Source organism: Populus alba, chromosome 17 (assembly GCF_005239225.2).
Source record: "Populus alba chromosome 17, ASM523922v2, whole genome shotgun sequence".
Lineage (NCBI taxonomy): Eukaryota > Viridiplantae > Streptophyta > Magnoliopsida > Malpighiales > Salicaceae > Populus > Populus alba.
The window spans coordinates 6,660,195-6,730,422 of record NC_133300.1 but is presented as its reverse complement, the minus strand read 5'-3'; the positions used below and the strand labels follow the sequence as shown (position 1 = coordinate 6,730,422).

Here is a 70,228-nt window from a genome sequence, read left to right as displayed (position 1 = left end):
AATTCAACTTTAAGCTTAGTTTGTGTGCTTATGCATATTCTTGTATGATCTTTTATGAATGGTTGGTATGTAGTTTTAGGAGCCGTTTTATGCAGGTGATTTTGTTTGGTGATTGTGTCTTAGGGGTGTTTGGCCTTGCGTTTCAACTGGAGTTTTCAAAAATTTTGAATTGTTTTTTTTTTTGCTTTAAAATAATTTTTTTTTTTGGTGTTTTTGAATTGTTTTGATATGCAGATGTTAAAAATATTTTTTTAAAAATAAAAAAATTACTTTGATGTCTTTTCAAGTGAAAATACACTTTGAAAAACAACCGCAATTATTGTCGCCAACAACCCCTTAAAGTCACATATAGTTTTTAACCGAAATAAATAGTTGAAAGCACAGTCGGCTTTAATACTTTTAGCGGGTCTTGGGTTGTAAAGCTTTGAATAACTAGAAGAAAGTATCTGGAGCTATGATGTTTTTATTATTCATTTAGAAGATTATGTGAGGCTCACTTGATTAGGAATGTGATCATTGATATGTCTATCCAGTTGAGATGCGGATTTAATTGATTCAGAATGTAATCACTGACATGCCAGACTGGTTAAAGATAATTATGACGATAATTTACATTATAATGTGAACGGGAATGGTGTAGTTTATATATTGTTATCTAATTTGCTCATCTGGACTGTTTATCTGGCTATTAGCTTTCCAACTCTAGTAAAAGAATCAAGTACGTAGAAACTTAAAATAACATTTGAATCTGTACCTGCAAATTAAGACGCACCTTGATTGGCATGTCTGATGGAAATTAGAGCTGTTTTTTGTGGATGCAGTTTTCTTGGTCTTGTTTCATGTCTTTGTTGGGATTTGGAATGATAATTGAATTAGTCAATGGTTTTTTTTTTTTTTCACTGTCTGGCTTCAGAACTTAAATTTTGTTAAAAGTTGCTTTAAAATAAGTTTATTAGTATGTCTTTATAACCTGTTGGTGTTGATAGATGTTTTGTCTTTCTCTTTTGACTTCTCCCACAGGTGATGGTCTTGATTGGAGAGACAGGTTCAGGGAAGAGTACGCAGTTGGCACAATTTATTGCTGATTCAGGAGTTGCGTCAAGTGGTTCAATTTTGTGCACTCAACCCCGCAAAATTGCTGCTATATCCCTGGGAAAAAGGGTTGGTGAAGAATGCAATGGATGTTATGAAAATAATTCAATTATCTGCTACCCATCTTATTCATCTTCCCAGCAGTTTGGTTCGAAGGTAATATATATGACTGATCACTGTCTGCTGCAAAACCTCATGAAAGATAAAAAATTGTTTGGAGTTTCATGCATTATTGTAGATGAGGCTCATGAAAGAAGCTTGAATACTGATCTTCTTTTGGGCTTGCTAAAAGAATTACTTCAGGAAAGGCCTGACTTACAGCTAATTATAATGTCTGCAACAGTTGATGCAAGCAAATTATCCAGTTACTTCTTTGGTTGTGGAACATTTCATGTGTTGGGGCGAAGCTTTCCTGTTGAAATCAAATATGCTCCTGCTGCATCTAGAGAGTCCCTTGATCCCTTGCCGAGCTCCAATAATGCAGCTCCATATGTTTGTGATGTTGTTAAGATGGCAATGGAAATTCATGCAGCAGAGGAGGATGGGGCAATACTTGCTTTTTTGACTTCACAGGCAGAAGTAGAATGGGCATGTGAAAAGTTTCAGTCTCCCTCTGCAATTGCGCTCCCATTACATGGGAAGCTTTCCCATGAAGAGCAATGTCGTGTTTTTCAGAATTACCCAGGAAAGAGAAAAGTTGTTTTTGCTACAAATTTAGCGGAAACATCCTTAACAATTCCAGGGGTCAAGTACGTGGTTGATCCTGGTTTAGTTAAAGATAGCAGGTTTGAATCTTCATCTGGTATGAATGTGCTCAGAGTTTCCAAGATCAGCCAAAGTTCTGCAAATCAACGAGCTGGCCGTGCTGGTAGAACAGATCCTGGCAAGTGTTACCGGCTGTACTCGGTTTCTGATTATCAGTCAATGGATTTGCATCAGGAACCTGAAATTTGTAAAGTTCATCTTGGCATTGCAGTTTTGAGGATTCTTGCCTCTGGTATTAAGAATGTGCTAGAGTTTGATTTTATTGATGCTCCAAGTGTGGATGCAATCAACAAGGCAATCAGGAACCTTGTTCAGTTAGGTGCTGTTGCCTGCAAACATGATGCTTTTGCATTAACTGCTGATGGGCACTACTTAGTTAAATTGGGTATGGAGCCTCGTCTTGGGAAAATTATTCTTGAAAGTCTCCGTTATGGTTTGCGCAAGGAGGGAGTTGTCCTTGCTGCAGCTATGGCAAATGCCAGTAACATTTTTTGCAGAGTGGGTACTTATGATGAGAAACTGAAGTCTGATTGCCTTAAGGTCCGGTTCTGCCATCATGATGGAGATCTCTTCACTTTGCTCTCCGTCTACAGGGAATGGGAGAGTATACGGCAAGAGAATAGAAATAAATGGTGTTGGGAAAATAGAATCAATGCAAAAACTATGCGAAGATGCAGAGATACAGTATTGGAGTTGGAAAACTGTTTGAAAAATGAACTCAATTTCATCATTCCAACTTACTGGCTTTGGGATCCTCTTGTTGCCTCCGTGCATGATGAAAACATGAAGAAGATTATACTTTCTTCACTAGCAGATAATGTAGCCATGTATTCTGGATATGATCGCCTTGGTTATGAGGTTGTTTTAAGTGGTGAATACTTCCAACTTCACCCTTCATGTTCATTACAAGTGTATAACCAGAAGCCACATTGGGTTGTCTTTGCTGAACTCTTGTCCATATCAAGTCAATATTTGGTTTGTGTTACAGCAATTGACTTTGACAGTTTATCTACCTTCATACATCCTTTATTTGATGTCTCAAAGATGGAGTCTAGAAAACTGCAGTTGAGGGTGATAAAAGGATTTGGAGGTGTAGCTCTGAAACGGTTTTGTGGAAAGTCAAATAGTAGCTTGACAGCACTTGTTTCTCGCATGCGTGCTATTTACATGGATGAACGCATTGGAATTGAAATCAATGTGGGTGACAACGAGATTCAATTGTTTGCATCGTCCAAAGATATTGAAAAGATTTATGAATATGTCAATAATGCCTTAATTTATGAAACAAAGTGGTTAAGGAATGAATGCTTGGAGAAGTGCTTATATCATGAGGTACGGGCTGGTGCTTCCCCCCCTGTTGCACTTGTTGGAGCTGGTGCTGAAATTAAGCATCTGGAGTTGGGAAATAGATGTTTAACAGTGGATGTGCACCTTTCCAATGTGAATGTGGTAGATGACAAGGAAGTTTTGACTTTCTTAGAGAAATCTGTATCTGGAATTTGTGGTTATAACAAATTCACAGGCACTGGACAGCATGGTGATGATGCAGAAAGGTGGGGCAGGGTGTCATTCCTTACTCCTGAAGCAGCTAGAAAAGCTCTATATTTTAATGGATCCGAGTTATGTGGATGTGTACTTAAGTTGTCCCTGTCTCGGTCATCTGTTGGAGGTATTCGAAAGTCATCATTTGCTGCCGTAAAAGCAAAAATCAGTTGGCCACGCCGGTATAGCAAAGGGTATGCAATTGTCAGATGTGAAAGGAATGATGCCCAGTTCATTGTTGATGATTGCTTTAATGTTCTGATTGGAGGCAGGTTTGTTCAGTGTCAGACCAGCACAAGAGACATGAACTCTGTAGTTATCAGAGGACTGGATAAAGAAACTTCTGAAGCAGAAATTTTAGAAGTTCTGCACAAGACAACAAATAGGAGAATTTTGGATGTATTCCTAATCAGAGGAGATGAAGTAAATAATCATTCTGTTGATGCTTTTGAGCAAGCAATTCTCAAGGAAATTGCTCCTTTCATGCCTAGCCAGGGCCCTTTGAGCAATTACTGCCATGTTCAGGTCTTCGCTCCTGAGCCAAAGGATAGTTTCATGAAGGCTTGGATCACTTTTGATGGAAAATTACATTTGGAGGCAGCTAAAGCTCTGCAACATATGCAAGGAAAAGCACTTGCTGGTTGTTTTTCATGGCAGAAGATGCAATGCCAGCAGGTGTTCCATAGCTCTGCATCATGTTCTGCTTCTGTTTATGCATTCATTGAGAGGCAGCTGAATATTTTACTGAAAAGCTTCAAGTTTCGACCTGGTAATTCCTCTCACTCTGAAGGAGTTTGTGGTGAATTGTTTTTCTTTTTTGACTGAATGGATAAATTCTTAATGCTAGATCTATCCAGGTAAATTTTTAAATAATCATTTCTGAAAGCAAGTTTGACAATCAAATGTTCTTTGAATTAAATCTCTTTTATTATGACCTGATATCCTGTATTGAGGTAATGTGAATTCTTTTCTTGTTTTTCTTGACTGATGGCCTAATTCTTTATGGTGGACCTGTCCTGGTAATCTCTTGAAACCATCTTCTTTAAAAGCATTTTTTTTTTATGGCATCAAAGGATCTTGAGTTTGACAATCAATTTTTCTGTGAATAAGTACCTTTAATTATAGCTGGTTCATTTCAGTACTGATACAGAATTTCAAGCATATGTATGGGTCAAAACCTTGAGCTTCAGGCGAATAGTGAAACTACATGAATGACTTTTGGATGGATGACACAGTTTGGTCTTAGGAATATGGATCTTTAAGCATCTTTTGTTTGGGATGCACCAGTCCTCTTTCTTTTCCGTTTTAATTTTACTTGGTCCTGATATTGGTTTATTCTAAATGGGTTGTTTCTGTTTTATTTTTATACTTTCATCCCATCGAAGCAGTATGTGCAATGTGGCTCATGCTGTGAGGCTGTGAAGATTCAGTCCAAAATAGGAGAAATTCCATTAAAGCCTGTTTTTTAAACTTGATTGGGATTTGAGATTCTAGAGTAACCATGATAATTTTTGGTATTACTTTCATTTTGGTTGATTGGATACAGTGAATTTGACCTTGAGTATCGGTCTGTATTGTAAGTGATGATAGGAGGAGTTGTTATGCAGCCTAAATTAGATTAATTAAGAACCAGCTTTGATTAGGGAATGCCAACTTTATAGAGGTTGCTTTTAAGCTTGAGGTTCGAGTAGGCGGAAATGTTACTTATAGTGTGTCAGACTTTAGAGTCATGTAACCTCCTTCGACCGATCACAGGGATCTAGTTTGTTTCCAGATCTGGTCCTGTTTTTTGTAGGATTCGCCATGTACCTGTGGAGTGACATAGAGGAAGAAAGAACTGATAATTTTAGAATTAATTCATAGCCTAGGTCATATTCATGTGAGCAAGCCACTGCCTATTTTTTCTACCAGCCTGGAATTCTTTGGATATATGCTTGAAGCATGGAGCACTAATTTTTACAATAAAATGTTATTATAATTAGAAGCTTTTGCTTCAACAATGGAATCTGACTTACTGGGATCTTTATGTATTACTCCATACAGTAACAAGATAACAAAATTGGGGTTTTCTTTTATTGAGTAGCTACTTTTTGGATGATTTAATTTGGTTTTTATATAATGTGTTTGGTTTTGTTAGGTTGTTATTATTGAAAACCCAAAAGAACAATTCTAAATCAAACAAATGGAGAAACTGAATGCACACCCCTAGGCTTGGCAATTTATATGTACGGGAATTATGGAGCTGATCAGTCCAGTAACAACTTGTTCCTCATTTTACATTATTGTTTAACCTAACTCCATGATTTAATACGAAATGTGCCAATTGTTTATTATTTCCTGAACATTGCTTGATAGTAATCAGAGGCTGACAAATTTGACTATGCAGGTGTGTGTTGCAATTTAGAAAGGAATGAGAATGGCTCTTATAGAGTGAAGATATCTGCTAATGCAACAAAGACAGTAGCTGAGTTGAGAAGGCCACTGGAGCAACTGATGAATGGAAAGAAGGTAAATCATTGTAGCCTCACCCCAATGGTTCTGCAGCTTCTTTTTTCCAAAGATGGCATCATGCTTATGAAGTCACTGCAGCAAGAGATGGGAACATATATTCTCTTTGATAGGCAGAACCTCACTGTTAGGATCTTTGGCCCCGAGAAGAAAGTTGCTCTCACTGAACAGAAGTTGATAGCATCTCTTCTAGCCCTCCATGATAAGGAACAAACAGATATCCGCCTTCGAGGTGGAGCAATGCCTTATGATCTTATGAAAAAAGTGGTGGAGAAGTTTGGTCCTGACTTGCATGTGCTCAAAGAGACGATCCCTGAGGCTGAATTTATGCTTAATACAAGGCGACATGTTATTTCTTTTTCTGGAAAAAAGGATCTGAGACTGCAAGTGGAGCAGATGATTCGTGACTTTGCGCGGTCTGTTGGTGTTAATGGATCCATCAAACGATATGAAGATGACAATATTGCCTGCCCTATTTGCCTCTGTGAGGTTGAGGACTGTTACCAGCTTGAGGCTTGTGGGCATAAATTCTGCCAGTCATGCTTGGTTGAACAGTTAGAGTCAGCAATGAGAGGACGTGATGGTTTCCCTGTAGGTTGTGCTCATGAAGGTTGTGGCATGCACATTTGGCTTGCAGATCTGAAGTCTCTTTTACCATGTGAAAAGTTAGAGGATCTCTTCAGGGCCTCCTTGTCAGCCTTTGTGGCATCTAGTGGTGGAACCTACAGATTTTGCCCATCTCCTGATTGCCCTTCAGTATATCGCGTAGCAAGCGGGATGGTTGGTGATCTATTTGTTTGTGGAGCATGCTATGCTGAGACATGTACAAGGTGCCATGTGGAGTATCATCCATTCGTATCATGTGAAAAATACAAGGAGCTCAAGGAGGATCCTGACATGTCCTTGAAGGAATGGTGCAAGGGAAAAGAGCATGTTAAAAACTGCCCAGTATGTGGATACACAATTGAGAAGGTAGATGGCTGCAACCACATTGAGTGCAGATGTGGGAAACACATCTGCTGGGTCTGCTTGGAGTTCTTTATGAGCGGTGATGACTGCTATGTGCACTTGAGGTCTGAACATCCTGCTACATTATAAAGCCTGTACTGACTGCATTGTAAGTTAATTGTATATAAAAGTATATGATATCCACACATGTATAATTTAGAAATATTACATGCATATCAGTTGTTCCCTGCCTCATGTTTTTCATACTTGCATTAGCCTTCTTTCCTATGAATCTAGCACATTACCGTTTCTAATTTTGAGGTCTTCAAAACTCCTTTTTGCTTCTCAAGATTTGGTTTCTCTTTTTGTAAAATGAAAAAATAGAACCACTGAAGTGAGCCCACCTTTTTTTTTTTCCCCCTTTGTTTCTTTCTAATTGTCGATTACTGACTGGAAAATTGTCAACTGAAACTTTTGTATTGATAAATCCAATTGCACACTGATACTGCAGTGTATTTGTTTGTCTTGTGGCTGAAAACAATCAGAGTGACCTCCTCCTCGACACAATCCATGAATCCTAGGCGATGCGTACTAGAGTAAAAAATATCCATGATTATACTATCCTCGTCATTTTGAATAGATTATCTTTGTTTTTTGCTTTGTTTCAAATTTAGTGGGTTTGATTTTATAGTTAGCTGCAGTTGTTTACAAGTTCAGTGAATTCTTTTGCTTTTATAGTTAGAATCAGTTTCTCAGAAGTTTAGTCACAATTCCACTGCTATCTGCTTTGTTCATGCACCTTTGTTTTATAATGAAATTAACTAGGGTGATCATTTCGGTTCAGTTTGAGTTTTACCTATAAAAACAACCAAATTGAAATTTTATAAAATATATAAAAAAACCCGGAACCGAACCGAAATCGGTTCCAATTGACTGGTTTTGGTTCGGTTTAGTTTGGTTATTTTATATGAAAAACTGAAAATTATATTGTTTTTTTTGGGTTTTTTTTTTTTTTCACTTTCTAATGGGTTTTTTCTAGTTTGGTTCGGTTTTTTTTTTTTAACTAAACTAGTTTGGTTTGGTTTTTTTGATTTACGCTTCTGAAACCAAAACCAAACCGAATTAATTTTTTTTTTAAAATATTTTAATCTGTTGAACAGTTTTTTTTTTTTTTTTTTTGTCTTCTCCATTTAATCAGTTTGTCGGTTTTTTTACTATACCTAAAATTAACATTTTCTTTGATAAGCATTCTCAAATATGAATGATTGCATAATTACATAGAACTGGAGGAGGTCCATATAGATTCATTTCTTAATGCAAAGAAACATATGCTTTCGCTTGTCTTAATAGTGGCAACTGATAATCTCTCCCTTTTTACTTTCCTCGAGGGTTTTGCTGCACAATCTTTTCTATTACAGGGTCAACCATTATCTTCAAGTCATCAATGTCATGCTTCACAGCATTCACCTGCATGTTTTATCTAGAAAAAGAAAAAGAAAAAGAAAAAGAAAAAGAAAAAGAAAAAGAAAAAAGATTACATTTGTTCAACAAATGCATGCATGTTTTCAAGTTCTGTTCTTCCAGTTTCTTCGAACTTTATGCTATTAATGGCAGTTGAAATCTCTTGTAGCAACTCACCTTGTGAACAAAGTCTTGAGTTAGTTTAGCATCATATGCAGTTGCTTTCGTAACGTGTTCTATCAACAAAGCTGTTTCCTTCAGTTTCCCGTTTTCAGGCAGCACTTCTGCCACCGCTTCTGATACCTTCTCCGCCACTGCTGCCACCTTTTCTATCTCCTCAGCTACATGTTCAACCTCGTCTACAATAATTTCCGCCTCACCTAAAATAAAACTCTCCCAAGTTGATAAAGAAGATTTGGTAAATTAATGAGCATACATTAGGAACTCATGTACCTTCTATCCTCTTCAGCTCCTCCCTTTTTTGCTTCCAAAAAGGCAGGAAGATGGACAGTATAGATCCCAAGATCCATTTTGCCCTGCATGGAGTGGCGTTTCTTGCAATGTTATTCCTCAAATAATAACACCTCAATTGTGGGGGAAGCTTGTGGCTTAAAATCCCAAGTGCAAAGAGAAATCATACCAAGCGGGGAAGTTGCTCCCAGGAGGATTTGGAACCGGTGGTACAACCTCGTCGCTCATCGTCCTAGATCATAGACAGAAACATCAATATTTTGTTAGATAAATAAAATCAAGCTAATGAAATAAATAAAAAAATCTGAACCAAGACAACGAAACAATGAACTTCGAAAAGGATAACAACATGTTGAAATGAGATCGTCTCCATTTATTGCTACTGGCAACGATTAACTGTAATCCTTGGTGCATCGAGAAACCTTGTCCGATCTTGGACACTGTAGAACCAGACCCGCAGCTGTGAGAAACATTGCCGGACCTGGCTCTGTAACGATGAATTTGTTCCAGAAAACTTCGTAGATTGTAAGAAGGCCAAGAACCTTTAGCAGACATGGTGAAATGATGATATTTGAAACGTTCAAGAACCCATAATTATAAGCTGCATAAAGGGCAGATTGTGTGCTGTATTTAGGCAGGTGATTGATGCATTTTTCATGTGAGAATCCTTGCAGGATAAAGATTTTAAAATTGCAGAAGATAGAATACGAGCACGCTAAGTAATGATGTGCATTTGGTCACTTCAAGCTATTGTTTTAACAAAAGGCTTAGAGTGTGTCGTTCTCCTGGCTGTTCCTTGCAAGCTAGAACTTGTTATTACTCATTCAAGCCTTATTTTTTCTTTTGGGCTTTCGCGAACTTTTCTTACCTTTTTTGTGTTGAATTTCCATGTGACGGAGAAGAGAGAAAATGATGATCCTTAATCATAGACTCTCGTATTTTTCTTTTAAAGTAGGGAAAACCAATGAACCTAATCCATGTTGTGGTCTTGCATAAATTAAAGGCATTTGCTAATCGTGTTCTCCAAGTCATTAAGAAACTGCTTGCCCATGAAGTTTGGACTATTAAACAATCTAAAGAAGTAAAAAGAAATAAAAAAATATAAAAAATAAGAAAGTTAGGGTTTTATTAATACTGTATAGTATAATTAAAATAATGAAAAGGAATAGATTTAATATAAATATAAAGAGACTATGTATAAGCTAAACAAAGAAAACTAAAAAGAAAATATAAAGACTATTTTACCCTTCATAAACAATAAGACAAAATAACCCTATATTTCTTAACATTTTTCCTCAAACTCACAATGCGACAACTATAAACATGGAGAATTTGCCAACTAGAAAATAAAAGTAGGAAATAGAATGCGACTTGGTAAAGAAATCTGGATTCTACAAAGAAAAAAAGGAACAAAAGGCAAGGTAATGATGCCATGCTTGAAATGATGACGAGTAAGATGACAATCGATCTTAATGTGCTTAGTTCGTTCATGAAAAATTAAGTTGTGAGCAATCTGAATAAAACTATAGTTGTCACAATATATAGGAGTGAGATGACAAAAAAAAAACTCCCATATATGCAAGTAACCAATGTAACTAAACAATCTCTTTTAAAACAATTGATTGTTTCTTTTTTTTTTTTTCCAAGAAATAAAAGAATTATTTAAAAAGATACATAAACCAATAACAGACTTGCGATATATAGGATCACTGTCACGATCAACATTAGAATATGTACGTAGCTCCAAGAAAGAGGTGGATGAAAGTAAAAGACTCTGAAAGACTATATACCCTGAAAATATCGTAAAATATAAAAAACATATGTCTAATAAAAAAAAGTAGGAAAAACAACAAATTGACTAGGAAAATGAACAACATAGGCAATATCTGAACGATGAATAATGAGATATACCAAGCTCCCAACAATAGTATAATATAAAGTAGGATCTGACAAAAGTAAACCATCAAAATAAAAATACTTTGCGTTAACCTTAATGAGAGTATTTACAGTCTTATTATCAATAAGTCTAGCCCACTCAAGAATATCTACAACATGTTTTAACTAAGAAAGAAGATAATCTCTGGGTGAGTAATCTATCTCAATACCCAAGAAATATCATAAATAACCCAAATCCTTCATTTCCAAATGTCTAGCTAACTTTGTCTTCAAAAATAAAATATCATCAATTCTTCACCAACAATAGTCATATCATCAACATATAAAGATAGAATGATATGACTTGAATTAATGCACTTAAAAAAGAGAGTAGAATTATGACTACTAGAAACAAATCTAAGGAAACAGATCATAATAAAAAAATTTCTCAAATTAAGCATGAGGTGTTTAATTGAGACCATATAACGTTTTTTTTAAGCTTGCAAACATACCTATAATCATGCGAAACACTAGGAAGTGGTGTCATATAAACTTCTTCTCGAAGATCTCCATTCAAGAAAGCATTTTTAACATCAAGTTGAGAGATACGCCACTGACGAACTAAAGTTACGGTAATAAGAGTATGAATAATAGTCATTTTTATAATAGGAGCAAACATCTTTTTTATAATCCATACCATACTATTGAGAGTATCTTTTTACAATTGACCTAGCTTTGTATCGTTCAATAGATCCATCAGAATTAGTCTTGCTTTTATACACCTAACAACAACCAACAACACTTTTACTTGGAGGTAGATGAATCAAATCCTGAGTATTTGTCTTATGCAAAGTTGAAAGTTTCTCATCCATAGTTTGCTACAAAAAAAGATCAAGAATTGCCTTTTTATAAGAAGAGGGCTTAGAGAGATAATGGATAAAAGCTAATAAGAAAGTAAAAGATGAAGAATAACAAGAATAGGTAAAATTTGGTAACTCTGCAGATTTACAAATACGTATGGATTGATGTAGAGGTGGATCCACATTCTCAAATGGAGCTTGATGGACTATAAATGAAAGGAGAGCTTTAAATGTACCAGAGAGTAAAATGTTAGTACCTACAGAATGATCAATATGAATTGGTCGAGTAATATGAGAAGAGGAATTTGATGTACTAAGAACCTAAAATGATAAACTATTAGAATTCTCAAAAAAGGATCTATATGAATAAGATTAGATCTAGTCAAGTTATGAGCAATGGATAGAATAAAAAAGAAAGATATATACTTGAGAACGATAACATGATGAGACATATAAAGTTTCTGAGTTATTTGATCAAAACAACGATACCTTTTTTGACCTTCACCATAACCAATAGATAGATAAACAAATAACAGGTCAAAAGAACAACTTGTTGTGTTCTATATGAGGATGAAGAATGAAAAAGTACAACCAAACACTTTAAAGAAAGAACAATCAGGGGCATACTCATACAACTTTTCAAAAGAAGAAAAACTTGAAATATGAGAAGGTAAAATTATTTTAATCAAACCTACAACAATAAGAACAACTTCACCCCAAAACACATTAGGAACAAAAGTTGATAACAAGCAGTTTCAACAATGTGTCTATGTTTTCTTTCAACAATACCATTTTACTTAAGAATATTTGTATACAAAGTTTGGTGAATAGTTTCATCTAAGGCAAACAATTTATAAAATGTATTAGAGGTATATTCCCCCATCCAAATCACATGAAAAATTATATTAGTTTATATCCACAACAATCAGAAATATATTAAGCTTGTAAATTTTCTAAAGCTCTTATAAATGCCAAAAATCTCAAACGAGAAGATGAAACATGATATAAACGAGAACACCATAAATAAAAACTAAGACTCAAACAAAAAAAGAAGACAAATCAACATTAGTAGCAATAGCAATTGGCACACTAGGCAACAACAACAACTAACACTTTTAACTCGTCCAAAATATAAAATCCCCCTTTCTTACGACTTGTCCAAATTAGCTTCTAAGACTGCAAATCTTATACACAGCAAAAAAAAGGAGAAAAATATGACTAAATAATTACCAAAATCACATAACTGACCAATGGAATCAAAATTTAATGTGAGGTTTAGAATAAGATAAACATTAGAAAAAGACAGTTGAGGTGTGACAATAGAACCATTAGCAGTCATGATAGGAATAGAAGATACAAGAGACACAAAAGCAAAGGATGAAGAAACTGGAGACATATGATGTGAAGCACCAGAATCTAAGACCCATTCAGAATATGACATACTTGAAGAACTATGAGGCAATTGATCTATGGAAAAAAATAGACATAACTTGTGGCTGTAAAGAGATAAATTTATAAATTTTTCAGTCAAAGTATTAGGATCAGCAAAAGGACCTGATAAAACTAATGTTGCAATATTAAATTGTGGTGGTTTGTAACCCTGAGGTGGTCTACGAGCATTAGATCGTAATTGATTGCTAGACTTCTAAGCTTGAGATTGTTGTTGCGATTGATTATGTTATCTCAACTTAGGACACTAAGGCTTACAATGACCTTTTTGCTTACAAAAACTACACTCGTCGAAGGTAACCCTTGCGTAATGCTTATTCTAATTATTAGAGTGATCTAGAAGGTACTACTAGCATATAATGATTACAAATATAAATAATATCATTTTCAGAATAAGACTGAAGACGTATTTCTTCAACTAATAACTTACTGACAAGTGATTTAACAAAAGAAAGTGAAGAACGATGCAAAATTAAATCTTCTAATCATTCAAAATCATTACGAAGTGCAGTTAATAATTGTACCAATCATTGCTACTAACTATAAGCAATATAGCATCACATGCCTTTAATTCTGCAAAATCTATAAGAGTCAATTGATCCCAAAGATATGTCATAGCAGAATAAAACTCCTAAATACTCATATTCTTTTAGTGAAGAGCTCGTATGTCATTCTCCAATTGATACTGCTTTACATAATTTGATTTAGTGAATAACCTTTATAGATGATCTCAAACCTCTTTTACTATCTCATATTTTACTAACTATGTACCTATAGAATGCTCAATAAAAAAATTAATCCAATTAATAATTCTTGCATTGATTACTTTCCAGACATTTATCAAAGTAGCATACCATCCTTTTGCCTTTTTCTTTGGAGACATAACACCCACCTCTATATCAACATGATCATCTAAAGAGAGCTTCCTCTTTTTATAACCAAGGGTAAACTTTTATAAAGAATTTTTGTTATGATTTTGAGCCTTCTTGTTCTTCTTCTTAGGGTTTTAGTTTCAGGAGATTATAGGGGTTAGGGTGGTCTGGATTTCGAGTCTACTAGTCTTGGGTTGGTTTTAGGTTACATGGGCTTGATCATAGACTTCTTCAAGACCTCTTTTCTATACCAATTCATTAATGGCAGCTTTAACCTCAATTGTGTATTATCCTCCTCCTCATGATTCTCCCCCACAAAAATGAATCCCAACGTTATTATGATTTATTATAATTTAACTGTGTTTTTTTTAACTAAATTATTTTAGTTTTAAATTAATATATTTTTAGTGTTTTTCTTATTATTTCAATATACTAATATCAAAAATAAAAATATATTATTTTGATATATTTTTAAACAAAAATATTTTAAAAAAACAATATTTATTACACTACTAAACTAAACAGACTTTAAAATTTAATTTTTTTTTAAAGCTAGGTTGGTTTCATATTTACTTTAACAAGAACTTTAAAACTTGTTTGGTTATAAGAAGCATTTATAAAAAAGATTAATTTAATATTTTTTTTATTTATAAAAATATTAAATTGATGTTTTTTAATGGTTTTAACATGTAGATATTAAAAATAAAAAAATAAAAAACAAATAAAAATTATTATAATATATTTTTATTTAAAAAATATTTTTAAAAATAATAACATCGCATTCCCAGGCATTCTTTTAATATAGCTTAAGAACATTTCAAAGGACATCGAACATCAAGTAGGGCTTTTAATTTCGTCGACCATTTTCAATTTTAGATTCCCATCAAAAGCTTCTTGTGTGGTTCGTTATCTACCGAATCATCATCTCTTCCGGTGCTCTTTGTGGCGTCTTTTCAATTTTATTTTTCTTACTTAAGTACATTGACTTTTAAACATGATCCAATTAAGTACATATCTTGATTATTTTTCTCAATCAAGTACATTTTCATCTTTGATTTTTCCTTTAAGGACTAGTTTGCATAACTTTGGTTACTTTAGTACTGAGTTGTAAGTTTGAGAAAAGAAAAGTCGGTGGGTTATGACTATAAACTTTAGCTAATATGTCCAATTGAATCATATTTTAAGACTTGACTGTAAAGTTTTATTAATCATTTAAAAAAAAAAAAAGCAATTCATGAAGTGGAAGCGTTCTTATGCCACCCATAAGGTAAGAGGATACCCAAAATTAAACTTCACTGGAATGAAATATATTTTTTATGCATTTTTAAATGAAAATTATTTTAAAAATAATGGCTACCACAACATCAAAAAAGCTGTTAATTTTTAAAATATCAAATTAATATTTTTTATATATTTTTTAATATAATAATATTAAAAATAAAAATAAAATCATACTTTTACAAATTATACGACACCACAGTATAAACGTAAATTAAGAATAGCCAAGAGAAAGGAAAATGCAAAAACTCTATTCTCCACTTTGCTACTTTGTCAAATCAAGGCAGCTTCGAGGAACATTCAACTTGTCCCTCGTAGCTTTCATCCTCTCTCTTCCAAGCCAAACCCTCTTCCATCTTTTGACTTTTTGTATCTTCCCTTCATGTTCCTCTGTCTTCAAAATCAAACTCAAAATTCTATCTCCTCCTGATCTTTAATGGGTCCGCAGTACAGAAAGTTGTTGTTCGACTCTTATGATGATTGTAAACAGTTCTGTGAGACAGCAGATGATCCGGACGACTGCACTCATAAGTGCTTCGTTGCCTTCGAGAATTCTCAGAAAATTGGAGATTGTTTAAGATCCTGTAATGGAGCCACTATGGACGATTGCGGCGATTGCTTTGATTGCTTGGATGCATCCACCTGCTCGCAACACCACAAGCTTGGCAAGATTGCGTTAGCAATGATTGTGCTATCGACTATGGCTTTGGTCCTTGCTTGTTGTGTTATCTATGTTAAGTTCATTAGAAAAAGAAGAAGGAGATCATCATCACAGCAAGAAGATGATGAAGAAGAACAAAGAATTGAGATCCGTGATCAGCTTGTGGATCAAGATCAAGGTCCTATAGTTGACCATCCGATATGGTACATCAGGACAGTAGGGTTACAACCATCTGTTATTAGTTCTATCACAGTTTGCAAGTATAAAAGTGGTGATGGTCTTGTTGAAGGAACTGAATGTTCTGTTTGCTTGAACGAGTTTCAAGATGATGAGACTCTTAGGTTGTTGCCGAAGTGCAGCCATGCTTTTCATATCCCATGTATTGATACCTGGCTTAGATCGCATACTAATTGCCCTTTGTGTCGTGCTCCTATAGTCACCAATACAGATGAAGCAACATCATCACAGGCTAATCTTGGTAATACAAGTAGTGGAGAAGAAACCCCGATTGAAGTTTTGGAAGATGATCAAGAATCTGATAGAGAAATGGAAGGTAGAGATGGTGAACTAAGGATTGTAACAGAGGAGGAAAGTCGATTCCAGAATGAGAATTTGAATGGAGAGGAGGATGGGATACAGCAACTGCGAAGATCGGTTTCTTTAGACTCTCTATCAGCTTTCAAGATAATTCAGGCTCTCACTAATGTTCTTCCTGTAGTGGAATCTGACAGGAATTCAGGTGCCGGGAGGGCAGGAATAGGAAATGAATCCACTAGGGAAATTGTTCAAAACAGAGGTGTTGGAAATCAAAACTTGATGAAATCCATGGCTACCTCTTCTTTTGGGAGATCTTTCCGAGTAGGGCCAAGTTCACTGAAGAGGTCACTTTCTTGCAGTGGGAAATTTTTCTTGTCAAGGGCTTGCCGGAACCGAAACTCAGGCCTTCCTGCTTGATGGTTTTGGTCTTTTTCTTGGTTTTCTCTGTCAGGTGAGGAAAATGAAAACTTACATGTTTTGAAATCTCTCAATCTTTCAACAAGCTGAAGATTGGATCATTGGTTATAACATATTTGCGAAAAATACTGTAGTAAAAAGACATAAAGAGCTGAAGTCCTGGACATCACAATAGAAAAGAAAAGTGATCCAAAATGGGATCGTATTGTGTTTTTCACTGTTTCAGTTTTCTGAAAAGAAGCATGCAATTGTAAGTAAACTTTTTTATTTCAATGAAGTGATTGCAAGTAAAATGCAATTGTAACTGAACTTTATTCCTTGTATTTTGTGTAGAAATTTCTGCTGCAAACCCATCTTTATTTAAGCAGAACAGCACATGTCAGCTATTGCCATGCTGCCTTCTTCTGTTACATTTTTCTTTTCTTGAGACATTTGTGATTTTTCATCCTAAACATTACCTGTTCCTGAATTATACAAGAGTTTTGATGATTTGATTCACGGCAGCACAAGGAATAGTTCACTGATAGAAATTAGGTCCATATTGTGCTTGTCATAGTTGAGTTTTCTGAAAAGGAACATCCAATTGTGAGTAACATCTTTGTTTCTATGAATCTATGAAGAAACTATGCAGTTGTTCTTGTTTGCCACTGTCAAATTTTTCTAAACAGATCATTGCAACAGCAAGTTTCATCCCATGTTTGTATGGAAGTTACCACTGCAGATGGAAAATTAAGCTTTTAGATTTCTATTTCAGTGAGAATTGCAAAATCCCATAAAAATCTAGCCTTGACTGGGATTCTATGGAAGAAAATCTCTCAATCTTCGCGCTGCTGATTGAACTGGCTATGCTTTCTTAATCTTGAATCCATTAGAAGACTAGCAAGGTCTGTGCATGGTACTAGAAGAGATCGCTGAACTTCTATAGGAAGCCCCTTTTGTTTCTTCTTCTTGGAACTTTCTCTTTTTAGTGCAATCTTGGACTTGCATGATTTATGGATCATGAGATTAGCAACTATTTATGACAATGAAAGCATATGTTTTCTTACAGGGGACCTTGAGGTAGATGAGGATTGTGCTTTGTCTTTAGCCTAATTTGCACTCATTCATTAGTATAGCTGTAAGTAGGTCACCAATCAAAACCTATAACTTTATAAAACATATAAAATGAACCATTACTCCATGCAGTATACTTTACCATACTTATGAGATCCGACCAAGAGTCAAACCGATTCAAGGTTTGCAGATGGGGTTAACCTAGATCATCTCAACTTTTAACTTTTTTTATTTAAAAAACAGGTTTTTTCGCTAACATGACCCGGGTCAGGCACCTGAATAATGTGTTAAGCCAAGCCTAGATGTAAGAACAACTATACTAATAATGATGGATGTCTTTGAGATAAGATGGTTTTGCTCGAAAACCTCATTCAATTAAGAACTTGTTTGGAAGTAAGGTTGTGATTGATTTTTAAATAACTTTTCGTATCAAAATGAATGTCAATGATATTTTTTTATTTTTAAAAAAATTATTTTTGACACCAGCATATTAAAATGATTTGAAAATACTAAAAACATATTAATTTAAAATAAATAAAAATATAAAAAATTTTCCATATTTTTTAAAATGCTTTTAAAATACATAAACAAATAAGCCCAAAAAAAAAGACCCGCCGTGCAGCGCGAACAATAAAACTAGTAAATATTTCTAAATTTTGTATTCGTTAGATAATAAATAGGATATAAACATAATAAAAACATGATACGAGGATATCTACTACCATCCCTACGAGGTATGTGCAAGACACCGGTCTTCCTTAAAATAATCCCCACATTCAAGATATTAGAAAATTGTTGCAATCATAGTTATAGAATCGAGCTGGATTGGTCAGTTCAATTGATGAACCAGCCACGGAGCCACCTAACCAATCTGATTTTGATGAAATACAAGACATGAAAATGAACTGAAAAGAACCGAAAAAACCAGCTTTTTTTTTTATGGAAACGACGACCCTGGTGAACTAGCTGGTTTATTCCTGTTAGTAAAAGAGCAAAACAGCTCTAAAATAGGATAAAAGACCTGATTCTTTCTACCTCTTTTCTCAGTTTAGAATGCTTTGTTGTCATGCCCTTTTCTTCTTAATTCTCCGTCAGGTCATTGTTTATATATATATATATAAAAAAAAATTCATTGTTAATTAGAAAGAAACTGATGTATAGTTGTTAATTCTCATTTGGTTTTTCTACATATTAAAATTACAGAAAGAACTAAAGGATGTTTTATCATCATTGTTCATCCCGGCTGTAATTTCTGTGGATTGGAACAGTTCTTCATTTGTTTCTCATTTTGGGTGTCAATTGTCTACTTCTAGCTATGGCTTCTTTGAGTTTTTTGTGTTGTTGTTGGTTGGTTTCTGTGTTTCTTGTTATAATTATCGGCTCCTCAGCAGCTGGCCTGCTATGTGTTTGATGCTTGGTCTAAAAGGATGGATGAGCTTGGTGTTGTGATGTAGCGTATAGTAAAGATATAAACTATGGTTCTGGAGTTTCAACTTTCAAGGTTTATGGATTTGTTCTAAGGTATATGGATTTAAGTTGCGGAGAAATTTAAATAATAAACTTTAATGTTTAATAAAATATAAATAATAATTTGAATCATCTTATAAAAATAAATTAGATATCTCAATTTATATTAATTTTAGTTCTAGACCTAAAATTCCTTATAAAAAAAAAAAATTCATATTTAAAACTAGCCTAACTAATAGCATTTATTTAGTATTGAGATTTTTAATTAGTAAAAATTATAATTAAATTGAAAGTCTTAATTTAAATAAAAAAAAAGAATCCAAATACAACACTCTAAATAAATATAATCTCTGATCTTTAAATTTTTTTTTTAAAAATTTCAACAAAAAATTAGATAAAACATTTCTCAAACTTCTTAAAACCTAAATAATTTTAATAATTAAAAAAAATAAAAGGTGGGGGGGGGGGGAACAGGCCAGGTGCCCAGCAAGCCTAGCCCATGAAGAATCAAAATAGGAATTTGGGCTTGGCAAGACATGCAAGTGCTTTCGGAAAGCAACGGGAAGGAATCAATTTTCATGGGGTAGTGGGCTGGGCCTACGTATCTCTCTTCCCTTACAATATTTGTACTAGCTAGATGGCCATGCCATGGGCTTTTCCTCGCACAAAAACACAAATGTTCAGGTTACATTAAATTTTTTAATTAAAAACAAATACCATAAAGATAGTAGAAGAAAATATGCCCAAAGATACAATTCTATACTGAAAATCACCGAATAAGAGTAGTGTAGCCATGCCTAATCTTCTTGAACGATACAATATCTACATAATAAGCCCCATTATCTCCTTAAGCAAAATCCTTGAGAACTGATAAACGATGAAGTACCACTTCAACAATCAAAGTATTATTGACAATAAAGTTGTTTGATGGATTCTTGATATCAGTCAATGATATCAAGCTCGGCAGACCCCAACTATTCTCAGATGCATTGAACCACGTATGAACTGCCCAGAAAAATGGAAGATTAGTGACTGAAATAGGAACATGTTGGTCCCTATAAAAAGTAAAATAAATAAGCAAACTTGATTATACAAGAAGTATTCAGCAATTTTCATTTTTACTTAATTGTGTTCTTGAGAAGAAAAGGATTTGAAAACTTCCATGAGCGAGATGGCAATGATTTCATTCGAACTGGTAACAAAATGTTCCAGTCTCCTTGCATCTATCTCTCAATTTGCAAGTCTCAATCCATAGAAACACGATTCTTTTTTATCCCAAGCCAATACATCATTACAAGTAAAATCCCCTGCAGTTGCACTGTTGATGCCTAGTTGTATAGAAAAGCTAGATTTTTCTATTTTTGGCCTGATATAATGAACCAGATGGGAATAACTATCTCTCCCCCTAAACATGAAGGAACAAGAATTTCAGACTCCACAACCAATTTTTCAAGGTACTATAATTTCAGCCTCTATAACCTATTGTTCTAGTAAAGACTGACTGCGGGGTAGGGATAATAGGAAAAAAGGAATATGAAGTGAACTCACTGGTTTTCTCATGGTGATGGCTCTGGACTTGATCCTTAATGCGCAGTGTGAATTCCACAAGCAGTTTCCATCCAGTATGATATTTGGTGCAATCATCCAGTTCCAAAAATAAAGACAAGAATTTGCCCCTTTGCTTTATATCTCCCTTCGGACAGAGCTGTAACTTCCTGAAATCACAAGGAAGCAAAACATGAATCTAGATATTCAGGTTGCTGAATTGTCACAAGAAAAAATAAATCCAAGGTTTAAAATTTATAGCATATACCATCCATGTCCTCCAGCCAAATAAACTTGAGAGTAATAAAATTCTTCTGTCAATCCAGAGAAGTATTCAACCTCCCAAGTAAAAGTACCGTCTGAAGGATCCTTAATCATGGAAAAATGTTCCCCTTTACCTTCACTTTTGATAACAAAAACCTCCGCTCCAAATACACAGGAATCACCAATCAAGTAACCATTTGATGCATTGTTAAAAGTATTTAATGGAAGCACCTGGGGAAACCCCAATTGATTCTTTAGGGCACAGAATCGCCTCAATCTCCCATCTAACATCAATAAAAGAGTAACCTGAATCAGATGGACATTCTACTAGAGAAAATTGTCAGCATGCATGAGAAGGGCATACCTCCAATTGTCAAGTATTTGTCCTGGATTTGATCATACACGAACAAGTTGAAGATGACATTGATTTCCCAACCAGGAGGGAAACCAGTGGTGTCTGCAATTACCAAATACAGAGATATGTAGCCATCTCCATTACTGCTCTTGTTTCCATTAGGGTACAGAACCAATTTCCTGCGAACAATAAACAAAGCATAAGTGACTGAAAAGGCAGAACTAGCATTGGTCGCGACTAACACATTGACTACATGTATATGAATCTCGGGGAAGGCTATCCATATCAAGGATGGCTGCAATTCTATAGAATCCTGGCATCACAAAATTACCATGGTTTTATGATGAGGCACCCCCTGACAATACATTAGGAGACCTAAAAGTCTTAATAAACTACATCACTGGAGATACCCTCTCCTTCCCTAAATCCCTAAATCCCAGCTTCCATCTTAGGTGTATGAATGACATTCAATTGCAAATCACTTTGTACAGCATCATGTGACATTACAAGCTAAACTAGTTAGCACGCTCACACTATTTTGTTTTCTGTTTAATGATCCACGAAAACACAAAATCATGGAATAATCTCTCCTCCATCCTAATCCCCCCTCCCCTTTTCCTTACTAGGTTTTAACCCGAGACCTCTAAGAGGAAATCCCAAGTGTCAGCAGTTGGGGTTTACCCCTTGGGGGGCTAAATCTAACACTTTGATACATAGATGCAGTCTTTTTCTTGAAAATTACAGAACCACTCCGCCTTATAAAAAGAAAAACAGAAGGTAATACGTTGAAACTCACCACTTGTAGCCGCTGGCTTCAAATTCACGAGATTCATATTGTTCCAAGTAAGAATTAGCAACCATATCGGAAAGCAACGAGAAGGAATCAATTTTCATGGTGTAGTGGGCTGGTGCTACATGTCTCTCTTCCCATACAGTATCTGTATAAGCCATGAATATGGCATAAGAAATCGTGCACTTAACGAAAAAAAAAAAATCAAGAAACAACAAACTTGTTCAAGATGGTTATCATAACCTACCAAGAGCGACCTTCTCCATGGCTCCTGTTTCTTCTTCCGTAAGTTCCTTTTTCATCATTTCACGTCCCCAGCATAGAAAGACAGAGGTTGAGTGTCCCGTTTATAGATACCTCGAATTCTCATTTATTGAAAAAAAAGAAAAAGAAAAAAGGAGGGGGGGAGTCTGGATGCCTCACTGCTTTCCATGTTTAAAGCAATTCGAGGTACTTTTTGTGAATGGAGCAATAGGATATGCAGCTGTCACCAACAAAAAGCTACTATACCACGTCTCAAATCCAATTTCTTTGGCTGGACCAACAGCACATTTGTTTTTACTTTTAAAAAATGTTTTTAAAAAATTATTTTTTATTATAAATTACTTTTTATTGTTTTAATTTTAAAAATAATTTTTAAAAAATAAAAAATATATTAATTTAATATATTTTCAAGTAAAAAACACTTTTAAAAGTAATCATTACCACACTTCCAAATATTCTCAAAAAGATTTTAACAATATTGTCAAAATATTGTTTTCTCAATTTAAATATTTTTATATTTATTTTTTATTTTTTATTTTTAGACTGTTTTGATAGGCTGATTTAATAACTAATATATATATATCTTTTCTAATAAAAATTAATTTAAAAATTTAATTTTTATCATACTTTCAAATAGGTCCAAACCAAATAATTTTGTCCTGTTACACAAACCCTTTATAGGTAAGGAGACTTGATGATTTATTTTTACTTTTGAGGTCGGAACTTAATTTAAATATAAAGTATATTTGACTTTAAAATTTTTAGTATTTTTGATATATTACTTTTAAAAAAATCTAAAATAAATTATTTTAATATATTTTTAAATAAAAATATTTTTAAAAAAAAAACATCATCCACCACATCATAACCGAAACATACATGTTTCAACACCTACTTATGATATGTAACATATCCTTTCAATTATTTTTTTTTCCTTTTGTTTTTTAATAAATTGGACATGGGTTTGAAAATGATCGGAGAGGAGATTGAGATGCAATTGAATCATTATGAATCTAACTCATGGGAGTATGAAATAAAGTTAATTAATACCCAATGCATTGCTAGTCCGTTCGGCACAAATTTTGTAAATTGAGCTATGATAATTTTTCAGGGAAGCCAAAACTAATATAATTTTTTTTATGAGAGGTGAAAATTTATATATTTTTTTTTATTTAGAGACCACACATTTTAACTATGCATGCAACCTTATGAATATTTAAATTTTTCAGGGTCTGGCCCCCACTTGCCCCTCTATCTTCTCCCCAAATGAAGATTATGGTTTAACTAAGATTTAATTTATGGTTTAACTAAGATTTAATTTATAGTTTATTTTATTAATTATAACTCATATTACATTCATTACTTAAAATAAAAGGTTTTCATATTTTTTTTCATCAAACATAATTTTTATTTAAAATACCGTCATAACAATGGAAAAACAAATTTTGGTTTTTGACTTATAATTAAATACTAGATTATTGATTGGGGTGTGTTTCCATGCGAGTCAAAATAAGAAGTTTTTAACATAAAAAAAAATAAAATTTTAAATAATGTTATCAGATTATTTTAATGCGATGATATCAAAAATAATTTTTAAAAAATAAAAAAAATTATTTTGATGCATTTCCAAGTAAAAAAACTTTGAAAAACAAGCACAATCACACTTTCAAGGAGTATAATTTCATTACAAACTTGAATTGGTAGATATTGAACAAATTATAATTAAATTGAAAGTCTTAATTTAAATAGAAAAAAGAATTCAAATACAACACTCTAAATAAATATAATCTCTGATCTTTAATTTTTTTAAAAAAAAAAATTCAACAACAATTAGATAAAACATTTCTCAAATCTCTTAAAACCTAAATAATTTTAATAATTAAAAAAATAAAAGGTGGGAGGGGGGGGAACAGGCCAGGTGCCCAGCAAGCCTAGCCCATGAAGAATCAAAATAGGAATTTGGGCTTGGCAAGACATGCAAGTGCTTTCGGAAAGCAACGGGAAGGAATCAATTTTCATGGGGTAGTGGGCTGGGCCTACGTATCTCTCTTCCCTTACAATATTTGTACTAGCTAGATGGCCATGCCATGGGCTTTTCCTCGCACAAAAACACAAATGTTCAGGTTACATTAAATTTTTTAATTAAAAACAAATACCATAAAGATAGTAGAAGAAAATATGCCCAAAGATACAATTCTATACTGAAAATCACCGAATAAGAGTAGTGTAGCCATGCCTAATCTTCTTGAACGATACAATATCTACATAATAAGCCCCATTATCTCCTTAAGCAAAATCCTTGAGAACTGATAAACGATGAAGTACCACTTCAACAATCAAAGTATTATTGACAATAAAGTTGTTTGATGGATTCTTGATATCAGTCAATGATATCAAGCTCGGCAGACCCCAACTATTCTCAGATGCATTGAACCACGTATGAACTGCCCAGAAAAATGGAAGATTAGTGACTGAAATAGGAACATGTTGGTCCCTATAAAAAGTAAAATAAATAAGCAAACTTGATTATACAAGAAGTATTCAGCAATTTTCATTTTTACTTAATTGTGTTCTTGAGAAGAAAAGGATTTGAAAACTTCCATGAGCGAGATGGCAATGATTTCATTCGAACTGGTAACAAAATGTTCCCGTCTCCTTGCATCTATCTCTCAATTTGCAAGTCTCAATCCATAGAAACACGATTCTTTTTTATCCCAAGCCAATACATCATTACAAGTAAAATCCCCTGCAGTTGCACTGTTGATGCCTAGTTGTATAGAAAAGCTAGATTTTTCTATTTTTGGCCTGATATAATGAACCAGATGGGAATAACTATCTCTCCCCCTAAACATGAAGGAACAAGAATTTCAGACTCCACAACCAATTGTTCAAGGTACTATAATTTCAGCCTCTATAACCATTTGTTCTAGTAAAGACTGACTGCGGGGTAGGGATAATAGGAAAAAAGGACTATGAAGTGAACTCACTGGTTTGCTCATGGTGTTGGCTCTGGACTTGATCCTTAATGCGCAGTGTGAATTCCACAAACAGTTTCCATCCAGTATGAGATTTGGTGCAATCATCCAGTTCCAAAAACAAAGACAAGTATTTGCCCCTTTGCTTTTTATGTCCCTTCGGAAAGAGCTGTAACTTCCTGAAATCAGAAGGAAGCAAAACATGAATCTAGATATTCAGGTTCCTGAATAGACACAAGAAAAAAAAAAAATCCAAGGTTTAAAATTTATAGCATATACCATTCATGTCCTCCAGCCAAATAAACTTGAGAGTAATAAAATTCTTCTGTCAATCCAGAGAAGTATTCAACCTCCCAAGTAAAAGTACCGTCTGAAGGATCCTTAATCATGGAAAAATGTTCCCCTTTACCTTCACTTTTGCTAACAAAAACCTCCGCTCCAAATACACAGGAATCACCAATCAAGTAGCCATTTGATGCATTGTTAAAAGTATTTAATGGAAGCATCTGGGGAAACCCCCATTGATTCTTTATGGCACAGAATCGCCTCAATCTCCCATCTAACATCAATAAAAGAGTAACTTGAACAAATGGACATTCTACTAGAGAAAATTGTCAGCATGCATGAGAAGGGCATACCTCCAAATGTCAAGTATTTGTCCTGAAGTTGATCATACACAAACAACTTGAAGATGGCATTGATTTCCCAACCAGAAGGGAAACCAGTGGTGTCTGCCATTACCAAATACAGAGATATGTAGCCATCTCCATTCCTGCTCTTGTCTCCATTAGGGTGCAGAACCAATTTCCTGCGAACAATAAACAAAGCATAAGTGACTGAAAAGGCACAACTAGCATTGGTCGCGACTAACACATTGACTACATGTATATGAATATCAGGAAAGGCTATCCATATCAAAGATGGCTGCAATTCTATGAGAATCATGGCATCACAAAATTACCATGGTTTTATGATGAGGCACACCCTGACAATACATTAGGACACCTAAAAGTCTTAAAAACTACATCACTGGAGATACCCTCTCCTTCCCTAAATCCCTAAATCCCTAAATCCCAGCTTCCATCTTAGGTGTATGAATGACATTCAATTGCAAATCACTTTGTACAGCATCATGTGACTTTACAAGCTAAACTAGTCAGCACGCTCACACTATTTTGTTTTCTGTTTAATGATCCACGAAAACACAAAATCATGGAATACCTCTCCTCCATCCTAAATCCCCCCTCCCCTTTTCCTTACTAGGTTTTAACCCGAGACCTCTAAGAGGAAATCCCAAGTGTCAGCAGTTGGGGTTTACCCCATGGGGGACTAAGTCTCACATTTTGATACATAGACGCAGTCTTTTTCTTGAAAATTACAGTACCACTCCACCTTATAAAAAGAAAAACAAAAGGTAACACGTTGTAACTCACCACTTGTAGCCGCTGGCTTCAAATTCACGAGATTCATATTGTTCCAAGTAAGAATTAGCAACCATATCGGAAAGCAACGAGAAGGAATCAATTTTCATGGTGTAGTGGGCTGGTGCTACATGTCTCTCTTCCCATACAGTATCTGTATAAGGCATGAATATGGCATAAGAAATCGTGCACTTAACGAAAAAAAAAAAATCAAGAAACAACAAACTTGTTCAAGATGGTTATCATAACCTACCAAGAGCGACCTTCTCCATGGCTCCTGTTTCTTCTTCCATAAATTCCTTTTTCATCGTTTCACGTCCCCAGCATAGAAAGACAGAGGTTGAGTGTCCTGTTTATAAATACCTCGAATTCTCATTTATTGAAAAAAAAGAAAAAGAAAAAAGGAGGGGGGGAGTCTGGATGCCTCACTGCTTTCCATGTTTAGAGCAATTCGAGGTACTTTTTGTGAATGGAGCACTGGGATATGGAGCTGTCACCAACAAAAAGCTATTATACCACGTCTCAAATCCAATTCACATTTGTTTTTTACTTTTAAAAAATGTTTTTAAAAAATTATTTTTTTATTATAAATTACTTTTTATTGTTTTGATTTTAAAAATAAAAAATATATTATTTTAATATATTTACAAGTAAAAAAATACTTTTAAAAATAATTATTACCACACTTTCAAACATTCTCGTAAATATTTTGACAATATCATCAAAATATTGTTTGCTCAATTTAAATTTTTTTATATTTTAAATTATTTTTTTTTATTTTTAAACTGTTTTTGATAGGCTGATTTCATATATATATATATATATATATAATACCTTTCTTAGTAAAAATCAATTTAAAATTTAATTTTTATCACTCTCCAACAAGTCCAAACCAGATAGTTTTTGCCCTATTATATGACCCTTTATAGGTGAGAAGGCCTCAATGGTTTGTTTTTACTTTTGGGATCGAAACTTAATTTAAATATATTTTAAAAGTATATTTGACTTCATAATTTTTAGTATTTTTGATACATTATTTTTTTAAAAAATCTAAAATAAATTATTTTAATATATTTTTAAATAAAAATATTTTTTTAAAAAAAATCATCCACTACAGCATATCAGAAACATAAATGTTTCAACACCTTTATGATATGTAACATATCCTTTCATTTTTTTTTCCTTTCATTTTTTTTTCCTTTTGTTTTTTAATAAATTGGACATGGGTTTGAAAATGATCGGAGAGGAGATTGAGATGCAATTGAATCATTATGAATCTAAACTCATGGGAGTATGAAATAAAGTTAACTAATACCCAATGCATTGCTAGTCCGTTCAGCACAAATTTTGTAAATTGAGCTATGATAATTTTTCAGGGAAGTCAAAACTAATATAATTTTTTTTATGAGAGGTGAAAATTTATTTATTTATTTTAATTTAGAGACCACACATTTTAACTATGCATGCAACCTTATGAATATTTAAATTTTTCAGGGTCTGGCCCCCACTTGCCCCTCTATCTTCTCCCCGAATGAAGATTTTGGTTTAACTAAGATTTAATTTATAGTTTATTTTATTAATTATAAACTCATATTACATTCATTATTTAAAATAAAAGGTTTTCATATTTTTTTTATCAAACATAATTTTTATTTAAAATACTGTCATAACAATAGAAAAACAAATTTTGGTTTTTGACTTATAATTAAATACTAGATTATTGATTGGGGTGTGTTTCCATGTTAGTCGAATTAAGAAGTTTTGAACATAAAAAAATTAAAATTTTAAATATTGTTATCAGATCATTTTAATGCGCTAATATCAAAAATAATTTTTTTTAAAAAAAATTATTTTGATGCATTTTCAAATAAATTTTTTTTAAAAAAATAACCGTAACCACACTCTCAAACAGTATAATTTCATTACAAACTTGAATTGATAGATATTGAGAATTTTATGTATAAGTTACTCAATGAATAATAATCCTAAAATTTTAAAAATGTGGTAATTATAGATATGGCAAGCTAGATCCTTTAAAAATATATTATATAAGAAAAAAACTATTTTAAAGTCTAAGACTTGAACCAATTTAAGATAAAACAAATTTCTCAAAACATAACTTTAATTTGTTTTTAGTTCATTTTTATCTTATTATTTTTTTTGAAAAGAACATAAAAAATCATTATTTTAGAAGTTAAAATTATAGTTACTGAGACACATATTTTACAAGGACATATTACCAACTCTACTAATATAATGGTGAATCCAACTAAGAGCTACTTCTATTTCTTTTATTTTTTTTTTTTAAAATTTATTATATAATTTTTTTAATTGAATTTTTTTTATTATTTTTATTTTTATTTTTATCCTTTAATATTATATTAATTTTGAATTGATCTTTATAATTTATTTTGATTTATTTTTTATGAGATTATCTCAATATTATATTGATTTTTTTAAGTCAAATCATATTTTTATTGATCACATGAATTATTTTTAGACCTGTCAAATCAACCGGGTCACATTGAGGTAACTCCTACGCAAATAAATTTGAAAACCAAGATAGACAAGGAGATGAATCGAGATGTTCCAAAGTTGGCCAGCTAGGTCGAGGCCATTTTTTTTCCTTTTTCTTTCGTTTTATTTTAAAAAATTCCATCTTCCAATTTTTTTTCTTATAACTGAATCCTTGTTTTTTTTTTTTTTTCAATTTTATCATTTAACATTTGATTAATTTTGAATTGGTCTTTATAATTTGTTTCGATTTGCTTTCTATGATATTATTGTAATCTTGAACAAATGTTCTGGTATTTGATTGATGTTGAATTTTGCGAGTGTTTATTTTTGTTATCATATCATCAAGTAAAAATTAGTTTTTTTTTTTTTAAAAAAAAAGTTGTTAAACCTAGTAAAGTTTATGATCCGGGTCATGAGTTTAACAAGTTAAGTCATAAAACCTGAGTTAATCTAATATTTTATCATCTCAATAATAAAAATAAAACAAACATCATCTTAATTTATTTTTTTCAAATCAAACCATATTTACTTATAAACTCATTAAATCAATTATATTATATCAAGAGTTAAGACAACTCTTACCACAGTTAATATTAAACTCAAGCTACGTAGCAAATTACATCAGGAGAGGAGATTTAGAGTGTGTTTGGTATTGTGGTAGCTGTTGTTATTGTGGTTTGAAAAAAATTGTTTTATAAAAAGTATTTTTAGTTGAGGTTGGTTTGAAAAAATAGGTGTTTGGTTAAAACTGTGGTTAAAATTAAGGTTAAACAAAAAGTATTTTAATGTGTCTGGTTAAGAATGCTTTTGAAATTGAGGTTATAAAATAATTTTAAAAAATATATATTAATATTTATGGTTTTTAATTTAAATATTATAGATTTAACTATTGTTATTACATCGTGAAATAAATCATACTTTATATATATAAAAAATTATTATTCCATTAAACTAATTATAATTCTATTATATATAAAAATTCATTTGACAAGAACTACAGTTTGCATGATTTTTTGAGCATGCAATAAAATTAAGTAAAATATTATCAGGAATAAAATTGAGATTACATTACGAATAAATTTAATTCACCTTAAACTATTTTTTTAAAAAATATTTATTATTTTTTGAATGAAAAAAATGTTAATTGCTTTTTCGAGAAAAAAAAAATTTAAAAAAAAAACACTATTTACTTTAGTGAATAGAGTGCACTGTTCACTAAAGTGAACCGTGTGGAGGGATGCTGATTTTAAAAAAAAAAAGATTTTAAAAAAATACTATTCATTAAGTGAACAATGTGAAGGGATGTTTAATGGTGCAGCAGGAAGAAACAAGTAGAATCTTTTAAATATGAAATTTGATGGGATTCATAAATAGTAATTTATATTTTTTTTTTTGTTATCAAATATTATTGTATTTACATTTTAAGTAAAACATAGACGTAACATCGTAAACAAACATCCTCTTAATGTTGGTTCCACCTTGGTTGTCGTCGAGGAAGAGAAAGACAAAACTCATTTGATTGATATAATCACATCAAGAATTTGAACAATCAACACAATAAGTTATTGCTAAAATCCCACAGCCACCTTTGGCCAAGTCAAGACAAAAGTCCTTCAATAAACCATCTAGGCAGCATTTAAATTAATATATTTTTTAATATTTTTAGATAATATACTAATATTAAAAATAATTTTAAAAAAATAAAAATTATATTATTTTAATATATTTTTAAATAAAAAATATTTTAAAAAATAACCGTAGCCATACTTTTAAATAAACTCACCACATCAAAGCTCGAGTCGAGCTGCAACTCACTAGCAACATCAAAACCGAGCCATCCACACTCATGAACCAAACCCAGCTAAAACAACATTACCAGTCGCTGATGAGATGTTTACAGAAAAATTGATCAAAATTTAGGAAAAGAAGATGAGATGTTTTGAAGAAAGAGAGAGAGAGAGAGAGAGGGGGGAAAGAGATTTTGGTTGAAGAAAAAAGAATAAAAAATGAGTTATCATATAGTAGGGGTTCATGAGTGTTGATGGCTCGGTTTTGATGTTGCTAGTGAGTTGAAACCCATTCTAGCCATGTTTAGTATTATGATGTAAAATATATTTTATTTAAAATATTATTAATTTTTTTTATATCATCACATTAAAATTATAAAAAAAAACACTAAACAAATTAATTTAATATATTTTTTTTAAAAAATATTTATAAAAAGCACTTACATGTTTCTTTTATATATATATATATATATATATATAGTAAAGATATTGTTTTTTATTTAAAAATATATCAAATTAATTTTTTTATTTTTGATATCAACGTATCAAAATAATAAAAAAATAAAAAAATATTAATTTAAAATCTTTTAAAAAAATAAAATTTTTTAAAAAGCATAGGTTAAGATTAAAAAATCTTTAGTCCACAACTGTGGGACTCCATCGTCTCTTAAACAAATTTGCAAATTACCAGCTGATTGGAAGGCACCAGACAACCTAGTCCTTGTTCACACTTGATGAAAGAACAGAGAAACAAAGCGAAAAAATTGCATGTTGACGGGAAGCCACCGGACAAGCAAGTCCTTGTCCATATACAAAAAAGATACTTATCATAGTGCCTTAATTAGATGAGTGTTCATATCCACATCCAAATCATTCAGCTCTCTCTCATCTCCTATCCCTCTCTCAATGGCAGCTGAAACAGCTTCCCTTCTTCTCTCCCAAGCATTTCCTAGTCAACCAACCAAGATAACAAGCATCAAAACGTTAGCTGAATCTCCTGGTCTCACCTCCATCCCCGCCGCTTACACCTTCACTCCTGATCTCCATGACCAGGTAACTTGTGTCCCAGAAGGCTCGATCCCTGTCATAGATTACTCTCTTCTTATTTCAGGCACTCCCGATCAACGGTCTAAAATAGTTCATGAACTTGGCAGAGCCTGTCAGGACTGGGGCTTCTTCATGGTATATCTCATCTCTTTTCATGTAGCAAGTAATTAGCTCGTCATGTTATAGAAATTTGATCTTTGATGGCTTGAAGTGATGTCGAATGACTCTCTCAGCAACTTTGAGGGCTGAACTAGTTGACTAGTGCATGTCATGCTCTGTATTTTGTAAAAAAATACGATTAAAAGAAAAACAGAGCAAGTGAACGAAGTTTTTTTCTTTGATTTATAACCTAAAAGAAACTTCCATCCTTCATATTTCTTAATTATTAGGTGGTCAATCATGGGGTGCCGGAGAACCTTCTCAGCTCGATACTGGATGGGTGTAAAGGTTTTTTTGATCTGCCAGAAGAGGAGAAGCAAGAGTTTAAAGGGAACCATGTATTGGACCCAATAAGGTCTGGCACCAGCTTTAATGTTTCAGTGGAAAAGGCTTTCTATTGGAGGGATTTTCTCAAGGTGTTTGTACATCCTGTGTTCTACTCACCTACCAAACCTGCTGGCCTCAGGTAAATAAAACGATCATCATTCATCACCCCCTTCATTAGTAGCTTTTAGTTCTAATGCGTGTTCCTTTCAAGTGAATTCAAAGGTGAAAAGAGATTCCTTTTCTTTTGAGATAAGACAGAATCTTGTGAGAAAATTCATGATTAAAGTAGAGGAATCATAAGCTTCTAGAATTTGAAGTTTTTGGTTGGATCTTTTTTTATTGTAGCGAGATTTCATCAGAGTACTCCCAAAGAGTTAGAGAAGTAGCAAGGGGATTGCTGAAAGGAATATCAGAAAGTTTGGGATTGGAAGGAAGCTACATAGACAAGGCACTGAATTTGGAACAGGGGAAACAAATATTTATTGCAAACTTGTATCCAACTTGTCCACAGCCAGAGCTTGCAATGGGCATCCCCCCTCATTCAGATCATGGCTTGCTGACACTTCTAATCCAAAATGGAATTGGTGGCCTTCAAATTCAGCACAAAGGGAAGTGGGTCAGTGTCGGTGCCCTCCCCAACTCCTTCCTGGTTAACACCGGAGATCACCTTGAGGTGCATTCTGACTTCCTGGCCATGTTATCCTTTATTACAATTAGGCTTGGAGTCGATCCAAGATTCCTAAGGCTTAATAATGCTGTTAAAAATGTGAAGTTCTTGTTTTTTTGTTACTAGATTTTGAGCAATGGAAGGTACAAGAGTGTTATGCACCGAGCAATGGTGAACAGCAAGGCTACAAGGATATCCATAGCTATGGCACACGGACCATCACTAGACTCAGTCGTTAGCCCAGCACCAGAGTTATTAGCGAGCAGTAAAGGCAATGAACCTGCAGCATACGCTGGTATGAAATACAAAGACTACCTGGAACTTCAGCAAAGCAACAAGCTGGATGGGAAATCTTGCTTGGATCGAGTTCGAATTCAAGCAGTTTAGCTACTGCTTCTGTGTGTGTCCCAAACCATGAAAGTAATAATGATACTTCTATGATTTCATGAATGCGAAAATGAATGGATAAAGAATGTGATTGTAATCAAAATAAAGACTTCCTGTAAAATATAAGAAGTGGGGCATCATTTCTGCAGTGCCCTCTTATAGCCATGTTTCTTCCCGCAGTTGGTTTGCGTTGTTGCATGCATGCTATTACACTGGCTGCCCCGCTGCAAATGACAGGGACTTCAGCTGTTGTTTTCCACCGTGAGAAATTTCATGTCAGAAAAAGGACTTTCTCTTATTTTTTTCTCTCTGGGGCATCATTTCTTACTGATATGTACCACTTCACAGGCACCATAGTGGTACATTAGCAGACCACGACATGCAGGAATTGCACACTAACAGACCATGACATGCAGGAATGAGAAGACCACGATATGTAATTGTGTAATGGCAAGATGGAAGAGACCACGATGTGTAGTGACAAAGTGGAAGACTTAGTCTAATTTTTTTTTTTATTTTAGTCATTTGTCAGTTGAGCCAGTTTGTTTCTGCTCTGTTTTCAGCATTTCTATCCAGTAGCTATGTTTGTTATTTTTCCTACCTGTACTGCTATATCTATATATAGCCTAAAAGAGTTCAACAAAGGATATGCAATTATTTCTTAAACAACCTTCTATTCTCCCTATCTTCTTCTTGATTCTTAAATTATACTTATCAGTGGTATCATATCCTGGTTACAACCATGGACACTCGCGGTAAAATAAATGCAGAATTCCGCAATGATGTCAATGAAATCTTGGCATGACATGAGATCAATTTCAATAAGGTGAACGCAACCTTACAAGCAGTGTTAACCGAGCTCTAAGCTCTTCGAGCTTCCCGTAGCCAAAACAATAACTCTTCTGAAACAAACCCCTTTGCTCGTGACAAATCCTCACACCCACATACTTCTCGTTCTAACACTACAAAAGACTACTCTCATCACAACCTCAAGTTGTCCTTTCTAAAATTTAATGGTGATGATCCAACGAGATGGATTCAAAATATTGCGTTGGACCAACAAGTTCAGCTGGCCTCATTCCATTTAGAAGGCATCACCTTATTGTGGCATCGGTGGTTGGTAAAATTCCGTGGACCACTAACATGGGATGAGTTCACTAATGCTATACAACTCCGATTTGGTCCAACTGATTACAAAGATCCATCAGAAGCTCTGATACGCCTTAAATAAACCACCACCATCGCAGCTTATCAAGAAGCTTTTGAAAGGCTTTCTCACAGAGTGGACAACCTGCCTAAATTTTTTTTAATAGGTTGTTTTATTGCAGGACTCAGAGATGATATTTGCATAGATGTGAAAATTAAACAGCTTGTAACCTTGGCAGATACAATAAGGGTGGCTTGACTAATTAAGGAACGCAACCAGCTGCAGAAGAGACCAATTCAACCATGCCGTTTCCAACCAGCTTATCCAGCAACAAAAACCTCCTCCAATCTAGTGGTTGGGACGCTAGGACCTCCACCAAATCAGCGCCATAGCCAAAGTTCCAATAACCTACTAGCAACCTTTCGTAGAATCACCAATCAAGAGACATGAGAACGACGAGAGAAAGGGTTATGCTATTACTGTGATGAGAAGTTCGTTCCAGGACATCGTTGGGCCCGACCACAATTGTTTATGATCAAAGATTCACCTCATACAGATACTAAAGATGTTAAGATCAACCAACCTGATCTGGAACTTTTTGAAGTTCTACCTGAAATTTCTTTTCATGCAATTACAGGAACCGAACATCCACAAGCCATACATGTCTTTGGCAAGTTAAAGAACAAGAATGTAACATTGCTAATAGATGGAGGTAGCACTCATAATTTTATTGATCAGGCTTTGGTCTCTAGATTTGGATTACCAGTAGCTCAGGGTAAGCAATTACAAGTCATGGTGGCTAACAGAGAAAATATGGAATGTGCTGGACAATGTCAGGCGCTTACCCTCATTATTTAAGGGCTTCGTGTCACCACCGATTACTACATTCTTCCTGTCGCAGCATACCAGTTGGTATTAGGAGTGCAATGGCTTGCAACTCTCGGACCAGTCAGGACTGATTACAAGCAGCTCACTATGAATTTCAACATTGCAGGAATTTCTCACACATTTCAGGGATTAGGGAGAACTAGCATTGAAGCCTTAACAAATAAGGAGTTCAATGGATTATAAGGCTTGGGATTATTCTTCCAAATAATTCCTTCCAATAGAACAGTCAACTTTTAACTCAATTTTCTTAGGTGTTTGAAACCCCGACCAACTTACCTCCACAATGGTCACATGACCATCACATTCCATTGCTTCCTACAGTGGGACCAGTCACTATGAGGCCATATCAATATCCTTATTATTAGAAGACTGAAATAAAGAAAATGGTCAAGAAGCTTCTGTAATCTGGTTTAATCAGACCAAGTCACAGCCCGTTTTCCTCCCAGTTTTATTAGTGAAGAAGGTTGATGGTGCATGGTGATTTTGTGTGGATTATTGAGCTCTCAATGACATCACGGTGAAAGAAAAGTATCCAATTCCAATAATTAGATGAACTATTAGATGAGTTGCATTACGCCAAATTTTATTCTAAATTGGATTTACGTTCTAGATGTCATCAAATTCGCGTGCATAATGCTGACATTCATAAAACAGCTTTCAAAACTCATGAAGGGCATTATGAATTTATTGTGATGCCATTTGGTCTCACTAATGTGCCAACAACATTTTAAAGTCTCATGAATGATCTCTTTTGTCCTTACCTCTGACACTTTATCTTGGTTTTCTTTGATGACATTCTAGTATATTCAAGATCATGGGAGGACCATCTCACTCATCTGCAAACTGTTCTACAAATCTTATCAGCTAACAATTTATTTGCCAAATTGTTCAAGTGTCAATTCAAAGTTTTACGGGTCAGTTACTTGGGCCACATCATTTCTGAGCAAGGAGTATCGGTTGATCCCACCAAAATACAAGCTGTCATCGAATGGCCACCATCAACAACAGCAAAAGGGGTCCATGGATTTCTTGGTTTAGCAGGTTACTACTGAAAATTTATCCGTCATTTTGGGTGTATAGCAACACCTCTATACCGTCTCTTGAGTAAAGATGGATTTCAGTGGAACGATGCAGCAGAGAAGGCCTTCCAATAGTTGAAAGAAGCACTGACATCCCCGCCAATCTTATGCCTTTTTTATTTTACTCAACAATTCGTCATTGAGTGCAATGCTAATGGAATAGGACTTGGTGCAATTTTGCTTCAACATAACCAACCGATTGCCTATTTTAGTGAAGCATTGAAAGGGTCAGCCTTAGTATTGTCCACATACGAAAAAGAAATGTTGGCAATCGTCAAAACAATCAATAAATGACGTCCATACTTGTTAAGGAAACCTTTTACAGTTTGCACTGATCACAAAAGTCTTAAATACCTCCTGGAGAAACGAATTACTACACCTGTACAAACACACTGGCTACCAAAACTACTTGGTTATGATTACAAAATTGAGTATAAACGTGGGCCTGAAAATCAAGGTGCTGATTCATTATCACATGTAGTTGAATTCCAATTTATATCCATTTCTTAATCGCATGCAGATTGGTGGTCACTGTTTCAGAAGGAAGTCCAGCAGGACTCCTTTTATGCTAACTTAGTACACAAATAACCCTCTCAAGTCAATCATTAGTTGCTCCTCCATGATGGTGTTTGGTTCAAACAAGACAAAATCTATTTGAGCTCTAGCTCCCTTTTGATTTCAAAGATTTTGGTTGACTGTCATTCGTCACCTGTAGGTGGGCACTTTGGGTTTTATAAAACTCTATCTCGCATTAGACAGAGTTTTTTTTTGGTCTAATATGCGACAGCATGTGAAGGAATTCTTGCAACAATGTGATGTCTGTCAGCGGTTTAAAATAGATTGCATGCAGCCGACAGGATTGCTTTAGCCTCTACCCATCCCTACTCAAATATAGACTGATGTCTCCATGGACTTTATTGAAGGATTACCATCTTTTAATTGTTATAATGTTATCATGGTCGTTGTTGACAGATTGACCAATATGCTCACTTTGTTGCCTTAAAACATCCATTTTCTGCTATTAGTGTTGCCAAGGAATTTGTTGCCAATGTGGTTCGACTGCATGGAATTCCAACTTCCATAGTTAGTGACCAGGACAAGGTGTTTATTAGTGCCTTTTAGCGCACATTATTCAATCTGCAGGGAACCAAGTTGTGTATGAGTTCAAGTTACCATCCCCAATCTGACGGCCAAACCAAAGTTGTCAATCGGACTTTGGAACAGTATTTACGTTGTTTTGCAGGAGACCAGCAACGCAAATAGTTTGAATGGATTCCTTGGGCTGAGTTTAGTTACAATACTTCCATTCATTCCTCCACCAAGATGACACCCTTTGAAGCTGTTTATGGAGTCCCTCCTCCTAACTTACTGGCTTATATACCCGACACTTCTCGCGTCCAAGCAGTTGATGAATACCTGCGTGACAGGGATATCATCCTACTTGAATTACGCCATAACCTTCAGTTGGCTCAAAATTAGATGAAATGTCAAACGGACCAACACCAGTGTGAGGTATCATTCACTGTGGGAGATCATGTGTATTTAAAACTTCAGCTCTATCGGCAAACTTCTGTGGCTTTTCAAGCTTCTCTTAAACTCGCCCCGTGATTTTTTGGTCCATACAAAGTATTGGAGAAGGTCGGTTCGGTGGCTTATAAACTAGCCTTGCCTCCTGGTTCTCAAATCCATGATGTATTTCATATCAGTTTGTTAAGGAAGCATTTGGGTCCAATTACTCCTTCCTCTCTTGAACTCCCCCCTGTCTCGGTTACTTCAGTTGTTCTTCCCTAACCTGAAGTTGTCTTAGACCGGCGTGTGATATGCAAAGGTAACTATCGTTCAAAATCTGAAATTTTGGTAAAATAGGTCTGTGCACCAGTAGGAGACGCTACTTGGAAAAATGAGTGGCGTTTCTCCAAGTCCTATCTAGACTTCCTCCTTGTGGACAAGGTTCCTTAAGGGGTAGGGAATGATATGTACCACTTCACCACTTCACATGCAATGTAGTGGCACATTAGCAGACCACAACATGCAGGGATTGCACACTAGCAGACCATGACATGAAGGGATAAGAAGACCACGATGTGTAATTGTGTAATGGAAAGATGGAAGAGACCACGATGTGTAGTGGCAAAGTGGAAGACTTAGTCTAATTTCTTTATTTTAGTCATTTGTTTGTTGAGTCAGTTTGTTTATGTTCGGTTTTCAGCATTCCTATTCTGTAGCCATGTTTGTTATTTTTCCTACATGTACTCCTATATCTATATATAGCCTAAAAGAGTTCAGCAAAGGATATGCAGTTATTTCTTAAACAACCTTTTCTTTTCCCTATCTTATTCTTGAATCTTAAATTATACTTATCACTTACCTCCAGGGAGCACTTCAGAAGAACAAAAGGACTTGTTTTTATCTCTCTGGGGCATCATTTTTTTACCTCCAGGGAGCTCTCCAGAAGAACAAAAGGAGGAAACAAGCTTCAGGTTGAATAGGTCCTTTTAGTGTAGTTATATCCAGGAAGAATCTAATCATTGTAAGAACAAAAGGAACCAAACTATTCTCTGAATCAAGATCCATTGTCCATGGAGTTCATACATTGAATCATGTCCTGCAATTCATGATTGATTGAACTCCAAAAATTATCACAGTATGTTTTGTTTTTGCTTCTATCTCTTATTGTTACTATCCCAATTCATGATAAACTAGTTTTGCACTATCAACGCATGGTGCATCTATATTTTCATGTGTCAAGGTTGTGCATGTAAAAAACACCTATGATAATAAAGCAATTCCATCAGCCTAAGGTTGGCAGGAACTCTGATAACAAAGCAACTCTTCAAGAAGCTCTGATAACTTGGCTGACATAAATTACACATACAATAGAAGTAACATCTATGTTATTTACGTTATTGTTACATGATAGAAAAAAAAATTAAAAAAAAAATATAAAAAAATATATTATATGTCATTAATAAAATTATAATAATCATAGTTATAAAATCTAAACCAACATGACAGTTTGACTTGGAACCTGGACAAGTCCAAGTTTAAAAAAGTAGAAGAAGGATTGACTCGATTTGATCTGGTAAAAACCTGGATCAACCTGAGATAAAACATGGGTAAAAAACATGTTTACTTTTTAAAATCGTTTATTTATTTATTTATGAAAATGAGGTTACTTTTATTATTATTTTTTTAAAAAAAGATTTTGGGTCAATCTAGGCTGTCCTCTTGGCCCCGAACTTTGTCTTGGTTCAGCTCTCAGATTGGGTTTTAAAATTATAATAACAACTACTTTTATCTATACATTGACACGAGTCAATCTAGGTTGACCTTTTTGACTCGTGACCTAGAATTTGCTCCGAGTTAATTCACAAGTCGAGTTTTAAAACTACTATAATAACCATTTTTATTTTTATATTGACCTAGTCAACATGAGTTGACTCTCCAGATCCGTGACCTAGCCTTTGCCCTGGATCAACTCCTAGTCGGGTTTTAAAATTATGATAATAATTATTTTTATTCTTATGTTGATCCAAGTCAATCCAAGTTGACCTTCTCGACCTGTGATTTAGGTCTTGCTTCTAAGCAACTCCCAAGTTAAGGTTTAAAACTATAATAATAATCATTTTGATCTATATATATCTTAGTTGGATAATTTTAGAATTGAGAGTTTTTACAATGATATTTTATGAATAAAAAACAAAAAACATTGTCTTAGAAGATATGCCCTTTTTATACCTCTTGTTTTGTAAGTATAGAAACTCACTCCAAAATTATCAAGGAACACATTTATTTTTATATTTTTATCTTTTCAACTAAACATATTTTTGTTCTTTTATCACAAGATAATAATTAAATGCTACCTAAAAGTTTCAATGTGTCTTTCAACATAAAAATATAAAGTGTAAATTGAATAAGCCAATGCAAATATCTAACTAAATAAATTGATAATCATTTGTGTAAATAAATGAGAAAAAAATGTTGACAATAACCATAAAAGAAATTGATAAAATTAAAAGATGAATGCAAATCAAGGTATTCAATCACACAAAATAAAACATTTACTCGATTGTTTACTTAATTAATAAAATATAAACCCATATCCTAAAAAACTCACGACCTAAAAGTTAAACACAAATAAAAATGACCGAATACACTCAAGTCCTATAAAAATAATCCAAGGGCGAACAAATCATCAATGTTATTTAAAAATAAATATTTTATATTTTGAAAAACAAACTTTATTTGTATAAATAAAAAAAATTATAAATGAATTAGAATAATATCTTGAAAAATCAAACACAAACAAAACGATCTTAAAAACCTTTATATTAAAAAAATAACATGCAAAACTCGTGACCTGGATCATGAGATTGGAATAAACTCAAAGAAAAGAAATTGAAGATAATCACCAAATCAATATTTTTTTTTAAAAAAAAAAAAAACTACAGAACAATATGATCATATGAAGTCGAATCCTCAACAAATTAAATGTTCAAAAGATGATTTCATGAAAATAAAAGCATCTAACAAAAATGAGGGTGAAATAAAAAGCATTTAGAGTGAAATAAAAGTTTGATCTAACTTGTGCTTTGTAGTGAGTCGTAATTGATTTTTAAAAGAAAAACACTTGAGTATAAAGGCTATTTTGATATTTTTTTTTTTTACATAAAAAGAATTATAAAGTGTGAATCAAAAAGTTTATCCAAACATCTAATAATAATCTATGCAAATAAATAAATAAAATTGTTAATAATAACTAAAAGAGAAAGTAGAAAAATTAAGAGATGGATGTAGATAAAGATAATTTACTCGTTTATGTCCACTGAACTTGTTTATTAAAGGTAATCAAAGATAATAATAATACAAAAAAAAAAACATATGAAACTGAGTAAATAAAATAAAAAAGGAGAAAAATATCCATGACTGGACATATTCGATATATTATTTCAAAGTAACTATTTTTTTTTACAAAACAAAACTTATCTGTATAAAATAAATTAAAAAATAGAATAAAAAATCTCAAAAAATTAATTACAAAAAAAAAAAAAGAATCATCCAATAAAGACTTGCAAAACTTGTGGTCTAAGTAATGAGATCAAGACAAACTAATTGAATATAGATTAAAGATAACCACAAAACCTTTTTTTCAAAAACAAATAATCTAGAATGATAAAATTATAAAAGAAAATGAGGAAAAAAAGGATTTCTAATCACATTAATACTTAAAACTTGTGACCCGTATAATTAAATCGAAAGCATGAAAAATAAAAAAATGACAAAACCTAATCTCGAACAAATCAAACACTGAAGGATGTAATCGAGAAAAAATCAACCACATAAAAAAAAACCAAGAGAATAAGGGTAAAAACTAAAATTTTTTTAAAAAAAAAACAAAGGCATCTAAAAAAATTAAATTGAAGGGTTAAATTGAAAAAAAAAAACATAAATGTAATTGAAGGACAAGATTGAAAACCAATAAAACTCCAACAAAAGAGCCAAAAGTCAAAATAAGAAATTGAAAGAATAAGGATCGAATTGAAGAAAAAAAAACAATATGCGACAAATTGTAATTTAAGGACTGAATTGAAATCATAAATTTTTTTTATAAAAAGGCCAAAGACAAAATTAAGTCGTCCAAAATATAAAGACTGGAATTGAAAAGGGAAGAAAAAGAAAAGAGAACATATATTGTACTTACTCTAGAAGATAGAGACAATAAGGAAGAAGAAAAAAAGAAACACCGACCAACGATAAACCATCAATCAACCACCATCACATGCTACACCAGGAGAAAGGGGACATAATGGCGCTTCTAGACACATGGTGGAAGACTAGGTTTGGACACCTAGTATTGTCGTACACGCCGCCTAAAAAGAGTGGATGCCACTAACATGATAGTACATAACAACACGTGCTAGTACCTTTTTCAAATAAAAAAATAAAATAAAAATCAATGGAAAATTATTAAAACGACACTCATTAACCTGGAAATAACAAATAAACAAATATGAAAGTACTTAAACACTCCTCAATGCATAAATGACCTTTTGTCTTTTCTAAGGGTAAATGCATATTTTTTCAAAACCCTAAGATACCCTTGGCAACAACTCAATAATTTTTTACCTTCAGGGTAAAGAAGTTTTGTTTGCTATTTAAAAGATTGTGAAGTGTCAAAAAAGCAATTGACCAACAAGTTTAATAGCTTTTTTACTGTATATTTAAAATTAAAAAGACTAACATATACTCATTTAATCTTTTATTTACCAATAAGCATATACAAAAGACCAAATATTCTTAAATCAAAGACTTCTATTTTTTTCAATCATAGGGTAGAATGATAATGTTACTTTATGTGAAAAGAAAAAAACACCCCCACCCCAAGCCTTTGGAAATGAGAATCCACGGTTCATAGTAGATTGTGGCTTGATCTATAATGGACATACATAATAGTTTTCCCATGTCATTTAAAGTTTTCAATAATAATATAATTGTTTGATGTAAAAGCAGAGACTTGTTACATTGGATCTTGTCCATATTATAGTATTAAAAAGAGTCATCCTACCAAATGAAATTAACTTCAAATATTAACTCATCAAACTCATGACTCGAGTCATAAGATGGGTTAGAATCCAAGTCAAAATAAATCATGAAATCTAATTTTTAATTGACCCAATATTAAAAAATGAAATTGAGGAAAAGAAATTCAATTAGAAAAAAAAAATCAAGTTAATTAGTCAAACAAATAGTCATGGTCATAAATATTAAATAACCTCATAAAAAAATAAATTGAGAAAATTATAACGTTGAATCTACAATAAATCTAAACCCTAAAAAATATGATGAAATTGAAATTGTAAAGAAAAATATAGATTAAAAAAAATAGTATAATATGAGGAGAGGAAATAACTTAGAGTGGGAGAGGCTATATGCAAATTTTGAATGAATGACATGTAGTTTATAGAAAAGCAATTTAAACTAACATGGGAACTACCCTGTTTGTTTGATGGAAAATATTTTTTTTTTTTTGAAAAGTGAATTTCAAAAAAAGTGAATTCCGAGAAAGTATTTTCCGATGTTTGGTAATGTAATGAAAAATAAGTTGGAAAACACTTTCCAGTGTTTGGTTATGTCATGAAAAATGAGCTGGAAAATAACTTATTAATATTTTATTTTTCTCAAGTTTATTAAAATAATGAGGAACAAATCTTAAAATTTAAAAGTTGAATGAGAATGAAATTGAAAAAAATATAAAATTTCATAAATTATCTCAAATAAAATAAATAATAATTAAAATAATAGAGATCAAATCTAAAAAATAAAACAAAATAAAAGATGAAGAAATTAAAATAATAATAATTAACATTTCATAAATTATTTCAAATAAAATAAGTAACAATCAAAAGAATGAGGACCAAATTTGATAGATAAAAAATTTCAATAAAAAAATAATAAGGAAAAAGCAAATAACAATTATAAAAATAAAGACCAAAGTTAATATAAAAATAAAATTTTAAGAGATGAAATTGAAAAATAAATATTCAAAACAAAATATATATAGCAATCAAAAGTTTGATGATTAAATTTGATATAATCAATAAATAATGACATTTCTAAATTTTTCATAACTTCTAGAAAGTGTTTTCCGTTCAAATTTTACAGGAAAACACTTTCCTGAAAATCAAGCCAAATTTTTCTTTTACTGGAAAGTGTTTTTCGTCGACTAACTTTTCTAATGGAAAACAAACACAAGAAATTTTGGAAAGTGATTTCCCGGAAACCACTTTCTGAAAAACAAACATAGCTAAAATGGAAAACACTTTCCTGAAAACCAAGCCAAATTTTTATTTGATTGAAAAGTGTTTTTTATTGATCGGAAAGTATTTTTCGATAACCAACTTTTTTAATGGCAAAGAAATACAGAAAAATTTGAAAAATAGATTCCTGGAACAACTTTTCGGAAAACAAATATGGCCTCCATGAAGTTCACTTCAGTTGATATAAACGGCATGTCGCTTACGACTTCGCTACCTGGTTTCCTATTCTATCCTTGATAACTACTCTTAATTCCCAACACTACCACCTTCTAAAATCCCCGCCTTTCTTCTGCTGTTAAAAATCATAGCTCCTTCTGAAAAAAGTAATAAAGCACTAGCCTTTCGCCACGTAAAACGCTCTTCCTCACCTCAGTTTCTCCAAAATCACAACGTTATACACAAGTAAGAACGAGAATCACTGTAACTCTTCTGGGTTTTCTATTTAAGACAGATTTTGCTTGTTGAATTTCAACATGTTTGTGTCAAGTTCGAGCCTTTGCAGATTTCTACAACATGCTTAGGTTTTATTAGGATTCTATGCTTTCAGTTTTGATGTTTCTCTCATGTGGGCTATTCATTTTCTGGCTAATTCTTCTATGAACAAGCAAAGATATTTAGTGTTGGAAAGGCATGGCTGGAGTATCATCTTGGTTATATGAATTTTTCCCACAGAAAATGATGGTGTGCTTTAAAGGGTAGAAATTGTAGACAAAATCTTGATGGGATTACTGAAATATCTGTTGTGTTTTGGTATTGAGTTCTTGCACTGTTGATGCATGAAAAATCACTATAGTTTAGTTGGCATTCACTTCATGATGATACCTGTTATTGATTCAATTCCAATACTTGCACTTTGTTAGAATCTATCTATCAGTTCATAAGGAATTGCTTCAAGCAGTTTTCAGGATGTTGCTATAATATGTTTCTTGAATCCTTTGAACTGCCAATTGAATTGATGACTCTTAGTACATATGCTGGGAAATGTCAGGTTGGTATAACACCTATTACATGTCCTCTAGGAGTGTCAAATCTCTCGAAATATTGTGATTTGTCCTGTATTTTTGGATTGAAAACGATATGCAGTTGAATAGCTTCTGTGGATGTAAGTTTTTATTGCTGGAGCCTGGGAATTCAAAGATACGTTGATGATGGATATTGCTATATATGCAACCTGTGAAAAAAGTTGTTACCAAAGGTAGTAATTTTTGCATGGAAAATAAAAAAATATATATTTTTTAATTTTTAATATCAATATATTAAAATTATTGAAACATATTAAAAAAACTAGTTCTTTCCTACTCTTGATGAAAGAACAGAAAAATTTAATATTTTCTTAAAAACAAACAAGTTTTTAAAAAAACACTTAAAGATACTATTTGTGAATTCAAAGTTATTTTTAAAGGCACCAGACAACCTAGTTCTTATCCATACTTGATGAAAGAACAGAGAAATTTCCCTCCTCTACATGATTCGAGCCTCTTATTATTATTATTATTATATATTAATTAGGTTTTCCATGTTTTATAAATAAAAATAAATTTTAAAAAATAAATAAAATATTATTTTAATATATTTATAAATTAAAAATATTTTAAAAAACAATTATTCCTCCATAATTTGTTGACGAGAAGCCACCGGACAAGCAAGTCCTTGTCCATATACAAAAATGATACTTGTCATAGTGCCTTAATTACACGAGGGTGCTTATCCACATCCAAATCATTCAGCTCTCTCTCACTTCCTCTCCCTCTCTCAATGGCAGCTGAAACAGCTTCCCTTCTTCCCTCACAAGCATTTCCTAGTCACCCTACCAAGATAACAAGCATCAAAACGTTAGCTGAATCTCCTGGTCTCACCTCCATCCCCGCCGCTTACACCTTCACTCCTGATCTCCATGACCAGGTAACTTGTGTCCCAGAAGGCTCCATTCCTGTCATAGATTATTCTCTTCTTATTTCAGGCACTCCCGATCAACGGTCTAAAACAGTTCATGAACTTGGCAGAGCCTGCCAGGACTGGGGCTTCTTCACGGTATATCTCATCTCTTTTCATGTAGCAAGTAAAGCTCTTCATGTTATAGAAATTTGATCTTTGATGGCTTGACGTGATGTCGAATGACTCTCTCAGCAACTTCGAGGGCTGAACTAGTTGACTAGTGCATGTCATGTTCTTATTTTGTAAAAAAATACAAGTAAAAGAAAAACATAGCAAGAGAACTAGGTTTTTTTTCTTTGATTTATAACGTAAAACAAACTTTCATCCTTCATATTTCTTAATTATTAGGTGATCAATCATGGGGTGCCGGAGAACCTTCTCAGCTCGATACTTGATGGGTGTAAAGGTTTTTTTGATCTGCCAGAAGAGGAGAAGCAAGAGTTTAAAGGGAACCATGTATTGGACCCCATAAGGTCTGGCACCAGCTGTAATGTTTCAGTGGAAAAGGCTTTCTATTGGAGGGATTTTCTCAAGGTCTTTGTACATCCTGAGTTCTACTCACCCACCAAGCCTGCTGGCCTCAGGTAAATATAATGATCATCACCCCCTTCATTAGTAGCTTTTAGTTCTAATGCGTGTTCCTTTCAAGTGAATTCAAAGGTGAAAAGATATTCGTTTTCTTTTGAAATAAGACAGAATCTTGTGAGAAATTCATGATTAAAGTAGAGGAATCTTAAGCTTATAGAATTTTAAGTTCTTGGTTGGATCTTTTTTTATGCAGCGAGATTTCACTAGAGTACTCCCAAAGAGTTAGAGAAGTAGCAAGGGGGTTACTGAAAGGAATATCAGAAAGTTTGGGATTGGAAGGAAGCTATATAGACAAGGCACTGAATTTGGAACAGGGGAAACAAATATTTATTGCAAACTTGTATCCAACTTGTCCACAGCCAGAGCTTGCAATGGGCTTGCCCCCTCATTCAGATCATGGCTTGTTGACACTTCCAATCCAAAATGGAATTGGTGGCCTTCAAATTCACCACGAAGGGAAGTGGGTCACCGTCGGTGCCCTCCCCAACTCCTTCCTGGTTAACACTGGAGATCACCTTGAGGTGCATTCTGACTTCCTGGCCATGTTATCCCTTATTACAATTAGGCTTGTGGTCGATCCAAGATTCCTAAGGCTTAATAATGCTGTTAAAAATGTGAACTTCGTGTTTTTTTGTTACTAGATTTTGAGCAATGGAAGGTACAAGAGTGTTCTGCACCGAGCAATGGTCAACAACAAGGCTACAAGGATATCCATAGCTATGGTACACGGACCATCACTAGACTCAGTCGTTAGCCCAGCACCAGAGTTATTAGTGAGCTGTAAAGGCAATGAACCTGCAGCATACGCTGGTATGAAATACAAAGACTACCTGGAACTTCAGCAGAGCAACAAGCTGGTTGGGAAATCTTGCTTGGATCGAGTTCGAATTCCAGCAGTTTAGCTACTGCTTCTGTGTGTGTACCAAACCATGAAAGTAATAATGATACTTTTATGATTTCAAGAATGCGAAAATGAATGGATAATGAATGTGATTGTAATCAAAATAAAGATTTCCTGTAAAATATAAGAAGTGGGTGGGTCTTAAGGTCTTAAGACCATCTCACTCTTGCTTGTTATGTAGACAGTGGAGCTCAGGAAAGCAAAATATTATGTGCTTCTTGTCTGCAGTGCCCTCTTATAGCTATGTTTCTTCCCGCAGTTGGTTTGCGTTGTTCCATGCATGCTATAACACTGGCTGCCCTGCTGCAAATGACAGGGACTTTAGCTGTTTTCCACCGTGAGAAATTTCATGTCAGTAAAAGGACTTTCTCTTGTTTTATCTCCCTGGGGCATCATTTATCATTTCTTACTCATACGTACCACTTCACCACTTTACATGCAGGGATTGCACACTAGCAAACCATGACATGCAAGGATGAGAAGACCACGATGTGTAATGACAAGATGGAAAAGACCACGAATGTTTAGTGGCAAAGTGAAAAACTGTCTAATTTCTTTATTTTAGTTATTTGGTTGTTGAGTCAGTTTGTTTCAATTCTCTTTTCAGCATTTTTATTCTGTTGCCATGTTTGTTATTTTTCCTACCTATACTACTATATCTATATATAGCCTAAAAGAATTCAGCGAAGGATATGCAGTTATTTCTTAAACAACCTTCTCTTCTCCCTATCTTCTTCTTGATTCTTAAATTATACTGTTTAGTGGTATCAGAGCCTGGTTACAACCATGGACACTCGCGGTAAAACAAATGCAGAATTCCGCAATGATGTTAATGAAATCTTGGCACGACATGAGATCAGTTTTGATCAGGTGAATGCAGCCTTACAAACAGTGTTAACCGAGCTCTAAGCTCTTCGAGCTTCTCGTAGCCAAAACAATAACTCTTCTGAAACGAACCCCTTTGCTCGTGATGAATCCTCACACCCACATACTTCTTGTTCTAACACTACAAAAGACTACTCTCATCACAACCTCAAGTTGTCCTTTCTAAAATTTAATGGTTATGATCCAACGGGATGGATTTACAAGGCAGAGCAATATTTTAAATTTCAAAATATTGCGTTGGACCAACAAGTTCAGCTGGCCTCATTCCATTTAGAAGGCATCGCCTTACAGTGGCACCGGTGGTTGGCAAAATTTCATGGACCACTAACATGGGATGAGTTCACTAATGTTATACAACTCTGGTTTGGTCCAACCGACTACGGAGATCCATCAGAAGCTTTGACACGCCTTAAACAATCCACCACCATTGTAGCTTATCAAGAAGCTTTTGAAATGCTTTCTCACCGAGTGGACAACCTGCCAAAATTTTTTTTAATAGGTTGTTTTATTGCAGGACTCAGAGATGACATTCGCATAGATGTGAAAATTAAACAGCCTGTAACCTTGGTAGATACAATAGGGGTGGCTCGACTAATTGAGGAACGCAACCAACTGCAAAAGAGACCAATTTAACCACTCCGTTTCCAACTAGCTTATGCAGTAGCAAAAACCTCCTCCAATCTAGTGGCTAGGGTGTTAGGACCTCTACCAAATTAGCGTCATAGCCAAAGTTCCAATAACCCACCAGCAACCTTCCATAAAATCACCAATCAAGAGGCACGAGAACGACGAGAGAAAGGGTTATGCTATTACTGTGATGAGAAGTTCGTTCCAAGACATCGTTGTGCCTGACCACAATTGTTTATGATCGAAGATTCACCTCATATGGATACTGAAGATGTTGAGATCAACCAACCTGATCTGGAACTTTCAGAGGTTCTACCTAAAATTTATTTTCATGCAATTACAGGAACCGAACATCCACGGACCATACATGTCCTTGGCAAGTTAAAGAACAAGAATGTAACAATGCTAATAGATGGAGGTAGCACTCATAATTTTATTGATCAGGCTTTGGTCTCTAGATTTGGATTACCAGTAGCTCAGGGTAAGTAATTACAAGTCATGGTGGCTAACAGAGAAAATATTGAATGTGCTGGACAATGTCAGGCGCCCACCCTCATTATTTAAGGGCTTCTTGTCACCACCGATTACTACATTCTTCATGTCGCAGCATGCCAGTTGGTATTAGGAGTGCAATGGCTTGCAACTCTCGGACCAGTCAGGACTGATTACAAGCAGCTCACTATGAATTTCAACATTGCAGGAATTTCTCACACATTTCAGGTATTAGGGAGAACTAGCATTGAAGCCTTAACAAATAAGGAGTTCAATGGATTACAAGGCTTGGGATTATTCTTCCAAATAATTCCTTCCAATAGTAACAACGAACCACCATCCTATCCTACTAAGATCAGTAAACTTTTAGCTCAATTTTCTCAGGTGTTTGAAACCCCGACCGATTTACCTCCACAACGGTCACATGACCATCAAATTCCATTGCTTCCTATAGTGGGGCCAGTCACTGTGAGGCTATATCGATATCCTTATTATCAGAAGACTGAAATAGAGAAAATAGTCAAGGAGCTTCTGCAATTTGGTTTAATCAAACCAAGTCACAACCCATTCTCTTTCCCGGTTTTATTAGTGAAGAAGGTTGATGGTGCATGATGATTTTGTGTGGATTATCGAGCTCTCAATGACATCACGGTGAAAGATAAGTATCCAATTCCAATAATTAATGAACTATTAGATGAGTTGCATGGCGCCAAATTTTATTCTAAATTGGATTTACGTTCTGGATATCATTAAATCCGCGTGCATGATGCTGACATTCATAAAAACAACTTTCAGAACTCATGAAGAGCATTATAAATTTATTGTGATGCCATTTGGTCTCACCAATGCACTAGTAACATTTCAAAGTCTCATGAATGATCTCTTTCGTCCCTACCTCCGACACTTTATCTTGGTTTTCTTTGATGACATTCTAGTATATTCAAGATCATGGGAGGACCATCTCACTCATCTGCAAACTGTTCTACAGATCTTATCAGCTAACAGTTTATTTGCTAAATTGTCCAAGTGTCAATTCGGAGTTTTACGGGTCAGTTACTTGGGCCACATCATTTCTGAGCAAGGAGTATTGGTTGATCCCACCAAAATACAAGCTGTCATCGAATGGCCACCATCAACAACAGCAAAAAGGGTCCATGGATTTCTAGGTTTATCATGTTACTACCGAAAATTTATTCGTCATTTTACGTGTATAGCAGCACCTCTACACCGTCTCTTAAGCAAAGATGGATTTCAGTAGAATGATGCAGCATAGAAGGCCTTCCAACAATTGAAAGAAGCACTGACATCCCCGCCAATCTTACACCTTTCTGATTTTACTCAACAATTCGTCATTGAGTGTGATGCTAGTGGAATAGGACTCAATGCAATTTTGCTTTAATAGAACCAACCGATTGCCTATTTTAGTGAAGCATTGAAAGGGTTAGCCTTAGTATTAACCACATACGAAAAAGAAATGTTGGCAATCATCAAGGCAATCAAGAAATGGCGTCCATACTTGTTGGGGAAACCTTTTACATTTCGCACTGATCATAAAAGTCTTAAATACCTCCTAGAGCAACGAATTACTACACTTGTACAAACACGCTGGCTGCCAAAACTGCTTGGTTATGATTAAAAAATTGAGTATTAACGTGGGCCTGAAAATCAAGATACTGATTCATTATCACGTGTAGTTGAATTCCAGTTTATATCTATTTCTCAACCACATGCAGATTGGTGGCCACTGCTTCAGAAGGAAGTCCAGCAGAACTCCTTTTATGCTAACTTACTACACAAATAACCCTCTCAAGCCGATCATCAGCTACTCCTTCGTGATTGTATTTGGTTCAAGCGAGACAAAATCTATTTGAGCTCCAGCTCCCCTTTGATTCCAAAGATTTTGGTTGATTGTCATTCGTCACCTGTAGGTGGGCACTTTGGGTTTCATAAAACTCTATCTTGCATCAGACAAAGTTTTTTTTTGGGTCTAATATGCGACAATATGTGAAGGAATTCTTGCAATAATGTGATGCTTGTCAATGGTTTAAAATAGATTGTATACAGCCGGCAGGATTGCTTCAGCCTCTACCCATCCCTACTTAAATATGGATTGATGTCTCCATAGACTTTATTGAAGGATTACCATCTTCTAATGGTTATACTGTTATCATGGTCGTTGTTGACAGATTGACCAAATATGCTCACTTTGTGCCTTGAAACATCCATTTTCTGCTGTCAGTGTTGCCAAGGAATTTTTTACCAATGTGGTTCGCGTGCATGGAATTCCAACTTCCATAGTTAGTGACCGAGACAAGGTGTTTATTAGTGCCTTTTGGTGCACACTATTCAATCTGTAGGGAAGTTATGTATGAGTTCAAGTTACCATCCCCAATCTGACGGCCAAACCAAAGTTGTCAATCGAACTTTGAAACATTATTTACGTTGTTTTGCAAGAGACCAGCCACGCAAATGGGTTCAATGGATTCCCTGGGCTGAGTTTACTAACAATACTTCCATTCATTCCTCCATTAAGATGACACCCTTTGAAGCTGTTTATGAAGTTCCACTCCCAACTTACTGGCTTATATACCCGACACTTCTCGCGTCCAAGCAGTTGATGAATACATGCATGACAGGGATACCATCCTAATTGAGTTGCGCCATAACCTTCAGTTGGCTCAAAATCTGATGAAATGTCAAGCGGACCAACATCGACATAAGGTATCATTCACTGTGGGAGATTATGTGTATTTAAAACTTTAGCCCTATCGGCAAACTTCTGTGGCTTTTCGAGCTTCTCTTAAACTTGCCCCATGATTTTTTGGTCCATACAAAGTATTAGAGAAGGTCAGTTCGGTGGCTTATAAATTGGCCTTGCCTCCTGGTTCTCAAATCCATGATGTATTTCATGTCAGTTTGTTAAGGAAGCATTTGGGTCTAGTTACTCCTTCCTCTCCTGAACTTCCCTCTATCTCGGTTACTTCAGTTGTTCTTCCCCAACTTGAAGTTGTCTTAGATCTGCGTGTGATACGCAAAGGTAACTGTCGTTCAAAATCTAAAATTTTGGTGAAATATGTTGGTGCACCAGTAGAAGACGCTACTTAGGAAAATGAGTGGTGTTTCTCCAAGTCCTATCCAGACTTCCTCCTTGTGGACAAGGTTCCTTAAGGGGTAGGGAATGATATATACCACTTCTACACTTCGCATGCAACGTAGTGGCACATTAGCAAACCACGGCATGCAGGGATTGCACACTAGCAGACCATGACATGCAGGGATGAGAAGACCACGATGTGTAATTGTGTAATGGCAAGATGGAAGAGACCACGGCGTGTAGTGGCAAAGTGGAAGACTTAGTCTAATTTCTTTATTTTAGTCATTTATTTGTTGAGTCAGTTTGTTTATGTTTGGTTTTTAGCGTTCCTATTCTGTAGCCATATTTGTTATTTTTCTTACATGTACTGCTATATCTATATATAGCCTAAAAAAGTTCAGCAAAGGATATGTAGTTATTTCTTAAACAACCTTCTCTTCTCCCTATCTTCTTCTTGATTCTTAAATTATACTTATCACTTACCTCCAGGGAGCTCTCCAGAAGAACAAAAGGACTTTCTCTTGTTTTATCTCTCTGGGCATCATTTCTTACCTCTAAAGAGCTCTCCAGAAGAACAAAAGGAGGAAACAAGCTTCAGGTCGAATAGGTCCTTTTAGTGTAGTTATATCAAGGAATAATCTAATCATTGTAAGAACAAAAAGAACCAAACTTTTCTCTTAATCAAGATCCATTGTACATGGAGTTCATACACTAAATCATGTCTTGCAATTCATAATTGATTGAACTCTAAAAATTATCACAGTATGTTTTGTTTTTGCTTCTATCTCTTATTGTTACTATCCCAATTCATGATAAACTAGTTTTGCACTATCAGTGCATGATGCATGTACATTTTCATGCTGTCAAGGTTGTGCATGTAAAAAAAACCTCTGATAACAAAGCAATTCCATCAGCCTAAGGTTGGTATGAACTCTGATAACAAAGCAACTCTTTGAGAAGCTTGATAACTTGGCTGACATAAATTACACATACAATAGAAGTAACATCTACGTTATTTACGTTATTGTTACGGGATAGAAAAAAACAAAATAAAATAAAAAATATAAAAAATATATTATATGTCATTAATAAAATTATAATAATCATAGTTATAAAATCTAAACTAACCTGACAGGTTGATTTGGAACCTGGACAGGTCCAAGTTTAAAAAACTAGAAGAAGGATTGACTCGATCTGATTTGGTAAAAACCTGGATCGACCTGAGACAAAACATGGGTAAAAAACATGTTTACTTTTTAAAATTGTTTTTTTTTTTTTATGAAAATAAGGTTACTTTTATTATTTTATTTTTTTTAAAGAAGATTTTGGGTCAATCTGGGTTGTCCTCTTGGCCCCGAACTTTGTCTTGGTTTAGCTCCCAGATTGAGTTTTAAAATTATGATAACAACCACTTTCATTTATACATTGACATGAGTCAACCTGGGATGACCCTTCCGACTCGTGATCTAAAATTTGCACCGAGTTAATTTTCAAGTTGGGTTTTAAAACTACGATAATAATCATTTTTATTCTTATATTGACCTGGTCAACACGAGTTGACTCTCCAAATCCGTGACCTAGCCTTTTCTCTGGGTCAATCCCTATTCGGGTTTTAAAATTATGATAATAATCATTTTTATTCTTATGTTGATCCAAGTCAATCCAAGTTGACCCTCCCAACCCGTGATTCAGGTCTTGCTCATGATCAACTCCAAGTTAAGTTTTAAAATTATGATAATAATCATTTTGATCTATACATATCTTAGTTTGATAATTTTAGAATTGAGAGTTTTTACAGTGATATTTTATGAATAAAAAACAAAAAACATTGTCTTAGAAGATATGCCCTTTTTATTATACCTCTTGTTTTGTAAGTATAGAAACTCACTCCAAAATTATCAAGGAACACATTTATTTTTATATTTTTATCTTTTCAACTAAACACATTTTTGTTTCTTTTATCACAAGATAATAATTAAATGTTAACTAAAAGTTTCAATGTGTTTTTCAACATAAAAGTATAAAGTGTAAATTGAAAAGCCAATGCAAATATCTAACTAAATAAATTGATAATCATTTGTATAATATGAGGAGAGGAAATAACTTAGAGTGGGAGAGGCTGTAAGCAAATTTTGAATGAATAACATGTAGTTTACAGAAAAGCAATTTAAACTCACAGGGAACTACATGTAGTTCACTTCAGTTGATATAAACGGCATGTCGCTTCCGACTTCGCTACCTGGTTTCCTATTTTATCATTGATAATTACTCTCAATTCCCAACACTACCACCTTCTAAAATCCCCGCCTTTCTTCTGCTGTAAAAAATCACAGCTCCTTCTGAAAAACTAATAAAGCACTAGCCTTTCGCCACGCAAAACGCTCTTCCTCACCTCAGTTTCTCCAAAATCACAACGTTATACACAAGTAAGAACGAGAATCACTGTATCTCTTCTGGGTTTTCTATTTAAGACAGATTTTGCTTGTTGAATTTCAACATGTTTGTGTCAAGTTCGAGTCTTTGCAGATTTCTACAACATGCTTAGGTTTTATTAGAATTCTATGCTTTCAGTTTTGATGTTTCTCTCATGTGGGCTATTCATTTTCTGGCTAATTCTTCTATGAACAAGCAAAGATATTTAGTGTTGGTAAGGCATGGCTGGAGTATCATCTTGGTTATATGAATTTTTCCCACAGAAAATGATGGGATTACTGAAACATCTGTTGTGTTTTGGTATTGAGTTCTTGCACTGTTGATGCATGAAAAATCACTATAGTTTAGTTGGCATTCACTTCATGATGATACCTGTTATTGATTCAAGTCCAATACTTGCACTTTGTTAGAATCTATCTATCAGTTCATAAGGAATTGCTTCAAGCAGTTTTCAGGATGTTGCTATAATATGTTTCTTGAATCCTTTGAACTGCCAATTGAATTGGTGACTCTTAGTACATATGCTGGGAAATGTCAGGTTGGTATAACACCTATTACATGTCCTCTAGGAGTGTCAAATCTCTCGAAGTATTGTGATTTGTCCTGTATTTTTGGATTGAAAACGGTATGCAGTTGAATAGCTTCTGTGGATGTAAGTTTTTATTGCTGGAGCCTGGGAATTCAAAGATACGTTGATGATGGATATTGCAATATATGCAACCTGTGAAAAAAGTTGTTACCAAAGGTAGTAATTTTTGTATGGAAAATCAAAAATATATTTTTTTAATTTTTAATATCAATATATTAAAATTATTGAAACATATTCAAAAAAAACTAGTTCTTTCCTACTCTTGATGAAAGAACAGAAAAATTTAATATTTTCTTAAAAACAAACAAGTTTTTAAAAAACACTTAAAGATACTATTTGTAAATTCAAAGTTATTTTTGAAGGCATCAGACAACCTATTTCTTATCCACACTTGATGAAAGAACAGAGAAATTTCCCTCCTCTACATGATTCGAGCCTTCTTATTATTATTATTAATAAAAGGTTTTCATGTTCTTATAAATAAAAATAAATTTTAAAAAATAAATAAAATATTATTTTAATATATTTATAAATTAAAAATATTTAAAAAAACAATTATTCTCCATCAATTTGTTGACGTGAAGCCACCGGACAAGCAAGTCCTTGTCCATATACAAAAATGATACTTGTCATAGTGCCTTAATTACACGAGGGTGCTTATCCACATCCAAATCATTCAGCTCTCTCTCACTTCCTCTCCCTCTCTCAATGGCAGCTGAAACAGCTTCCCTTCTTCCCTCACAAGCATTTCCTAGTCAACCTACCAAGATAACAAGCATCAAAACGTTAGCTGAATCTCCTGGTCTCACCTCCATCCCCGCCGCTTACACCTTCACTCCTGATCTCCATGACCAGGTAACTTGTGTCCCAGAAGGCTCCATTCCTGTCATAGATTATTCTCTTCTTATTTCAGGCACTCCCGATCAACGGTCTAAAACAGTTCATGAACTTGGCAGAGCCTGTCAGGACTGGGGCTTCTTCACGGTATATCTCATCTCTTTTCATGTAGCAAGTAAAGCTCTTCATGTTCTAGAAATTTGATCTTTGATGGCTTGACGTGATGTCGAATGACTCTCTCAGCAACTTCGAGGGCTGAACTAGTTGACTAGTGCATGTCATGCTCTGTATTTTGTAAAAAAATACAAGTAAAAGAAAAACATAGCAAGAGAACTAGGTTTTTTTTCTTTGATTTATAACGTAAGACAAACTTTCATCCTTCATATTTCTTAATTATTAGGTGGTCAATCATGGGGTGCCGGAGAACCTTCTCAGCTCGATACTTGATGGGTGTAAAGGTTTTTTTGATCTGCCAGAAGAGGAGAAGCAAGAGTTTAAAGGGAACCATGTATTGGACCCAATAAGGTCTGGCACCAGCTTTAATGTTTCCGTGGAAAAGGCTTTCTATTGGAGGGATTTTCTCAAGGTCTTTGTACATCCGGTGTTCTACTCACCGACCAAACCTGCTGGCCTCAGGTAAATAAAACGATCATCACCCCCTTCATTAGTAGCTTTTAGTTCTAATGCGTGTTCCTTTCAAGTGAATTCAAAGGTGAAAAGATATTCCTTTTCTTTTGAGATAAGACAGAATCTTGTGAGAAAATTCATGATTAAAGTAGATGAATCATAAGCTTATAGAATTTGAAGTTTTTGGTTGGATCTTTTTTTATTGTAGTGAGATTTCATTAGAGTACTCCCAAAGAGTTAGAGAAGTAGCAAGGGGGTTACTGAAAGGAATATCAGAAAGTTTGGGATTGGAAGGAAGCTACATAGACAAGGCACTGAATTTGGAACAGGGGAAACAAATATTTATTGCAAACTTGTATCCAACTTGTCCACAGCCAGAGCTTGCAATGGGCATGCCCCCTCATTCAGATCATGGCTTGTTGACACTTCTAATCCAAAATGGAATTGGTGGCCTTCAAATTCAGCACAAAGGGAAGTGGGTCAATGTCGGTGCCCTCCCCAACTCCTTCCTGGTTAACACTGGAGATCACCTCGAGGTGCATTCTGACTTCCTGGCCATGTTATCAATCATTACAATTAGGCTTGGAGTCGATCCAAGATTCCTAAGGCTTGATAATGCTGTTAAAAATGTGAAGTTCTTGTTTTTTTGTTATTAGATTTTGAGCAATGGAAGGTACAAGAGTGTTATGCACCGAGCAATGGTGAACAGCAAGGCTACAAGGATATCCATAGCTATGGCACATGGACCATCACTAGACTCAGTCGTTAGCCCAGCACCAGAGTTACTAGCGAGCAGTAAAGGCAATGAACCTGCAGCATACGCTGGTATGAAATACAAAGACTACCTGGAACTTCAGCAGAGCAACAAGCTGGATGGGAAATCTTGCTTGGATCGAGTTCGAATTCCAGCAGTTTAGCTACTGCTTCTGTGTGTGTACCAAACCATGAAAGTAATGATGATACTTCTATGATTTCATGAATGCGAAAATGAATGGATAAAGAATGTGATTGTAATCAAAATAAAGATTTCCTGTAAAATATAGACAGTGGAGCTCAGGAAAGCAAGATATTATGTGCTTCTTGTCTGCAGTGTCCTCTTATAGCTATGTTTCTTCCCGCAGTTGGTTTGCGTTGTTCCTTGCATGCTATTACACTGGCTGCCCTGCTGCAAATGACAGGGACTTTAGCTGTTGTTTGTAATCAAAATAAAGACTTCTTGTAAGATATAAAAAGGACTTTCTCTTGTTTTATCTCTCTAGGGCATCATTTCTTACCTCCAGGGAGGAGCTCTCCAGAAGAACGAAAGGAGGAAACAAGCTTCAGGTGGAATAGGTCCTTTTAGTGTAGTTATATCAAGGAAGAATCTTATTATTGTAAGAACAAAAAGAACCAAACTTTTGTCTGAAGCAAGATCCAATGTCCATGGAATTCATACACTGAATCATGTCCTGTAATTCATGATTGATTGAACTCCAAAAATTATCATAGTATGTTTTGTTTTTGCTTCTATCTCTTATTGTTGCTATCCCAATTCATGATAAAGCAATTCCATCAGCCTAAGGTTGGGAGGAACTCTGAAAACAAAGCAACTCTTCGAGCAGCTCTGATAACGTGGCTGATAGAAGTGAGACATACAATAGAAGTAACATCTCTGTTGGTGTTTCGGATAGAAAAAAAAAGAGAATGAAAAAATGAAAACAAGATAAAAAAAAATATAAAAACATAATTGTGTTTAATATGATATATAAGAAAGAGTACATTTTATTTGTATTTTATTTGATTATGATAGATAAAATAAAATATAAAAAGTATATTTTACTTCAATTATTTTTATTTATAATGAGTATTGAGATTAATAAAATTGTAATAATCATGGTTATAAAACTTGAATTGATCTTACCTGACGGGTTGATTTGGGACCTAATCGATCTGGGATTTGAACCAATCTTAATTTAAAAAAATTAAAAATAAATTGACCCGACTTATCTTTGAAAAAACTTAAATTAATTTGGTATAAAACATGAGCTGAAAATATGTTGACTTCTTAAAATTTTGTTCTGATTTCTTTCTTGATAATATATATTTTTATTGTTATATAATTAAATAAAATTATATCAAAAAACCAATGTTATTAAAACTAATATGGCCCATTACCCATAATTATAAATTTATAATTTAATTCAAATTGATTCGAGTTAATAAAAAATATTATTATTTTTAATTGATTTTTTTTAAAAATTTATATATATTAAATTTTGAATTGATGTTAAAAAAGTTAATTAAGAATTAAAAATGCATTAGCAATGCATGTATATTTTCATACATTCAAAAAGATTTTAATCCAATAACTAGTTATGATTCAAAAGAGACGGTGAGAAAACATCTTCACATCATGCCTTCACCATTTTGTTTATTTTTACCCTTCTAGTAAATCAAGAACATTTTGCACATGGCAGGCCAAGCACCCTCCCATGTTCGAAGAAGAATCAAGTAGCCCTTGAAACCCAAAAGAAAACACTCACTTACACACAGCTCATGGCATCTGGGTTGCTCTTCCTCTCTCTCACAAGGTAATCTCCAAAACCCCCCTTTTTTTCCCACTCTTCATTTTACCAATTCTCTGTTTGGTTTCCAATAAAATCCATTGAAGCAAAACTATTTTCTTAATTCAAAGTACCTAACTTTACTCATTTTCTCATTTCCTAAACACAAAAAGATCCAAACTGGGATCTCTATGTGCATTAGAGAAATGGAAACCTGTTAGGCTTCTTTCTTCAGGTGGTGCTTTAAGAAGTGAAAGTGAATTCCTTGAAGAAGAGGGATTGAAATCAAAGGAAAATGAAGATGACTTGAAGGGTAGAATTTTCAGGCTTAGACTACCGAAGAGAAGTGTAACAAATGTTATAGATAAATGGGTCAGAGAAGGAAACACTGTTTCTGCTTCTGAGTTAAGGCATATCTCTAAAGAGCTAAGGAAGTCTCAGCGTTTCAAGCATGCACTTGAGGTTTGAATTCTGTTATTTGTTTGCTCTTTCTGGAAGTTTTTTGGATACCCTTTTCTTTTCGATGCTTAGAAAGTAATAGAGTTGGAGTAATTGAGTACTGCTGATTAAAAAGTTCGGTGCTTTATGGTGATGTATAAGAAGAGAATCATGATTCATGGATCTTACAAACTGCACCTGCTTATGAACGTAATTGGTTGTAACAGTTAAAATAGAGCAAAGAATGATCACAAAAGAGAAAATTATTAGAGAAGTGGAAGGAATACTAGATTTTGGTGTAGGATTTTAGTTTTGTTCAGATGATACGTGGTAGATGTTTTTGGTCTTGGGACAAACATTTTGCATCTTGTTGGCGTTTGTGTATTATTCGGCGTGGCTCTACCTATCTTTTCTTCCAGTTCTTACTGTTCTTTCTACTTTAGGTAATGTTGTTTATAAGATTTAAAATTCTTGTTAGTCTTTGTAGTAGTCACTTTACTGGAGGCAGCATAATTTGTGGATATACATTGCTTTAAAGTTGAAGAATTTATATCTGACTGTGTCATATAAAATTCTGGGTTTTTTTTTTTTGTTGAACTAGAAGTCGTATTAAATATATTTTGTAAGTATTTCATTGGTAAGGATAGTCAGTCACTCATGTACACATCCACTGTCCAAGGAAAGAATGTAGGAGGGACCACTTCTAAAATTTGTGTGCATTGATACAAAATGTTGTGAGGGGAGTCTCTATTTTATGAATAATGGCTGAGATGATTAAAATGAACATCTTAAAACAAGTTTTGGTGGTTAGGGTGAGGAAGAGGAGAGTGGGGTGCGCTGCTAGCTCACAGGAGATGCTAAACCTTAAGGTTGATTGAATGAAGAAAGGACAATATTATTGATGATATAGATTGATAATGGGAGAGGTTTGAGTTTTTGGGCTTCTGTGGTGGAGTTACAGGGCTCATGGAGATGATTTATTGGTGAATCCTCACTCTTATCTGAAGAAAGTGATGAGCCAGTTTTATGTTCCATGATCACGATTCTTGGAGATCATTTTTGTTGAAATAACCATATGATAAAATGATGACTATGCTAGAAAGAATTCATTGGTGAAACTCGCAAGTCATAGCTGCAGTTTGCTTTATAGAAAAGCTGATACTCTGTTTGGTCAATGGCTTATTAACAGGCACAAGAAATTAAACTTCAAATTCCCATAATGGTTGGCTTTCATGGCACATGCTTTTCTCCTTGTCCTTTAGTTATTACTGAAGTCAAAAGCATTGGTTAGGAAATTTTAATCAAATTTCCTGTTATGAAAATATTTCACTTTTCACAGTATCTGTTGATTCAAAAACATACACGTTCTTCTGTCATATAACCAATATGTTATTGCAGATATCAGAATGGATGGTTACACATGAAGATTTTGAGTTATCAGACACTGACCATGCAAGCCGTATTGACTTGATGACAAAAGTTTTTGGTGTTGATGCTGCTGAGCGCTACTTTGATGGTCTACCTCTTGCAGCAAAAACTACTGAAACCTACACTGCTCTCATCCATTCTTATGCTGCAGCGAAATTGATTGAAAAGGCTGAGGAATTTTACAAGAGAATAAAGGGGTCAAACTTGTCCTTCACTGCTCTCATGTACAATGAGATGATGACTTTATACATGTCAGTTGGACAGCTGGAGAAAGTCTCTCAAGTTGTTGAAGAACTGAAACATCAGAAGGTTGCTCCAGATATCTTCACTTACAATCTCTGGATAAGTTCATGTGCTGCAGCTCTAAATATTGATAAAGTTAGAAGGATTTTGGATGAGATGAGCCAAGACTCTGGTGTTAATGATGATTGGATGAGATACATTAAGATAGCCAACATATATGTCACAGCAGGTCATCTTGTGAATGCAGAGTCCAGCACTGCCGCTGTAGTTGAAGCCGAGAAAAAAATCACTCAAAGAGAATGGATAACGTATGATTTCCTTGTTATCCTATATGCAGGTTTAGGAAAGAAAGATAAAATCGACCAAATCTGGAAATCCTTGAGAATGACTAACCAGAAAATGACCAGCAGAAACTTTGTATGCATTCTTTCTTCATATCTGATGCTTGGACATTTGAAAGAAGTGGGAGAAATTGTTGATCAATGGAAACAATCTACCACTACAGACTTTGATATCTCTGCATGCAATAGGCTTTTGGATGCGATCTCTTGTTTGGGACTAACTGAAATTGCCAACAACTTCCATATGCTACTGATTGAAAGGAATTGTGACCCCAAACATATATCAGAGTAAGCGCTTGACTCAGATTATCTTGGCTAGGAACCTATGACATTAGCAATGCCTTTATGAACATTCCATAAAGAGAATAAATACACTTGCATTTCTTATTGGTTTGCTGCATATCCAAGAGCAAGAATTGATTATACTGCAAACTAATATGCTGTGGTGCGGGTGTACTCCTGGTCATTTTCTTGAAACTGGGAAATTCATATTTATGTTTCTTTTTCTTAGTCCCTGTTAAGTCCTTTTGAGCATTTCAGCACTAAACAACGTAATTGGAAACGGAACCAAAGCTATTAGGATTGGAATAGATAAAGAGCTCTATGTATCAGGATTGGATTCTGAGAGAAGAGAATAAATGCAGTTGATCTTGTCTCTTGTGCTGGCGTTGATTTGTGGCCGAAGATGTGCAATAAGTTTGCTCTTTTAATATTGTGGTCTGGAGGTGGCAGGTGAGTGTTCAAATATGTCTTTTGTATGTGCTGCCAAGTATAGAAATGAGAACCTCTTTTACCATCTTGTTATTGCATTAGTCTCTTTGATCATTTCATTTTTTTACCCTTTTTCAGACCCAGCAGCATACAAATTGTGTATTTTTTTACAAGTCATGCAAATCTACACAGAAAATGTCTGTAATGTTTTAGAAGGCACTATAAGTGTACTTTGCTTTGACAGGTTCCAAAATATGGTGAAAGTTTTGTGTAAAATTACTCAATGGAACTATAATGTTGCATGATAGTGTATGAATTGGATACTATTACCTCACAAACTAAAAGAATTGGATTTTGTGATGGTGCTATGAACAGTGAAGCACATCACTTCTGTTTTTTTTTTTAATTGATCCTTAGATTTTTTTTTTATTTGGTGATTTTTTCTCCTTTTCTTTTTTCATTTTTTTTTTTTTTTTACAAATTAGCCTTTAGACTCTTTTTCCCGTTTCCTTTGATTGTTTTTTAGCATAATTGTATGAGATAAAATTTTTAATTTAATTAGAAATTAACTTCTATACTATGGTTTTTTCACCTATTTAACTGTACTTGTGAGCAAAAATAAGGAAGTCTCACTCTCCCTCTCTTTTTTCCTTTTTTTTTAATTCTCACTCTTCTCTTTTTTCCTTTTTTTTTAATCTATCTTTCAATTTTTCTTTTTGATGAAATGCTTTCTTGCTTCTTCTTTTTTTCCCTATCAATATCATAATTCTATATTTTATAGATTTTAAATTTTTTATTGTTATGTATTTGAGTTGCTTTCTAATAGGACATCACAACTTTTAACAAACATATATTGATATTTAATAACTTTTTTTTTATCATATTATTAAATAAAAAATAATTTAAAAATAGATTTTATATTAGTGGAGTCCATGATTCTGGTTATCGATTTGGTAAGTTAAGCCTTAAAATCTAGATCAATCTAATATGTTATTGTCTCAATATATAAATATATATATATATATATATATATATATTATTTTGATTTATTTTTTAAATCAAATAATATTTTTATTAGTGTTTCAAGTTATCTTTGGATACATTAAGTCATGAAGGGGTAAATTTGATGCAGATTAATTTTAAACCTAGATTAAATAAGGAGTTTAGTTTGAAAGTTTTAAAGTTGATCTATTAGTCAGGTTGAGTAACAATGTCAAATAGTTTCATTACTTTTAAATTTCATCCTTTAATTTCATCTTTTATTTATTTATTTCATCCCTTAATATTTAGATGGTTTTGAATTATTTTTATAATTTGCTGCAATTTATTTTCTATGAGATTATTATAGTCTCAAACAAATACCATGATATTTGGTTGATATTTAATTTTGCTAGCTTTTATTTTTGTTATCATATTTTTGTATATAAAAAAGTTTTATTTAACAAAAAAATAAAATTGTTAAATTCAGTTAAGTTTATAATTCAGGTCACAAGTTTGAAATGTTACGTCGTGAAATTTAAATAAATTTAAATCGATCAAATATTTTACATCTTAACATTAAAAAAAATATTAAATTAATTATTTTTTAAAATCAAATCTTGATGATTTCAGTTTGATGTTGAACTCTAAATTAATTAATGTAAAAATAACTTTTATTGAAGTTAATTTTAATCCGACAGAGAATCAAGTAACAAAAATTTAAAGTTGACAATATTAAATACGTTCAAAAAGTCAAACCTTTAACAAAAAAAAAAAAAATTGCGATAAAGTTACTGAAATTTCTGAAAAGAACAACGAGGCGTTGGAAATGGCGCACCCACTTAGAGAAGCGTTCAACTTTGGAAGTTATGATAGGCAGAAGAAGAATGGTAGTTCTATTGAAATAGAAACAGAAGAAGAAAAACATGCTTTTAAAATTTTTAGTTTTAAATTAATTTCTTAGTCTTTTTTATTGTTTTAATATGTTCATATAAAAAATAATAAAAATATATTATCTTAATATATTTTTAAACAAAAAAATATTTAAAAAAAAAATTTTCCCACACTTCCAAATAAATAGATTATGCTATTAGTATTAGTTATAGCGTAGCTTATTGAAATATAAAACAAGTATTTTATCTATTTTTTATTTTTAATATTTATTTATTTATTTTATTATAATGTCTTCCCCTAATGTTTTAGTTATGAAATCAACAAAATTAATTAACCTACTGAGTTAAATAAACTTATTAAAATTTAAATTGGCTATAATGAGTTATAAAATCCAAGATGTTTAAAAATAAAGCTGATGCGTTGAATAATCGGTTAGTCTATTAGTTCAAGTAATCTCATTCATTATTCTTAGCTAAAGTGTTTAGTGGTTTGATATGAAAATCTCAGGTTGTTGATAGCTAGTAGCAGCTGAAAGTGTTAAGAATGAAGAGATTTTGAATCTTGAGTTTGAAGGATTCTTGGTGTATTTATATAACTCATGAATTTTGTCCTTTTATAGAGGGGAATGGTTGAAGTGTAATTTCTTTTTTATAATATTTTGAGTTATATTCTACTTAAAATAATATATATTGGATCAGTATAAAATACTAAAGGACTCATGTGGGCTCCTGGAAAGAATTCCCAATGAAGTGCCCATTAAAGGTAAAAAATGAATCTAGACGCACTGCTTGGACCCAAGCATGTTGAACTCAGGCACAATAGCATGAGTCTACGAGGGTGTTAGGGTGCACACCTAGCACTAAGGTTGGTAGGCAGTGACACGACCAAAAGATTGATGTCTTCTCCCAAGTGCAGGAGTGTCGAAGTAATAAATAACCCGGTAAGACCGGGGTCGAACCACAGAGAGGTTAATTATATAAATTATAAATAACAAGACAACAACAACAACAACAACAACAATAATAACAACAACAATAACAATAATAATAACAATAATAGCAATAATAGTAATAGTAATAATAATAATACTCAGTACGTGGCGTTGTTATACCTGAGAATGATCTAAAAGATCGAGTCACAGGTTTCCAGCCTATATACTGAGTTTATGAAAAGATCAAAGAGATATATTATATAATATAAACAGAATGTAAATAATAGTAGTAGTAGTAGTAGTAGTAGTACTACTACTACTACTACTACTAATAATAATAATAATAAAAGAAGAAGATGAAGAAATTAATGAGAACTTTGAGATGAAAGATTAATGTAAGGATTAAACAATGATAAAGACAAATGTCAAGGTTAGAGGATCCACTAATGGTATTTCAAACAATTATAGTATAAACTCTTATTATTTAATTGGAAACCACACACAAAGGAGGTTCCAATCGAATGATTTCTCATTAATAGCTCATTATAAATTATTAACATGATCATATTAATTATCTTATTTACATAACACCAAACTTTTAAATATTGTCAGGAATTCATGATGTTAACAACAAATCAAATTCCTTTCATAACCCAGGTGTAGGTAATACCATACTGTTGGGCAATGAGAGTACCAAGCATTTGTTGTACCAAGTGTTATACAACACAAATCTAGATTAACCATTTAACAAGCAAGGTATTAAGAATTAGTAAGATAAAAAGATAAGACATGTTAATATTAAACATTAAGATCCATGTTGAGTTTACACTATATTTATTCTTACACCATTAGTGTAACCTTTTCACCTTGACATAATAAACTTAGCTAAACATAATGAAGAAGAGAAACATAAATAAACAAAACAAGAACATAAAGAAAATACAAGTTAACTAAGTAAAGGAAAGGAAATGAAAAGCATAAACAAGATATTAATGAAAGCAAAACTTAAAAAATTACAAAAAAATATAAAGAGAGAAAAATAAAGAGCATGAACTTGATCTGAAAAACCAAGCTCCCAAATGCACGGCAAATGCCTCCTTTTATAGGCCAAAATTCAGAATTATTGATTTGATGACTAATTATTGAGTGGGTGGCCAACTTTTGACTTGGTGAAAATCCTTATCTTCTTGTCTGAATAAAACAAAAATACTACCATCCGAACTGGGTCCTCTGGAAAACATGAAAGTTGTAGGAAATTGACTCCGTTTTCCAGGAAAAAAAATGGAGGTCATTTTGACTTCTAGAACTCCAGATATAGACCAAACACTGAACAGTGTTCGGGCTGTAGGACAGATTCAGACTTCTCCATTGTTGCTATAATTTGGACTTGAAAACAGCCTTCTTAGATCTTGATGAAAACATGAAAGTTGTACGCCTATGTCTTACTGAATCTGTATAAAACTTTGAGGTCATTTGGACATCTAGAACTCGAGATATGACCCAATTACTGAACAGTATTTCAATTTGGACTGCACCAACATCTCTTTTCTAAGTTTCACCCTCTCTTTATCTTCACAAATTTTAGTAGTTGAATTCATCAATCAATCCTTTGATTTATGTGATAGGCCTGCATTTAAGATGAACATTTACCATATATTAGGGCATTTTATAGTGTTAGACTTGTATTATAAAACATATTTTAGTTAAGGAGTTATTAATACTTTAAGTGCAAAATGATGATATAAAACCTTGATAAATATGCACTTTTAAGTACTAATCAGACAGCAAGCCCAATGGGTTTTTTTTGGGGGTTTTAGGTCCATTTTATTTGAATTCATCAATAGTCTCCCAAGTCTTTGTGGTATTAATTCACAAAGACTTGTAAAAATATTCAGTTACTATGATGAATTCATCATACTTTTCTTATATAGGAATAGGGTAGAAACCCCTAATAATATATCGAAAAGTTCGTGTGTAGAGGCGTGTATTATATTTAAAGAAAATTTTAAATATATAATAAAGAACCATAAAGGAACCTATATTTAGAAAAACTTCTAGAAAAGTCAAGTGAGATATAAAGAACTCAATACTTAAATGCTTTTTCATAAAAGTCATAAAAAACTTATAGAGAAAAAAATCTTACTTAGAAAAAATTATAAGCAATTGGTGGAAACCTATTAAAAATAAGTTTATATTTAAAAAATATTATAAAAGATTGAGGAAAATATAAGAAGGATAACCACTAAAATTGAATTTTTAGTATAAAATAGTTGTTTAAAAAAATTTTTTAAGTTTGATTTTATTTTTAAAGTTTTTTTTTTTTAAATAATACTTTAATATAAGGTCAAGCCTGAGTGTAACCCATATGTGTACCTCTAGGCACATGCTTACATGAATCTCCTCGAGTCTTTATTGTTTTTTATTTTTATTTTTATTTATGAATATTTTTTTTAAAATATATATATTTTTTTGAAACTTTCTTAGAAAGACAAAAACAACTGTTTATTTTAATTATTACTGATTTCACTCACTATTTTTATCATTAGCACCTTCTTCCCTTGGATTTTCACCCAACCTCCTACAACCATATGCTAGAAACAGTACCTGATCACAATTGTTGCAGCTGAGAAAGTCCTATTTTTTAAGAAGAAGCAATGAAAGATCGTGAGATATGTCTTCGTTGGCCATAGCTTTATGATGAACTAGGTAAAAAGATTAAATAAAAAAAAAACAATAATCAAGACAATGGGTATTATATTTAATATAAAAACAAAATAAAATTAAATAGAAAAAAATAAAACTGAAAAAAATTCTAAAATAACAAAAGACCAATCAAAAGAAAGAGGATCATAATTGAATCTTTTTTCTATTTTTTTTATCAAAATAATAAAAATTTACTTTTTAGCTAAATAAAAAAAATTAAATGCTTAGTAAAGGGAAAATCATGTAAACACCTGTAGATTGTTTTTTTGCTATTTTTTTTTTATCAAAATAATGTCATTTTTACTTCTTGCATGATAAAAAAAAAACTTATTGATCCTGGTAACCCTGGTTTCTTGACCAAACCCATGACCCATAACATTTTTAAAAGCACGATAAAAAAAATTAAGCACCAAATATGATATGAGAATTCAATGAAATTAAACAATGAGGGATGAAATTGCTAAAAAACCAATTTATCAAAAAGAGAACTCAAAATAAAAGGAATTGCAATCATAAAAATAAAGATCAAATTAAAAAAAAAATCAATCATAAAAAGATTAAAAGCAAAATAAATAGGAATAAAAAGAATGTAGATTGAAATTGATAAAAAAAAAAACATAAAAAATAAAATGTCAAGAGATGAAATTGAAAAACTAAGAAATTAAATCCGATACAACTAAAATATAGAGGACTACTTTGCAATTTTGCATGGTCAGCACACCTTTTGAAGTGGAGGAGAGAGAAAAAGGATGGAGAAAAATTGTCACTAGAACTCCTCCGTGTCATTGATACCGACACAAGCCGGCTGGAAGGCTACCACTAGCCATTTGGAGGCACTACATGTGCCACCAAAAAGGCGTGGGTGCCTTCCACTTACTGGCGAATGCAACCATTTGTTTTTTATTTTTTTGAATTATAGATAGACCAAAACACTCTTGACTACACAAGATAATTGCAAGAAAATCAAGACTAAAAAACCAAAATTACACCTTTACCTTAGGCAAAAAAGTTGCCCCAGAGAGCTATATGGTAATTAAATTGTACAAAAAATATAAAAATCCAAAAACACTCCTTAGACAAAATAGTCGTTTTACTGTGGATTGCATTGTTCACAGTCCATAGTATAACATTGATGCACACGCCAACTATTTTTTTTTTTTAATTATAGAAAGACTAAAACACCCTTAACCCCACAAGATAATTGCAAGAAAATTGAGGTTAAAAAACTGAAAATACCCTTTACCATAGGCAAAAAAAACTTGACCTCATGGGCTATGTGGTAATTACATTGTACATAAATGTGCAAATCCAAAAACAC

General features: G+C 33.5%; 9 protein-coding genes across 9 annotated transcripts in view; 6 read left to right on the top strand and 3 right to left on the bottom strand.

Moving 5' to 3' along the window:
- LOC118031798 (ATP-dependent RNA helicase DEAH11, chloroplastic) overlaps nucleotides 1-7,169 on the top strand; it is an 8,239-nt gene extending 1,070 nt beyond the window's left edge. Inside the window, exons 2-3 of the mRNA XM_035036292.2 lie at nucleotides 1,021-4,168; nucleotides 5,786-7,169. Coding sequence (XP_034892183.1) covers nucleotides 1,021-4,168; nucleotides 5,786-7,005 — 4,368 coding nt within the window. The 3' untranslated portion in view covers nucleotides 7,006-7,169. The remainder of the gene's footprint in view (nucleotides 1-1,020; nucleotides 4,169-5,785) is intronic.
- Nucleotides 7,170-8,015: 846 nt separating this feature from the next.
- LOC118031799 (uncharacterized) lies at nucleotides 8,016-9,637 on the bottom strand. Its single transcript, XM_035036293.2, has 5 exons — nucleotides 9,137-9,637; nucleotides 8,957-9,019; nucleotides 8,770-8,852; nucleotides 8,494-8,696; nucleotides 8,016-8,335 (listed from the first exon to the last, which is right to left on the bottom strand). The coding sequence occupies exons 1-5, from the start codon at nucleotides 9,340-9,342 to the stop codon at nucleotides 8,303-8,305; spliced, it is 588 nt and encodes a 195-aa protein (XP_034892184.1). The 5' UTR covers nucleotides 9,343-9,637; the 3' UTR covers nucleotides 8,016-8,302.
- A 5,722-nt stretch (nucleotides 9,638-15,359) lies between these two features.
- On the top strand, nucleotides 15,360-17,146 carry LOC118031800 (RING-H2 finger protein ATL52). The gene has a single exon (XM_035036294.2). It carries the CDS (start codon nucleotides 15,558-15,560, stop codon nucleotides 16,734-16,736), a length of 1,179 nt encoding a protein of 392 aa, XP_034892185.1. The 5' UTR covers nucleotides 15,360-15,557; the 3' UTR covers nucleotides 16,737-17,146.
- A 2,773-nt stretch (nucleotides 17,147-19,919) lies between these two features.
- Nucleotides 19,920-22,700, bottom strand: LOC118031801 (uncharacterized). Its single transcript, XM_035036295.2, has 6 exons — nucleotides 22,458-22,700; nucleotides 22,217-22,358; nucleotides 21,430-21,599; nucleotides 21,070-21,349; nucleotides 20,805-20,971; nucleotides 19,920-20,261 (listed from the first exon to the last, which is right to left on the bottom strand). The coding sequence occupies exons 1-6, from the start codon at nucleotides 22,513-22,515 to the stop codon at nucleotides 20,104-20,106; spliced, it is 975 nt and encodes a 324-aa protein (XP_034892186.1). The 5' UTR covers nucleotides 22,516-22,700; the 3' UTR covers nucleotides 19,920-20,103.
- A 1,876-nt stretch (nucleotides 22,701-24,576) lies between these two features.
- On the bottom strand, nucleotides 24,577-27,354 carry LOC118031802 (MATH domain and coiled-coil domain-containing protein At3g58400-like). The gene is made up of 6 exons (XM_035036296.2): nucleotides 27,124-27,354; nucleotides 26,883-27,024; nucleotides 26,088-26,257; nucleotides 25,729-26,008; nucleotides 25,462-25,628; nucleotides 24,577-24,918 (listed from the first exon to the last, which is right to left on the bottom strand). The coding sequence occupies exons 1-6, from the start codon at nucleotides 27,176-27,178 to the stop codon at nucleotides 24,761-24,763; spliced, it is 972 nt and encodes a 323-aa protein (XP_034892187.1). The 5' UTR covers nucleotides 27,179-27,354; the 3' UTR covers nucleotides 24,577-24,760.
- Nucleotides 27,355-32,018: 4,664 nt separating this feature from the next.
- LOC118031803 (2-oxoglutarate-dependent dioxygenase 19-like) lies at nucleotides 32,019-33,924 on the top strand. The gene is made up of 4 exons (XM_035036297.2): nucleotides 32,019-32,356; nucleotides 32,611-32,846; nucleotides 33,053-33,380; nucleotides 33,501-33,924. The coding sequence occupies exons 1-4, from the start codon at nucleotides 32,081-32,083 to the stop codon at nucleotides 33,759-33,761; spliced, it is 1,101 nt and encodes a 366-aa protein (XP_034892188.1). The 5' UTR covers nucleotides 32,019-32,080; the 3' UTR covers nucleotides 33,762-33,924.
- A 12,444-nt stretch (nucleotides 33,925-46,368) lies between these two features.
- On the top strand, nucleotides 46,369-48,495 carry LOC118031806 (2-oxoglutarate-dependent dioxygenase 19-like). The gene is made up of 4 exons (XM_035036299.2): nucleotides 46,369-46,723; nucleotides 46,976-47,211; nucleotides 47,409-47,736; nucleotides 47,857-48,495. The coding sequence occupies exons 1-4, from the start codon at nucleotides 46,448-46,450 to the stop codon at nucleotides 48,115-48,117; spliced, it is 1,101 nt and encodes a 366-aa protein (XP_034892190.1). The 5' UTR covers nucleotides 46,369-46,447; the 3' UTR covers nucleotides 48,118-48,495.
- Nucleotides 48,496-55,681: 7,186 nt separating this feature from the next.
- Nucleotides 55,682-58,950, top strand: LOC118031804 (2-oxoglutarate-dependent dioxygenase 19-like). Its single transcript, XM_035036298.2, has 5 exons — nucleotides 55,682-56,392; nucleotides 56,952-57,220; nucleotides 57,474-57,709; nucleotides 57,909-58,236; nucleotides 58,357-58,950. The coding sequence occupies exons 1-5, from the start codon at nucleotides 56,362-56,364 to the stop codon at nucleotides 58,615-58,617; spliced, it is 1,125 nt and encodes a 374-aa protein (XP_034892189.2). The 5' UTR covers nucleotides 55,682-56,361; the 3' UTR covers nucleotides 58,618-58,950.
- A 1,161-nt stretch (nucleotides 58,951-60,111) lies between these two features.
- LOC118031807 (pentatricopeptide repeat-containing protein At5g09450, mitochondrial) lies at nucleotides 60,112-63,683 on the top strand. The gene is made up of 3 exons (XM_035036300.2): nucleotides 60,112-60,270; nucleotides 60,417-60,705; nucleotides 62,080-63,683. The coding sequence occupies exons 1-3, from the start codon at nucleotides 60,236-60,238 to the stop codon at nucleotides 62,983-62,985; spliced, it is 1,230 nt and encodes a 409-aa protein (XP_034892191.1). The 5' UTR covers nucleotides 60,112-60,235; the 3' UTR covers nucleotides 62,986-63,683.
- The last annotated feature ends 6,545 nt before the right edge of the window (nucleotides 63,684-70,228 follow it).

Bases quoted from the DNA above. Each gene is read 5' to 3' on its own strand.
- LOC118031803 (XM_035036297.2), top strand. From the start codon at position 32,081: ATGGCAGCTGAAACAGCTTCCCTTCTTCTCTCCCAAGCATTTCCTAGT. The intron at 32,357-32,610 runs GTATATCTCATC...CTTAATTATTAG, and splicing joins AGGACTGGGGCTTCTTCATG to GTGGTCAATCATGGGGTGCC. The intron at 32,847-33,052 runs GTAAATAAAACG...TTTTTATTGTAG, and splicing joins ACCAAACCTGCTGGCCTCAG to CGAGATTTCATCAGAGTACT.
- LOC118031804 (XM_035036298.2), top strand. From the start codon at position 56,362: ATGCAACCTGTGAAAAAAGTTGTTACCAAAG. The intron at 56,393-56,951 runs GTAGTAATTTTT...TCTCAATGGCAG, and splicing joins GAAAAAAGTTGTTACCAAAG to CTGAAACAGCTTCCCTTCTT. The intron at 57,710-57,908 runs GTAAATAAAACG...TTTTTATTGTAG, and splicing joins ACCAAACCTGCTGGCCTCAG to TGAGATTTCATTAGAGTACT.
- LOC118031806 (XM_035036299.2), top strand. From the start codon at position 46,448: ATGGCAGCTGAAACAGCTTCCCTTCTTCCCTCACAAGCATTTCCTAGT. The intron at 47,212-47,408 runs GTAAATATAATG...TTTTTTATGCAG, and splicing joins ACCAAGCCTGCTGGCCTCAG to CGAGATTTCACTAGAGTACT. The intron at 47,737-47,856 runs GTGCATTCTGAC...TTTTGTTACTAG, and splicing joins ACACTGGAGATCACCTTGAG to ATTTTGAGCAATGGAAGGTA.
- LOC118031807 (XM_035036300.2), top strand. From the start codon at position 60,236: ATGGCATCTGGGTTGCTCTTCCTCTCTCTCACAAG. The intron at 60,271-60,416 runs GTAATCTCCAAA...AAACACAAAAAG, and splicing joins CTCTTCCTCTCTCTCACAAG to ATCCAAACTGGGATCTCTAT. The intron at 60,706-62,079 runs GTTTGAATTCTG...ATGTTATTGCAG, and splicing joins GTTTCAAGCATGCACTTGAG to ATATCAGAATGGATGGTTAC.
- LOC118031799 (XM_035036293.2), bottom strand. From the start codon at position 9,342: ATGTCTGCTAAAGGTTCTTGGCCTTCTTACAATCTACGAAGTTTTCTG. The intron at 9,020-9,136 runs GTTGTTATCCTT...TCTATGATCTAG, and splicing joins AGACGATCTCATTTCAACAT to GACGATGAGCGACGAGGTTG. The intron at 8,853-8,956 runs GTATGATTTCTC...CACTCCATGCAG, and splicing joins GGGAGCAACTTCCCCGCTTG to GGCAAAATGGATCTTGGGAT.
- LOC118031800 (XM_035036294.2), top strand. From the start codon at position 15,558: ATGGGTCCGCAGTACAGAAAGTTGTTGTTCGACTCTTATGATGATTGT.
- LOC118031801 (XM_035036295.2), bottom strand. From the start codon at position 22,515: ATGATGAAAAAGGAACTTACGGAAGAAGAAACAGGAGCCATGGAGAAG. The intron at 21,600-22,216 runs GTGAGTTTCAAC...TATTGTTCGCAG, and splicing joins GAAGCCAGCGGCTACAAGTG to GAAATTGGTTCTGTACCCTA. The intron at 20,972-21,069 runs GTATATGCTATA...TTGTGATTTCAG, and splicing joins TTGGCTGGAGGACATGGATG to GAAGTTACAGCTCTGTCCGA.
- LOC118031802 (XM_035036296.2), bottom strand. From the start codon at position 27,178: ATGAAAAAGGAATTTATGGAAGAAGAAACAGGAGCCATGGAGAAGGTC. The intron at 25,629-25,728 runs GTATATGCTATA...TTCTGATTTCAG, and splicing joins TTGGCTGGAGGACATGAATG to GAAGTTACAGCTCTTTCCGA. The intron at 24,919-25,461 runs GTGAGTTCACTT...TTTTCTGGGCAG, and splicing joins CCAACACCATGAGCAAACCA to TTCATACGTGGTTCAATGCA.